Consider the following 72,089-nt stretch of genomic DNA (forward strand, 5'->3'; position numbering starts at 1 on the left):
GACTCCACAGAAGTCACTCATATTACTCTGAGATATAGTCAATAAAAACACTTTCCAAAGTTGTTATTACAAGACATATTAATAAGAATCAGCCAATACCACTTAGAAGAAACTTTCACTTGAAAAGCTTATTAAAATGACACAAAATATTTATACTTAGCAGTTTCAACATTTTTTTACTTCTTCCCTTAACTTTTCTATCTCTGAGAAGTTATCCAAAAGTTCATCAAGGTTCACCATACTGATTTTCTTCATAGTTTCTTCATGGCTGCGATTCATTTATTTCTGGAACATTTCATCCAGTGATCACTGTATATATGAAAAATAGATCCATTAATTTATATATTTCTCATTCACATTATGTCAACAGTTTTCATATACACAAATGCAAGCAGAACACAGACCACTTTTTTTTTTTTTAAATTAAAACTACTTTTGCATGTTAAGCTAAACTTCAACCAACCTAAGATCTTACATTTCTAGGAAATGCAGTGAATGTCATAAAGCCCAAGCCAAATCTATCAAAATTTTAGATGATATCATTAAATTTGGAATTTTTTGTCGCAATTAAAAAATAAACCTGAATCCATTTCCCTAGATACAATGATGCAATTTTACCTAAATATATAAGTGCTCTGCACATAGGATGCTTTTTAAAACATATGACCAACTTCTCTTTATATATGCTGCTAAAACAGATTGGTCGTCTTATTCAGTCAGTTGAAACAGTTGCTTATCCTCCACTGTGCGTATTTTAGAGGCAATGGACGAATTTTTAAGTTGGATTAACTTAAAAAATGTAACTTAGGTAAATGAGATTTTACCAGGTACGCATTAATGCAGGATGTAGACCTTTTACCTGTGTACATGCTTTAATTCTTAACTACTCAGGCTTCAAGTTACTTAAATATTTTCTTATAAACAATATGCATTTATATTAGTGACGAGACACTGCAGCACATAAACAGCATATGAGTAAAAAGACAGTATTTTGAAAAGCACCCATATAATTCTAGATTATTAACACAATTCCTAGTTTTAGTAGAAATTCTACTTACAGAATCTTCAACATACGTTTGCAAGATGGATCTGAAAGACACGATATTAATGTTTCTAAAAATATTTAAACTACCTCTGAACATCAGGTTCCATCAAACAATAATTCCAATACCAGATAAAGCATGCATTCCAGAAAAAAATCGTCACTTCTATGTAGTAATGTATGAACTGTCTTTTTACAAATAGTAAAAAATTGGAACAAGAAAGATAAACCAGAAGTTAGAATGTGTGCACTACCCAGAAACTGAAAGGGTTTTCAGATAGAAGTACTTACAGTAAGGTTATGCAGAAATAGTAAATGAAATAAATGCAAGTAAATGAAATGCAGAAACAGTAAATGAATAACTACTGAGCAGGCACCAAAATTACATAACTGAATTGTTTTCTCAGTCATTCGATATTTACAAGCCCTTATGTACACGTGACTTCTTTAGCAAAGCAGTAAGACGCCAGAGGAGGTTTAGATTGGATATTAGGAAAAATTTCTTCAGTGAAAGGGTTATCAAACATTGTAACAGGCCGCCCAGGGAAGTGGTGGAATCGCCATCCCTGGAGGTATTTAAAAGATGGGAAGATGTGGTGCTTAGGGGCATGGTTTAGTGGTGGTTTTGTCAGTGTTAGGTTGATGGTTGGACTGGATGATCTTAAAGGTCCCTTCCAACCTAGACGATTCTATGATACTGTGATAAAGATATTAGTTCTGTGTGTTTAATACACATTTTTTTCTCGTATTCATGGTTTCCTCAGAGAGGCTAAACCTAATTAACTTATTTTTTTATCAACAATTTTTAAGGATATATGTAACATTAAAGATGTAATGCTTCTAGGTTAAATTACTGATCTTTTCTTCTAAGTTAGCAATCTTAATGCTAAGTAATGTATTACAGTTATTTAGGACACTCAATTTTTTAAAACAATAACATATTCCATTAGTTGATAATCTAAGCATACACTGTGAATGCCAAGCCCTGATCTTTCCAGTTCTTACCAGGGGCAGTGTTTTATCTGTTCACAATCACCGTTCATTTTCATCATTCTCTTAAAACTAGGTTTTACCATGTGAATTTTGACTGAGGAAGGGAGTTCAGGGAGCTGCTATGTTGTGCTGGTTTGTTTGTGTGTTTCTCTGTTCCATGGCATCATTTGTTCTTTTAGAAGACAGGATGTGCTCAGCACTTGGCAGCACTAGGCAACAGTGCCACTGGGAATAAAACTCCTGCTGAATTGAAACAGTAAATTAAAAATAGTATGTTGCATTATCAATGATGTATTTTTCCAGCAGGAAAACTCATCGCTTTTATTTTTCCGTATATTATTATAATATATGTTATGTCTTCCAAAAGCATTTTTGTCAAGCCTCCCACCCTTATTTTGAACTATGATTTTTGTTTCACTTGAGGGGTTTCGTGGTTTAATGCAGCCAGCAACTAGGACTATGCAGCCGCTTGCTCAGTCACCCCAGTTGCGATGGGGGAGAGAATCAGAAGAGGAAAAGTGAGAAAAAAATTGTGAGTTGAGATAAAGACAGTTCAATAGGTAGAGCAAAAGCAAGCAAAGCAAAACAAGGAATTCATTCACTACTTCCCATCGTCAGGCAGCTGTTCAGCCATCTCCAGGAAAGCAGGGCTCCACCATGCCTAATGGTTACTAGGGAAGACAAACGCCATCACTCCGAACATCCCCCCTTCCTTCTTCTCCCCCCCAGCTTTATATACTGAGCATGATCTCATATGGTATGGAATTGGAATATCCCTTTGGTCACTAGGGGTCAGCTGTCATGTCTGTGTCTCCTCCCAACATCTTGTTGCACTACCAGCCTACTCACTGGTGGGGCAGCGTGAGGAGCAGAAAAGGCCTTGACTCCTTAGCAACAGCCAAAAACATCAGTGTTTTACCAACGCTATTTTCATCCCAAATCCAAAACACAGCACTATACCAGCTGCCAGGAAGAAAGTCAGCTCTATCCCAGCTGAAACCATGACAAGGGGAAAATTAAAGATTTAAAATATATTTTTTACTGTCATAAAACTGACGCATTTATTTAATCTCTTTTTAACCTCTTGTCCTCCATTCTCTCTCAGTATCCTTTTTTAAGTGTTGTAGCTGATGATCTGATTTTTTAATTTAAGGTTTCATTTTTCCTTCATGTAACAGTGAAGCCTGTATTTATAACCAGTAATTTTAAAAATAATGGCTTAGCATTAGTGTTTACAGTATGTATCAAAATAAAAGTTTCATTATTTGTGAAAGGACATTGGTAGGCAGTAAATTTCTGATGTTGCTTATATGAATTCCATATTCTTGTAATCTCAACAGGAGCGTTCTGTGAAGCAGGATGAATTAAAAATAAGGAAGATAAACACTAGGTAAATTGGAAATGAAATCTCCTAAAATGTGTCATTCCGTGACTCTGTAAAAACCTGGATTTTGTAATCTCCAGAAGGAGTCATTAGGGTCAGATGTAAAAATCACACAATCTTCTGTGTTAGCTGTACCACATGCTTGTCTTAAAATGGCTTTGGTTTGCCTTCTGAAATAACTTTCTAAGTGACTATGAATGGAAAACCAGCTCACTGTATCATGCTGTCTACAAGTCTTTGTCTGGAATAGCCTGTGTTCATCTGCAGCGTAACTTTTAATAAAATATTTAGCCATATGGTATTGAAGGTAGACAGCATGTTCCAGCACTTTGTTGCATAGACAGACTGGTATGTGCTGTTTCCAAGAGGAAAAAAGCCCCTCATATGTCATTAGAGTCTAAGACAACTTTGCAGTCATTTAGCTTGTCAGAACAATATTTTTGTTTTAAAAGTCTCAACCATCACCCAAGCAGGAGTGAAAACATTAATTTGTAGCACTGCTTATTTGTTCTTTGACACAGATGCTCATTTATGTTGACTCTGTTTAAATTCTCTCAAGCATATACAGACATACCCATGCCCAAAGAGAAAACACATATCTAGACTAAATAATTAATCCAAAAGTTTAATCTATGCTACAGGGAAGAAAGTGTCTATCTGCACACAGGCAGATTCAGATATTCTTATGCCCTGAGTGTAATTTAAATGTAGTTCTTCAGTAGTCAAGGATTCTTCATTAGAATGTATCAATGTGATCCACTTTGAGTCAGTTTCCGGGAGAACATAATTATGCAAAAATATATTGTTGATTTTGAAGATTTGCTTCTGTAAAACTTGAAGTCACTGGAATAATTACTTTTCTTCTCAAAAGATTTTCACTTTATGAATTACCATTTACTATTTATACTGCAACCATGTCAGCATTCCAACCATGCCAAAGCTCTGTCCTGCAAGCCACCGTGCAAGCCTACAAAAAACAGTCTTTGCTTAGAAGCATTTAACAGATAGATATTCAGTTTAAATAGGATATGACAAAGACGACTGATGAACCTTAGGGACGAAGAACAATAGAGAAAGAAAGATGAAATAAAGAAGAGAAGTAATTCTATTGCTTCCAGTGGCTTCCTAAGTAACCTAGTCTGTATTCCTTTGCTTTCTCATTTACATCAGATTGATCTTTCTGTTGACATACTGACGAGTGAAACTGTTATAATTTTAAGCACATTTATAACAATTATACTCTTATAACTATTTATTTGTAATTCTGGATCTCTTACACTTTTAAAGTAATGCTAAGCTTCTCCTGACCTAGTTTTCGTACACTCCTTAAAAAAAATCAGGGTGGTAGTGAGTTTATGAACCAAAAAAATGTGTGTGTATGTGTCAGATTGACAAGAAGCATATTTTCTTAAATACATCTAACACACCATAAGAACATATTGCTTTGTTAGGGACCACATTTTCCAATAATCTTATCTAATTGATCTTATCCAAAGCAGTCCATTTGGACAGTATTTTGTTTGCTTTCATTTGTTTCTTAATCTTTCCTCCACTATTAGCCCTTCTTCTATGGAAGTTAAACAGTTGGGGGTAGTCTTGTGAGAAAGGAATGCTTGTGTCTAAAGCACCATTTACTACACTATGGAAGCAGGAAGACAACTTGTAAAGACATATATGCTTCTATTTTCTTGCATTTCTGTTTGTGACAGTGCTCAACTATCAGTGACGAGCTAAAAGCATACAGCTTGCTTCTAGTCATTTAATACATTCCTCAATGAAGTAAATTCAAAAGGTTGTTATAATTGATTGATTGGTGATTGGTAGAAATCAGCTAATTAATACTAATCACATTCCAAATACTAATCACATTCCAGAAAGGAAGTGACACAATTTTGCTATTATTTACACTATAAAAGCAACAGACTTTGTGTCCCTAGAGTTTTTCATAAAATAGGTTATTCTTTGGCTTGTCTGTTCTTGTAGTCTGAGTACTACTACAAATTGTATGAACCAAACCTGAGCAAAAGTTTGCATTTTTAAATTCTGTAGGTTTACAAATCTAATTGCAGTTAACACAGGTCCTTGCCCAGAGTTGCACATTCTTCCATCGGTAGTTTGGCTCAGAAAATTTCACTTAGAAGTTTTCATGGCATTTCAAGGCACTAGCAAATCTTCCTGATTCTATCCAAAAAATATGCCATGACAAAGAAAGAATTCTAACATATAGGAAAAAACTTATCTTAAAGAATCCCACACAGCTAGGCCACAGATAGAGGACAGGGTGCTCATAACAATCTTAACATCTCTGGGTAACAAGCATATGGCACTCAGACTGCTGTTGAAGAAGGATTAGACCCACTTGTTTGGTAGCACAGTTTTGCTAGGAATCATGTTTCCTTTGGTAACTTTCCAAGCTTGTGCCTTACTCTTCCAAGGAAAGTACATTTAGTTGGCTCACAGAATTAGTTCCTGAAGAAGTTTCCCATTCAGAAGGGCAAGGTTGCTATTTCCTGTGTTTGTAACTCGATATTGTAGCACTGTACATGCTACCTAGATAGCTGTTGTGAAAAACATCAGAAAATTTAATTTCTTTTTTAGTATGGGAAAGTTACCTGACACTGTATGGTTCTATACTTTATGCCTTTCTGGTATAATATTGTAAGATTTCATATGCAGTACAAGTAAAAAAAAATATGTAAAATGTTCTGTTAATTTTACTACCAAAAAGAAAAATGTGACAGATCGGTTTCCTGACATGCCCAGGCCTCAGGTGTCTCTTATGGAACAGATTTTATTTCCTTTGGCACGAGCTCAAAAGCAGACCAAAGACAGTAGTAGAAGCATCGTTTATAGCATCTGTGACCGGAGGCTACAGAAAATTATCAGCTCTTCAACTTTGCTTTTACTCCCACTAAGCCTTCTGCAGACATTTATTCCTTCCAGTTTGGAGGAGGGGAAGTTCATCTATGTTCTCTCACAATTTGTAGCATGATGTGGAAGGATTCTCTGCTTGCTTTGACTAATTTCAGTAAGCTAATGTATCATTAATCAGCTAAATTTCATATATTAGGATAAAGAAGCTCATATTCTGCAAAAGAAATACCAAAGCCTGTAGGGAAAAAACCCTAAACCTGTCAAACATTTGTGTTAATTTACTAGGTGCATCGATTTTAATAGCTGCATCTGCTTTTCACTACAATGACTGACTACAGTTGTCATCCATACCACTCCTACAGCTAATTACCCTGTGCATTGCTGACTCCTTCTGACAGCTGCTCCACTGCGCCTGGTTCTCTAACACCACTGTTACTGTTTCTCTTCTCTTCTGTCTGTTTCTGAATGTTGCCTACTCTCTCTAATAGACTTGATTAGAGAAGGTGAGGAAATGCTTGCTCAGTACAGTTATGCCAGAGTGTTTAAGTAATATACAAATCATGGAAATGGATTTGGGCTACATCTTGCTTCTTTTGACCTGAGGGCATGGTTTCTATGGCCATTAAAGCACTGTCTGTGTGTGCAAATAATAATGATTAGTCAGAAAACAGAATTTGTACTGTAAAGTCAGATTTAAACAGAGGGAGTTCCAACAGAGAAATATATCCAGTGGTATCTCCTCAAAATCAATTGGCTATAAAAGCTGGTTAAGTGCTTACCAATTCCACTGTCTTAGTGACCTAGGATATTCTGAATTAGAACTGAAAAATGTGTAATGAAAAAGTAATCTTCTGTAGCATTTATCTCTTCCCCCCCTCAACAAAGTTTGCATTGCTTCTTTAATAAAAACAACAACATGCTTTAAACTTTTTTTTCCCTTTTGCTCTCAAATCAGTCAATCTGGCACCCTGAGTCAGGCACTCCTTTTTACAGGGTGCCTGGTAATGGGCGCCTGAGAGAGCACATCTCAGTGCAGGAAAAAAAGGTTGACTGTGGCTACATTTCATATGGTTTTAAGTTTCTCTTTGAAACAGAGCATTATTTCCCTTTCTTACAACTGTGCTGATACATATATAGTTGTATATATTAAGCTGTGAATGACAGTAGAGTGCTCCCAATGTACATTGCCATCATAAACAGGGCAAGTCTGTAGAACACCTCCCACCACTTCTTTAATACTCTCACTATTTTGAAATACAAAACATTCCTTTGATAATGTTAGTTTTCATTCAGAAAGAGCAAACAGCTCATAATCTGCTGATCTCACCTTCTGTATCACGTCAGGAAAATATTTCAACTCGAGTAGTAAAGAATAGAAGTATAAGTCATTATATTTCACAAAATTATTTCTTATCTCAGTGGAAACTGGTCTAGATGGTGCTGTTTCAGTCTCTTGTAACAGTAACTCGAAGCCTTGGAAATGCACATTGTCCTTAATGGAGAAAAGAGGCTCAAAATCAAACTCTTCCAAACTGAGATGTGCTTCTTGGTGACACCAAAAGGCAGTCAGCACAGCAACTTGAGTCCTCCTTGCTTTTGAGAACTAACATGGTTTCAGAATACAGATATTCATATAGACCAGCATCTGCCAGGAAATATATGAGTAAAATGCCATTCCAAGAATGACTGTTCTTTTCACCCTGAACATTTTAGCCATTGATTAAACTTGGAAAGTACAATTTTAGTAGGCATTTCTAAAAGAATGAATTTTGTCACTTTTACATTAACTCATATGTCCAGCATTGGGACAATACGTAGCATTATTTCTCAATATGAGTAAGAGAGAAGACAAAAAATTACTGGTCCAGAGGCTCTTTCTGTAGAGCACAGATATATTCCCCCCCCACTTCAAAGAAAAGGTGAAAGTAAATAAACAGGTTGCTTTGCAACAGTGTAATATGAGCTTTTCTGTATTTGGCAAGTGCATCATATCTTGAAATAATAGGTTGCTGTGTTCTGTAGGAAAACAGCGGATTGACAGTATAAAACCTGAAGTTCGGAGGCAACCACAAGTTTGAAACTTGGGTTTCTCTTCTAAACACCCACATGTGAACTGTACACAAACTGCAGTCATTAGGCATGTGATTACTTGAGCTGCACTGCTGCTGGAGGTGGGAAGGAGCTCAAGCTGACTTTTCACAGTCCCTTTAAGCTGACCTAGGTGATAGTTACCACCAAAAAAAGTCATTACACTATATCCCTGCAAACACACACCTACCTTGATCTGTGTATTCCTCCTGTCTCTTGCCTGCATGAGTGAGCTGCATAAGGGAGCTATTTTGGCCAAAAAGATATTCCTGGGAAGATCACTCTAGCTCCTCCCTCCTTTGCTCTTGGCCTTTCTTCCCTGGTGCTCATCTGGGACTTAGCTCAATCAGTTTAACTCATCAATCAAAAGAAGGTAACTTCTGATATTTTGCATCCATTATTTTCTCAGGTTTTAGAAAGTTGGATCAGCTTGTGGAAGAGCACTGGCAGAGCACACTGGAACTGGCACAGGTGAGAGTAGTGGGAGCTGGAGTTCCCCACATGGCAGTGGTGAACCACTGTCTTCATTGCCATTTCTTACTTTAAGTCTAGCTGTGAATCCTCAGACTCCCACTGGAGCTCAAGGTATTTTTTAGAGCCTTATAAAAGGCATAAGCCTTCTGAAGCTTAATTCTTCAAGCAGGAGGTATAAACAAGCATATTTACTTATGATAGTTCATTTGCACTGAGTTCTACAGGCGAAGTTGTTTTTACAGAGGGCATAAACCATAAGAGAACACCAATGCTCCTCTCTGGCTTAGATTGTTCAAGGGTTCAGCTAAGGTGAAATTCAGCTCAACATTGAGACACCTTAATTAACAAATATACTTTGATGTCTGAACATGAGCAAGATGTCCATGCTCTCATTCTAGTCTGAACAGTGGAGAGCCCTAATCAGCTCACTTAAAGCAGACATCTATATTTGGTCAGCTAAGTAGCTCTTTAGACTATTAACTATAATGGTAACTTAGACCTACCTGAAACAAAGACATTTACATTCCTGAAGCTGTTTTCTTCCACCGGGGATCAATTCAACTGCCAAACATGGACATCTACCATCATTCAGGCTTTTAGATAAGACAGAATCTACACAAAACCTGTGCTGTTCTGGACCACCACCTGGAAGCCCAATTACATACCTTAAATGGTACTGGACTTCTGCGTAGAGGAATTGAATCATACTCAGATTCCCTTGGATGGAAAGGGTTTACCCTTGTCTAGTTGGATTCCTCCAACAGCTCTCTCTCTACCCCTAGAGAGAGAAGAGAGGCAGTAGTACATTACTAAGTTACACACTGGGAGATGTTCAAGATACAGCATTTTTCATAGAGACAGACTATCAGACATTTCTGACATTTCAGAGTTCATATACTGCTAGGTTTTAACTATCACAACAAGTAACTATCGAGGTTTGTCAGAATATCTGATTTGTGGATTCAACTGTAGGTGTAAATCTTGAACTAGTGCAGCTTATTTATTTGCAACCACAGGCTGTTCCAGCCAAAGGTAAACCGGTCTGCTAAATTAGTAACGCATGTCTTGGCCAGTTCTGGGTACAGCATGCCCTATCTCCATCTATAAATTTAAGTTCATGCTTCTATTTTTCACAATCAGTGAAAACACTGATCCTAGTAGGCATTGCTTTTATTCTAAGGAAAGCTGCATTCTACTTTATTCAATGAGAAATACTTGATTTTTACTGATAAAGTCTCTATTTTCCATAAAAATTTAATTATCTGCAATAAAACACATTGTGTCAGGACAGATCAAAGACAATACATTTATTAAGCTTTGAGAAAAACAAAAAAACCCACTGACATAAGGAAAGTTAAATAGAAACTGAAAGACACATCTTCTGACCAGCGTATAATGGCTTGTGTGACCAGTAAAGTAACAAAATGACATTCTGAGTTTGATTGAGGTATTTAACTATTTTTGGCAATAAAAACAGAGTAAGAAACTTCTTCCAAACACGCACATAGGCATTGCTTGAATTAGTGTCTATCATCTATGAAATTTTATATGAAACTAAATAATGTAGCTGTTAAAAAATATAGCAGCAAATTAGCAGAATATCTAATGCACATTTACCATAAAGTAAGTGCTAAACTTAAAAATCCCACCCAATAGTTGGGCCCAGCCCTGTAGCCCTTGGTCACAAAGAGAGCATCAGTGAGTTCAGTGGGAGACAGCATGAGCAAGACCTGCATTCACTGGACTTCATACACTTCTGTTCGTGTCAGAGAAAGGAAATGAACATCCCTATTTGCTTTCTAAGAAATGGTATGATGGAACTATGACCTAGGAAGGTAACTTCTGAAGCAATAACAGTTCATTGCAAAGCTCCGTCAAGTTCTTAATATACGTAAGAACAAAGAGAGCTTTCCCATAGAGTTACATTTTTCTCTCCTAAGTCTGCCTAATACGCTCAGAGGAGATGCTGTTAGGCTGCAAAAATGATAAACACTTTTGAACAATACTGTATTCAGTTCCCTTGTTCCACTTAAGTCCTTTAATCCTGTTCTAGCTTTAAAAATGAACTGCTGGCTAAATCCTGAAGTCCTTATTTTATTTTTTAATCAAGACTTTATGTGGTGCAAACTAATAACTGTAGGGATACCTTTGACTATAGTAGGGCTTCAGAAGTTGGTCAAATGTGAAAAGATAATGCTGCTAAGTCACCAGAGCTTATTCACATTTTCAAAAATTTTCAATGAAAGTGTAGTTGCACACTGTTTAATACTGTGATCAACAAAATCTTGCTTATAAAATAGTATATTATTAGCATTAACCAGAATCTGATGAAAACCAGAATATTTTGTCCAAATATATTTTAGTTTTCTACAAAACTTTAAATTTAATGTATATTTCTATATTAGTTACCATAAGAAAGTAATTGAATCAGTTACTGTAAGTTTCTACAATATTTGAAATTTTTTCTACAGGTTTCTTTGGAGGTATAAAATGGCTCTGTAAAAATCTATTTTTTCTTTTTGCTGCAAACAAAACTTTTATAAAACAGAAAACTCCTTTTTAAGATTGCAGCAATTACATTCCTTAGATGGGTCATCATAGTTAACCTACAGTGCGTAGTGTAATAGAAAACATTTATGTTTTTATGACTAAAATATTAAAATATAGTTTATTAATTTATATAAATCAAAATAGATGTGTTTGTTATTCAAACTACTTTTGTTTTTTCACCTAGATGTTCAGTTCCCAATTATTGATATAAAGATCTCTGCAAACAGCACGATTTTTACTAAATTCTTAGACTTTAAACCACCTGATTTTTAGCTTTATCAAAAAGCATGATTTACTGTACATTAAACATAGTCATTTCAATGTTTAGTATCACAAAAATCAACACCCAAAAGAACAAGACAGTCACTGCTAGTAAAACAATCTCAAGACAATTTCATAGATAATATTTACAGAACTCAATAGGAATATTTTGATGAATATTTTATGTTTCAACATTTCAGATAAAATTATAAGAACTGTAAGAAAGTTTTAGACTTCATTTTGGTTTCAGCATACAAGCTCGAGCTGACTCTGCTGTGAAATACTGCACACACCTAGTCAAAGAAGAGCTACGGTATGATTTTGTTCAGCTGGTCTGTGCTCACATAGCCACAAGACATGTTGAATTCCTTGTCTGGCACAGGCAGTGCAGTTGCATTGAGCACAAGGCCTTGTGGAGAGTGAATGATATGAATAGACGTATAGTCTGGGACAGGCATCTCTGACCTTGGGGTTTCTGCTGTTGAAGCTCCAAGATTGACTCCGGCAGTGGTAAGGCTCTCTGTGGTGAAGTAAGCGTCCTCATTACAGCTTTACCCCTGAACATGCAACTCATGCTCTTCATGGGAAGTCACAGCAATAATTTTTTTCACATCTGCCTCACAGAAGTAGGCATTGTCCATGGTGAAGTTTTGTTCTGTGCGGTCTTCACACTGCACTCTGCCCACCTTGGATTTTTGCCCTGGTGAAAGCACGACACTGCCTGCTGGAGTAATATCACTCACTTGCGCGTAAAAGTCAGTATTTGTCAATGAATTCTGGTTATTTAGCTGGGTATGGATTGATAGTCTAGCTGAGTCAATGATGTCTGCAAAAGGTGGGCACAACTGTCTATTTTTGGACTGAGTATTAGTATGTGGCTTTTGGATGTCTGTGTCAGCAAGACTTGGAAGTGACTCGTTATCTTTCTTATCAAGGCACAAGAAAGCCTCTTCTTTTTCAGCTATCTTTTTGAACTGATCAATATCAGAGATGGCATCACATGTGTCGCTTGCACTGAAGTCTGTCTCTGGAATGTCTGGTTCACAACAACTGGCCCGTCCAGAATCATCATCCTTCGCTCCCAAGCAACTGTGTGGTTTCAGATGATCTTCACTCAGGAGCCTGTCAGTATCCAAGACTCTGTTCTTTTCTTTGGGGTCTTCTATGTCCAACTCAATAAACTCAACCCACAAGTCGTCATTGTATAGATATATCTTGTAGCTGTCATGGCTGGCTAAGATGGAGTTCACTTCATTTAGCTTTCCTTTCTATAAAGCAAGAAAAAAAATAATGTTATAAAGGAAAGAATAAAAATGCTTGCGCTTTTTATGGTGTTAACTTAAGGAAAGGTAGCTGTAGCTGATGTAATAATTGCAAAATGGTGGGGTTTTTTTGTATTTTATGAAAACTAATTCTGTGGCAACACCCCCATGTCATATTTTTTTCCTACAAAATTGTTCTGCCTGGGACAATTGTCACCTGCTACTACTAGAATGATTCCCACTGTAGATTTTAGAGCACAATATTACCTTCAAGAGATCTGGGTCAATCCCTTTAATCTTTGGAACTGGCACAGGAGGAAAAATCAGTATTTTTAACCTGGAAAAAATAAATGATGGCTTTTAATTGACAGTGGTCCTTTATGAGTAGTTTAGAAAGAAGAGAGCTTTACGTTGCATTTATACTTATTTATTTCAAAACTGAAATGTTTGAAGATTCAATTTCAAATAATGCTAAGGAAAAGAATGATTGTTTTCTCTCATTCCAAATAAAAACCAAGTTTTCTGCAGCCTTTCTTGTTGAAATCACATACATTTATGTGGGAATCCATTTTGGACTCCAGTCTTTGATAATTTAATGCTCTACAGACAGTAAATTCCTAGAGCACTGTCAGTAGTTTCCCTTTTTACATAATTTTCAAAGGAACCTGATACAATTTTTTTTCAGGGACAAAGTAGTCTTGCATTAGCCCAATAAATTTAAATAGGGGAACAGAAAAAAAGGAGTCGGTGAAAAGAGTGAATTACTTTAGAACTAATAAATAAAACAGAAATGCAACTTCAAAATTTTAGGCTAGTATTTTTCCATTTCTATGACATTTCTGTTTTCTGAATTATTAATGTAACAAGTAATATATAATAACAACAGGGTTTTACCCTTGTAGAGAAAGAACTAGTAACTTATTTATGCATGTACATACTGTGGAAATAGATATTGTTCTAATTCTTCATAAAGTGAATTTCTAATTCTTTGAGAAAGAACCCACAACCAAACAACAAAAAAGAAAACCCAAATAGAAAGATGATTTTTCCATTAATAGCAATCTAACAATAGTGAGTCATGCCTATCTCCTCCATTTTACCTCTTTGCTTCCTTTGCAAACAGATAAACTGTACTTCCCAAAAGGAAAATTCAGCATTCTCTTTATACTGGGTTACTTTTCTATTTTAGAAAGTAAGCTGCGGGAATGGTAGATGCAAATTCAAATAGTAGTTTTGCTGCATTGTTAGTGACCTTGGTGAGGTCCAAGGAGGATCAGAGGGGTCTTAAGAAGTGCTAGAGAGAAATTTAGGCAACTTCTGCTTAACTATGGCAGGCCCAAATTCCCCATCTGTTTTTGTTTTTGGCAGAGCCTCAAATTTCTGTCCAGCAAGCCTCAATGAGAGACATAAAGCCATAAATCAGTTTCCACCTAATCCCTGGAGGGGCTGTGTTAGCTGTGCACTGGCTGGGCTTTCAGAGTACTAGTTTAAGATTTGAACTTACAGTTGAATCCACAAATCATCTATTCTGACAGGACTGGGCACTGCTTCTAACAAAACAGACAAAGGATTTTATCACTCACTACCTGAAGAAATCATTCAGGAGGTAGAACTATGCTCTGCTCCTTTCTTAGCCTTGCGTAACTCAAGCATACATCTCTCAACTCTAAAAGAGTACGGCCTAACCCTATGGTTAGATCAGAGTTGAGGAAACTGTGAATGTATATCTTTTCAGATACAGGAGGAAACTGAGCCTGGATATTTTGCATTACTGGAAACATATGCATCCTGCTTTTCTGCAGAAGACATTGCCACTCCCACCACCATGTGCACCAGTTTGAAGGAACGGGTACAGGCCCATAGGTCCAGAAAAACTTTCCAGATGAAGGGTCCCTGGTGGAGAAAAGCCTCCTCTGGCAATCATGATTAGCATGGAAGACATTAATGAGCTGTGATCAGAGACATCCTTCAGCCCTCTGGATCTTCTGTGACTAAGCCACTCCTTGTTCAGTGTGCTGATCTTAGCGAGCTCCTGGTCCCACCTGCATTCTCACACATCTAGCTTTTGTCAGGCATTGTATCAGGAGACTTGCTCTTAACTCTGGGATTGGGATGCTATTGCAGGGAGTGGCTTCCTTAAATTAAGCACTGCCAAAGCATACTGCTGCTTACCTAAATTATTTTTTTAGAGCTACTCCAACTGCACCATCTTGTTTTCATTTCAGTGGCTTGTCCTTATGCTGGTATGTGCAAAACACCTCAGTGTTCATTTTCGAAGTGTATACACAAGACCACTGGCAACATGCATGTGTGCACTGGGGCTTGACCATAGTATTGCTCCATAGTCTAGGACGGTACTGGTATGACATCCAAGATGAATTATTCTGCCAAAACCCATCCCTGAACACACATTTTAGGGGATGAATTCACTTTGAGACCATTTTGTCATTTTTATAAATGACACAATCCTGAGCTTTGTTTTATTTTATTCTTGTTATTTATGGGAACTTATTCTTGTTATTTAAGCCATGTAGCTTAAGAGGATGGACAACAATCCTCAAAATAGTTTCTAGTCCCCCAGATTTGAAAAAAAAATTGAAGCACTCTATTTTTTAAGCTACAAGTACATAAAATCTGACAAATAAAAACTCTCTACCTTGTTTGTTTGGACAACAGGATTAAGATCACTGTTACAGCCAGCCCACATGCTCCGAAGATAACAACTAAGAACCACGGAAACTCAATTTCTGAAACAACAGAACAAAAACATGTTAGCAGGAAAATGCATCTCTCTTGCATCTTTAATTTCAACCTTCTCTTCTGCTGCCTGAGGATTCCCAAGTCACAAAAACTGATAGGAGAATTTTTGGTTACTTAAAGTGAAAGTTTTGTGCTAAGCAGAAATAAAAATACCCTTTTGGTCTCAACAGTTTCCATATTACATTTGTGAGTCCACTGAGACTCCTTGCAAGGACAGACTGAGTTTTTTAATATAAACAGGATCTAAGTACAGACAATATCTGTAGAAAAACAAGCCATGAGAAACATTCTGCCTGCTTGGAACATGCTACCAGTAGTCCTGATGGCATATAATGCTGCAGATCATGTTACTGCTTGTTAGCCCAAGCTGAGAGAACATTATTAATAGCATACTAAATCATAGACAAACTAGTCTTCTCTCACAGAAACTAAAATATGGTGGTGTCAAAAAGCATAATACTACTCTTTCTAAAGGCAGAGCATTAATTATGTTGTTAACTGCCAATTGCAAAAAAAAAAAATATTTCTCCCTTTTATTTACCTTGCAGGTGGCTACAAAGAGAGAATTTAGGCCATTGAGAAATGTGATTTGGTAGGAATGAATAACAGTGCCGATGAATGAAATGTTTTATCTTTTAAATATTGGCAATTCCATCATACTTAAGCTGACACTGTAGAATACAAAGTATAGAGAAATTGATTCTGTCTGCAGCCTTAGATTCTTCTCATTTGTTCACAATTTTAAGTTTTCCATACAAACTTCACTCATTTTTTGGGCTAAGAAATAGTGGACAGGAAGCTTTAAAATTCTATACATGAACATAATATATGTCCTTTTGGACAAACAAAAATTTCAGGCATCAGTTTTAGCCCTCTGTTCTCAGATTAGATTTTGACTGGACATGTTTTCAGGCGTGAGTATTTAAAATCCTATTTGGATATGTTTATGTTAGGTCCCTAATTTAATGGAGAACCAGTAGCTCCTTGTCATGTCAGTGAGACCTGTGAATGTCCAGCTGCTTCAAAAAGTTAGAATGTTACATTTGAATTTAAATACTTAACTTTTAACATGGAAAATTTAAATTTTAATTCTGTGTTCCTAAGGGTAAAATACAAAATGAGTAAGAATAAATTTTGCCAGACCATCTTATGGTTTCTCAATTTTCCTTTGCAAATTTCCAATTTATGTCCCGATTCAGCAATGCAGTACATGGCGGAGAACTGATCCATCAAATCAAATCACTGCTGCTGTGTGAGATGTATAGATATGGATCAACTTGTACAATCTGTGTTGCAGTGATTGAAGAAAACCGTGCTTGTATGACGGCCTTAGATTTTCATAGAATTTTAATTTTGTTCATATAAAATCTTGGCAACTTAGTGCAATTCATATGAAACCCTTGACAAAATAATGCCATGTGGACAGAACATTAGCTGTTCATATAAATTAAGAATGAAAACTAGTAATACAAAGAGTTAAAGGCCAATCGAGCAAGATTTTGAAAGATAAGAGTTATGGGTGGTTTTATTAAACACATCCACTAATATTCTGGAAAATTAAGTGATGCAGCTTGTTAAAATAATTTGCTGAAGAGCTCTTATTTTGAAGAGTTAATTTAGTAGCTCAGACCTGAGAACGCTTTAGGTAAAGGCACTGTCTCATTCTTTTAATAGAAAAAATGTGGTGCCTGTTTCTTCTTCTTCAATGTCCTTCTTGTGCTGAGGGCTGCAGAGCTGGATGCAGTACTCCAGGTGGGGTCTCACAAGAGCAGAGTAGAGGGGGAGAATCACCTCTCTGGATCTGCTGGCCACAGTTCTTTTGATGCAGCCCAGGATGCGATTGGCCTTCTGGGCTGCAAGCGCACATTGTTGGCTCATGTCCAGCTTTTCATCCACTAGTACCCCCAAGTCCTTTTCCGCAGGGCTGCTCTCTATCACATCATCCCCCAGCCTGTATTGACAACGAGGGTTGTCCCAACTCAAGTGTAGGACCTTGCCTAGGACCTTGGTCCTTGCCAAAGACCTTGGCCTTGTTGAACTTCATGAGGTTTGCTTGGGCCCACCTCTCTAGCTTGTCCTAGGCTCTCTAGCTAGGCCCACCTCTCTAGCTAGGCCTAGGCTCATTCTAGGCTCTATATGATGTGCAACAGCAGTTATTATTTCTGATTCTTAAAGCTATCTGTATTTTTTCTCTCTGATGAGCTGGGAAAGTCTTGCTGAGTTTACTTCTGAACTTGTATATGGAATTTGTGTGCTCTCAGTCTCACCAAATGATTTTCATGTAGTGGTCTGAATTATCAGTCCATTCAAGCATACAAAATCAAAGGTAAGGAGAACCACCTCCACACACACACAACACCCAAAAGAAAAAAGGACAGCAATGGTTATAAAAAGACTTTGCTGCACTTCGCTTATTTACCTTCAGCACAATGAACAAATTCAATGCCTGTTTGAGAAAAAGATACATAAAGGATTTCACTGAACTCCCCAAATTTTTCGGAGGTACGTTGTCTTGATCGGACTCGTATCTCATAATCTCTTCCCATCTTCAGAGAGTACAGTGGAACCGTTGTTGAGAGCCTGGGTTCTAACTGTAAAGACAGAAGGACTGGGATTTATTTGTTTGAGTTGTACTGGCAATTTTACACTCCTCCTTGATTTCAGAAATAAATATTTGAAGACCTTTTTACTACTTGGAACTGTAAGGATACCATGAGAAGAGTTCAGAGAAAATTCACACCATTTACTTTTGACTTACTAGACATCAGGCTTTGTTATGAGAGAATCCAAGCTCTCTGTAAATACAGTCAGTGAAGAAAGGCATCTGCTTCCAGTTACATGCCATAAGTAGGTGGTATGAATATCTCCCACTGATCTTATCAAGTTGTAAATCCTTTTTACTGTTATAACACATTACTGACTTCACAAAACCAAAAACTTTGTTGAAGTAAAATGGAAGTCTTAAAACTAGTGCAATAGCCATTACAGAATTAATTTTAAGAAGAAAAGTTATGTAAAGGCATTCTAACCTGTATTGCATCTTACAAATGCACCTGGTGGACAACAGGATCACCATGAGCCAGCAATGTGCCCTTGTGGCCAAGAAGGCCAATGGCATCCTGGGGTGCGTAAGAAAGAGTGTGGCCAGCAGGTCGAGGGAGGTCATCCTCCCCCTCTACTCTGCCCTGGTGAGGCCACACCTGGAGTACTGTGTCCAGTTCTGGGCCCCCCAGTTCAAGAAGGACAGGGAACTACTGGAAAGAATCCAGCGGAGGGCTACAAAGATGATCAAGGGACTGGAGCACCTGTCTTATGAGGAAAGGCTGAGAGACCTGGGTCTGTTTAGCCTGGAGAAGAGAAGACTGAGGGGGGATCTCATCAATGCTTATAAATATCTAAAGGGCAGGTGTCAAGAGGATGGGGCCAGTCTTTTTTCAGTGGTGCCCGGTGACAGGACAAGGGGCAATGGGCACAAACTGGAATGTAGGAAGTTCCATCTCAACATGAGGAAAAACTTCTTTACCTTGAGGGTGACAGAGCACTGGAACAGGCTGCCCAGAAAGGCTGTGGAATCTCCTTCTGGAGATATTCAAAACCCACCTGGATGCGTTCCTGTCCAACCTGTTCTAGGTGAACCTGCTTTGGCAGGGGGGTTGGACTAGATTATCTCCAGAGGTCCCTTCCAACCCCTACCATTCTGTGATTCTGTGTGATTACAATATTAAAGAAACGTGTGACAAACCTGCTGTCATGCTGAGCTGTGTGACTGTGCTGCCTGTGTGAGTCTGGCCCTGTAAGAGGGGGTTAAAACAGACTGTGGAGCAACTGTTTGTCACTAGTCAGCTGGAGCCCCATGGATGCTGAGAGTACTCTCTGTGACTGGGATGGAGGCACCTGAGGCAGAGGCTGGCCCAAGCATGACAGGCAACACAGCAACCAAGGCAATGGCTTTCACCAACTTTAACAGAAAAATAGTGAAAACTGGGAGATGGACAGTACTGGGGAAAGGTTCAGAGGTACCCTGGGGAAGGCATAGCACAGGGTCAGGTACCCCTACAACACAGTATGCCACATGGAGATATTAGGCTGTATATCTAATGCAGTGTAGGGAGATGAGTTTCACTCCCCCAAACTAGTAAGCCCTGTATCTCAGCCACAGTGCTGTATGGACACTATGGTGTTCAGTTCTGGAGTTAGAACTCCATGCTTCCTTGCCCTAAGCACACTTCACTGCAGTGTGAAATGGACCTTTTCCAGCAGAAGTTCAACAAGATAATGAGAGCCAGCAGAGTCTTCCCTGGTCCAGACCTCTTCACTGAGGACTGAGATGTGATCACCAATTTCATCCCATGTCAGGTGGATCTGGGCCTGCTGTTTTGTTTGGTTTTTTTTTAGTAAGTCAAAAGAACAGCCCAATTTAAAATATGATAAATAACTAAAGGAAAATTAGACTTTCAAGATTCCCTATCACACATACATTTTTAGGTACTTTATAGTTAGACACTTCACTATTAAGTCATCATTCTTCACTACTGCTCAGATGATGTGTGTTTTCACACCTTATTTGAAAAACACAACAGCCTCACAAGGTCTGTATAGCTATTGCTAGCCATGACTAGTAAACTTGGATAGACATAAGAGGCAACAGAATTTTAGTCTAGTGAATGTAATTGGCAACACATCAAGATAAGAGTAGAATTTTTGAAAGATACTCATCAAGGAGCTACTAACAATGATGTAAGTTTTTCAAACTGTGAGCCAGATTAAATTTGGCTCTGTCTCATGAACAGCCACTATGTGATGGTGGGGATTTTATTGTTTTTAGGAAGTTTCTGAGAAAATAATTTTGATCCTCTTATCACTATGACTTATTGTTATAACAATTTACTAATTTATGTTTTAGTCCTCTTTCAATTCATAAGTTATCTATTTTCAATTAGTAAATGGATTGAAAAAAATGAATGATATACATGAAAAATAAAACAAGTTCATCCCCAAAACCTCTAAAAAATTTACAAACGAGTCTCAGTAAGGGGAAGACTTAATACAATTTAAGGACTATAAATTCATTTTTATATCAGTTTTTGTATCAGTTATATGTACAAATCATTATGATATAGTTAAGCAAAGATTATCCTTTGTGTATAAAACTAGTAATAACAGTATAACTGGACATCTATCTCTTTACTGCTTTAACACTCATTACAGAAGACATTTGTAGCAAAGAATGCAGAGTGAAATTGCTGCTCCAATGCTGCTGTTCGGAGTTTTGCAATTGTCTCATCCCAGACGAAGATTTTGTTCAAAAAATTCTCTTTTGTGCTCTAACTGATAGTGTCTCAGGGAATTATGCTATGTTTGTGCTTTTAAGCTGAAAGGCGCAATAACATACAATATATACAGCTGCAGTACAACATAGTCTATAGTACTATTTTTCTTGAGGCAAGTATAGTATTCAGCAATTCCTTATCTGTTTTCTGAAAGAAGAAACACTGAACTTCAAAACTTTGCTCTCCTGAGAAGAACTATTCTCAAGGCATGCTGGAATTATTGATGGTACTGGAGCAAGAACAAAGCTTTATTTGGTTATTTATATGATTGATACCTAAAGGCTTATAAAAAAGTCAAACCTGCATTTTAAGAGAGCAGTCTGAGTGCCGTATGCTTGTTACCCAGAGATGTTAAGATTGTTATGAGCACCCTGTCCTCTATCTGTGGCCTAGCTGTGTGGGATTCTTTAAGATAAGTTTTTTCCTATATGTTAGAATTCTTTCTTTGTCATGGCATATTTTTTGGATAGAATCAGGAAGATTTGCTAGTGCCTTGAAATGCCATGAAAACTTCTAAGTGAAATTTTCTGAGCCAAACTACCGATGGAAGAATGTGCAACTCTGGGCAAGGACCTGTGTTAACTGCAATTAGATTTGTAAACCTACAGAATTTAAAAATGCAAACTTTTGCTCAGGTTTGGTTCATACAATTTGTAGTAGTACTCAGACTACAAGAACAGACAAGCCAAAGAATAACCTATTTTATGAAAAACTCTAGGGACACAAAGTCTGTTGCTTTTATAGTGTAAATAATAGCAAAATTGTGTCACTTCCTTTCTGGAATGTGATTAGTATTTGGAATGTGATTAGTATTAATTAGCTGATTTCTACCAATCACCAATCAATCAATTATAACAACCTTTTGAATTTACTTCATTGAGGAATGTATTAAATGACTAGAAGCAAGCTGTATGCTTTTAGCTCGTCACTGATAGTTGAGCACTGTCACAAACAGAAATGCAAGAAAATAGAAGCATATATGTCTTTACAAGTTGTCTTCCTGCTTCCATAGTGTAGTAAATGGTGCTTTAGACACAAGCATTCCTTTCTCACAAGACTACCCCCAACTGTTTAACTTCCATAGAAGAAGGGCTAATAGTGGAGGAAAGATTAAGAAACAAATGAAAGCAAACAAAATACTGTCCAAATGGACTGCTTTGGATAAGATCAATTAGATAAGATTATTGGAAAATGTGGTCCCTAACAAAGCAATATGTTCTTATGGTGTGTTAGATGTATTTAAGAAAATATGCTTCTTGTCAATCTGACACATACACACACATTTTTTTGGTTCATAAACTCACTACCACCCTGATTTTTTTTAAGGAGTGTACGAAAACTAGGTCAGGAGAAGCTTAGCATTACTTTAAAAGTGTAAGAGATCCAGAATTACAAATAAATAGTTATAAGAGTATAATTGTTATAAATGTGCTTAAAATTATAACAGTTTCACTCGTCAGTATGTCAACAGAAAGATCAATCTGATGTAAATGAGAAAGCAAAGGAATACAGACTAGGTTACTTAGGAAGCCACTGGAAGCAATAGAATTACTTCTCTTCTTTATTTCATCTTTCTTTCTCTATTGTTCTTCGTCCCTAAGGTTCATCAGTCGTCTTTGTCATATCCTATTTAAACTGAATATCTATCTGTTAAATGCTTCTAAGCAAAGACTGTTTTTTGTAGGCTTGCACGGTGGCTTGCAGGACAGAGCTTTGGCATGGTTGGAATGCTGACATGGTTGCAGTATAAATAGTAAATGGTAATTCATAAAGTGAAAATCTTTTGAGAAGAAAAGTAATTATTCCAGTGACTTCAAGTTTTACAGAAGCAAATCTTCAAAATCAACAATATATTTTTGCATAATTATGTTCTCCCGGAAACTGACTCAAAGTGGATCACATTGATACATTCTAATGAAGAATCCTTGACTACTGAAGAACTACATTTAAATTACACTCAGGGCATAAGAATATCTGAATCTGCCTGTGTGCAGATAGACACTTTCTTCCCTGTAGCATAGATTAAACTTTTGGATTAATTATTTAGTCTAGATATGTGTTTTCTCTTTGGGCATGGGTATGTCTGTATATGCTTGAGAGAATTTAAACAGAGTCAACATAAATGAGCATCTGTGTCAAAGAACAAATAAGCAGTGCTACAAATTAATGTTTTCACTCCTGCTTGGGTGATGGTTGAGACTTTTAAAACAAAAATATTGTTCTGACAAGCTAAATGACTGCAAAGTTGTCTTAGACTCTAATGACATATGAGGGGCTTTTTTCCTCTTGGAAACAGCACATACCAGTCTGTCTATGCAACAAAGTGCTGGAACATGCTGTCTACCTTCAATACCATATGGCTAAATATTTTATTAAAAGTTACGCTGCAGATGAACACAGGCTATTCCAGACAAAGACTTGTAGACAGCATGATACAGTGAGCTGGTTTTCCATTCATAGTCACTTAGAAAGTTATTTCAGAAGGCAAACCAAAGCCATTTTAAGACAAGCATGTGGTACAGCTAACACAGAAGATTGTGTGATTTTTACATCTGACCCTAATGACTCCTTCTGGAGATTACAAAATCCAGGTTTTTACAGAGTCACGGAATGACACATTTTAGGAGATTTCATTTCCAATTTACCTAGTGTTTATCTTCCTTATTTTTAATTCATCCTGCTTCACAGAACGCTCCTGTTGAGATTACAAGAATATGGAATTCATATAAGCAACATCAGAAATTTACTGCCTACCAATGTCCTTTCACAAATAATGAAACTTTTATTTTGATACATACTGTAAACACTAATGCTAAGCCATTATTTTTAAAATTACTGGTTATAAATACAGGCTTCACTGTTACATGAAGGAAAAATGAAACCTTAAATTAAAAAATCAGATCATCAGCTACAACACTTAAAAAAGGATACTGAGAGAGAATGGAGGACAAGAGGTTAAAAAGAGATTAAATAAATGCGTCAGTTTTATGACAGTAAAAAATATATTTTAAATCTTTAATTTTCCCCTTGTCATGGTTTCAGCTGGGATAGAGCTGACTTTCTTCCTGGCAGCTGGTATAGTGCTGTGTTTTGGATTTGGGATGAAAATAGCGTTGGTAAAACACTGATGTTTTTGGCTGTTGCTAAGGAGTCAAGGCCTTTTCTGCTCCTCACGCTGCCCCACCAGTGAGTAGGCTGGTAGTGCAACAAGATGTTGGGAGGAGACACAGACATGACAGCTGACCCCTAGTGACCAAAGGGATATTCCAATTCCATACCATATGAGATCATGCTCAGTATATAAAGCTGGGGGGGAGAAGAAGGAAGGGGGGATGTTCGGAGTGATGGCGTTTGTCTTCCCTAGTAACCATTAGGCATGGTGGAGCCCTGCTTTCCTGGAGATGGCTGAACAGCTGCCTGACGATGGGAAGTAGTGAATGAATTCCTTGTTTTGCTTTGCTTGCTTTTGCTCTACCTATTGAACTGTCTTTATCTCAACTCACAATTTTTTTCTCACTTTTCCTCTTCTGATTCTCTCCCCCATCGCAACTGGGGTGACTGAGCAAGCGGCTGCATAGTCCTAGTTGCTGGCTGCATTAAACCACGAAACCCCTCAAGTGAAACAAAAATCATAGTTCAAAATAAGGGTGGGAGGCTTGACAAAAATGCTTTTGGAAGACATAACATATATTATAATAATATACGGAAAAATAAAAGCGATGAGTTTTCCTGCTGGAAAAATACATCATTGATAATGCAACATACTATTTTTAATTTACTGTTTCAATTCAGCAGGAGTTTTATTCCCAGTGGCACTGTTGCCTAGTGCTGCCAAGTGCTGAGCACATCCTGTCTTCTAAAAGAACAAATGATGCCATGGAACAGAGAAACACACAAACAAACCAGCACAACATAGCAGCTCCCTGAACTCCCTTCCTCAGTCAAAATTCACATGGTAAAACCTAGTTTTAAGAGAATGATGAAAATGAACGGTGATTGTGAACAGATAAAACACTGCCCCTGGTAAGAACTGGAAAGATCAGGGCTTGGCATTCACAGTGTATGCTTAGATTATCAACTAATGGAATATGTTATTGTTTTAAAAAATTGAGTGTCCTAAATAACTGTAATACATTACTTAGCATTAAGATTGCTAACTTAGAAGAAAAGATCAGTAATTTAACCTAGAAGCATTACATCTTTAATGTTACATATATCCTTAAAAATTGTTGATAAAAAAATAAGTTAATTAGGTTTAGCCTCTCTGAGGAAACCATGAATACGAGAAAAAAATGTGTATTAAACACACAGAACTAATATCTTTATCACAGTATCATAGAATCGTCTAGGTTGGAAGGGACCTTTAAGATCATCCAGTCCAACCATCAACCTAACACTGACAAAACCACCACTAAACCATGTCCCTAAGCACCACATCTTCCCATCTTTTAAATACCTCCAGGGATGGCGATTCCACCACTTCCCTGGGCGGCCTGTTACAATGTTTGATAACCCTTTCACTGAAGAAATTTTTCCTAATATCCAATCTAAACCTCCTCTGGCGTCTTACTGCTTTGCTAAAGAAGTCACGTGTACATAAGGGCTTGTAAATATCGAATGACTGAGAAAACAATTCAGTTATGTAATTTTGGTGCCTGCTCAGTAGTTATTCATTTACTGTTTCTGCATTTCATTTACTTGCATTTATTTCATTTACTATTTCTGCATAACCTTACTGTAAGTACTTCTATCTGAAAACCCTTTCAGTTTCTGGGTAGTGCACACATTCTAACTTCTGGTTTATCTTTCTTGTTCCAATTTTTTACTATTTGTAAAAAGACAGTTCATACATTACTACATAGAAGTGACGATTTTTTTCTGGAATGCATGCTTTATCTGGTATTGGAATTATTGTTTGATGGAACCTGATGTTCAGAGGTAGTTTAAATATTTTTAGAAACATTAATATCGTGTCTTTCAGATCCATCTTGCAAACGTATGTTGAAGATTCTGTAAGTAGAATTTCTACTAAAACTAGGAATTGTGTTAATAATCTAGAATTATATGGGTGCTTTTCAAAATACTGTCTTTTTACTCATATGCTGTTTATGTGCTGCAGTGTCTCGTCACTAATATAAATGCATATTGTTTATAAGAAAATATTTAAGTAACTTGAAGCCTGAGTAGTTAAGAATTAAAGCATGTACACAGGTAAAAGGTCTACATCCTGCATTAATGCGTACCTGGTAAAATCTCATTTACCTAAGTTACATTTTTTAAGTTAATCCAACTTAAAAATTCGTCCATTGCCTCTAAAATACGCACAGTGGAGGATAAGCAACTGTTTCAACTGACTGAATAAGACGACCAATCTGTTTTAGCAGCATATATAAAGAGAAGTTGGTCATATGTTTTAAAAAGCATCCTATGTGCAGAGCACTTATATATTTAGGTAAAATTGCATCATTGTATCTAGGGAAATGGATTCAGGTTTATTTTTTAATTGCGACAAAAAATTCCAAATTTAATGATATCATCTAAAATTTTGATAGATTTGGCTTGGGCTTTATGACATTCACTGCATTTCCTAGAAATGTAAGATCTTAGGTTGGTTGAAGTTTAGCTTAACATGCAAAAGTAGTTTTAATTTAAAAAAAAAAAAAGTGGTCTGTGTTCTGCTTGCATTTGTGTATATGAAAACTGTTGACATAATGTGAATGAGAAATATATAAATTAATGGATCTATTTTTCATATATACAGTGATCACTGGATGAAATGTTCCAGAAATAAATGAATCGCAGCCATGAAGAAACTATGAAGAAAATCAGTATGGTGAACCTTGATGAACTTTTGGATAACTTCTCAGAGATAGAAAAGTTAAGGGAAGAAGTAAAAAAATGTTGAAACTGCTAAGTATAAATATTTTGTGTCATTTTAATAAGCTTTTCAAGTGAAAGTTTCTTCTAAGTGGTATTGGCTGATTCTTATTAATATGTCTTGTAATAACAACTTTGGAAAGTGTTTTTATTGACTATATCTCAGAGTAATATGAGTGACTTCTGTGGAGTCTGAGAAGCCTTTGTTTCTGTGCTAGAATTTTAATGGTGCTGTATATCAAACTCTCTGGAAATCTCCGTTTAACTCAGCAATCTATAAAGGGAGGAAGACTGCAGCACTGAGGAACTTTGCTATACAACACTATCTACAACTAAATGTTTTAATAAAGGAAATTTAAAAGCAAAAGAAATTACTTTTCTATGTTAAATGAGGATTGTCTGCTGCAATGTTTTAGTTCTTCAAGGCTGTTGAAAATATCAGTGATGAAGACATGCTTCCAGGTCCTAAATGTTTAATTTCTTAGCATTTAATTAAATTTATTAAATTCTTTCCTATCTTAAAACATCTCCCTTTTGTAAATCCATTTGGATAGCTTACAAAAGCTGTCTAAATGCAGATTTTAAGGCTATTTCAAATTTAAGTTTTACATACAGTGAGTATTATAAATTGATAAAAAGTGTATGAAGGTATGAAAACTAACAGTAAGTACTTAAAATAATAAGCTTACAGTAATTGAATTGCATACCTAAAGGTAGTAAAAATGAACATGAAGAAAAAAATCCATTATGGGCTATGACAAAAGGTGTTTTCCTAAAATGTCCTTTGTCATTAGTTTTCATGTGTTTGTCCTCCTGTCATGTGAATGGCCATTATTGTTAAAAAATTTATTCTTTAAAGTAGGAACTTTTCAGCTGTCAATGGAGGAGACCTAGCCTCTATCAACTATTTGTCTCACCTTCTCTCTGAAAATGTGGTCATTTCAAATTCAGTCAAGCTATTGACTTCAGAAAATCTCAGTTTGTACATGGTCCCTAGAGCCTTTTTACAACTGGCTACTAAATTGTCAAGACTCAAATCAACATCCCCAAAACTGAACAAGACTTCTATTGTATCTTCAAAGAGGTAACTGCTGCTTTGTAATTAGAGCTGATGTCAGACTCTGTGTCCTGTAACCATGCTGTTCCTTCTGCTGGTGATTAATGACACTTGACTATAATGAAGAAAAAGACAGAGACTGGGAAAAACATTGTGGAAGAAACTGAGGTCATAGAATCATAGAATCGTAGAATGGTTTGGGTTGGAAGGGACCTTAAAGATCATCTAGTTCCAACACCCCCTGACATGGACAGGGACACCTCCCACTAGACCAGGCTGCTCAAAGCACCATCCAACCTGGCCTTGAAGCCTTCCAGGGATGGGGCCTCCACAACTTCTCTGGGCAACCTGTTCCAGTGCCTCACCACCCTCACAGTAAAGTATTTCTTCCTAATATCCAATCTAAATCTCCCCTCCTTCAGTTTGAAACTGTTACCCCTCATCCTATCATTACACTCCCTGATAAAGAGTCCCTCCCCATCCTTCCTGTAAGCCCCCTTCAGGTACTGGAAGGCTGCTGTAAGGTCTCCTCGGAGCCTCCTCTTCTCCAGGCTGAACAACCCCAACTCTCTCAGCCTGTCCTCATAGGAGAGGTGCTCCAGCCCTCTGATCATCTTTGTGGCCCTCCTCTGGACCCTCTCCAACAGGTCCATGTCCTTCTTGTGCTGAGGACTCCAGAGCTGGATGCAATACTCCAGGTGGGGTCTCACCAGAGTGGAGTAGAGGGGCAGAATAGCCTCCCTTGACCTGCTGGCCATGCTTCTTTTGATGCAGCCGAGGATGCAGTTGGCTTTCTGGGCTACAAGTGCACATTGCAGGCTCATGTTGAGCTTCTCATCCACCAACACCCCCAAGTCCTTCTCCTCAGGGCTGCTCTCAAGCCATTCTCCGCCCAGCCTGTATTTGTGCCTGGGATTGCCCTGACCCAGGTGCAGGACCTTGCGCTTGGCCTGGTTGAACTTCATGAGGTTTGCACAGGCCCACCTCTCAAGCCTGTCCAGGTCCCTCTGGATGGCATCCCTTCCTTCCAGTGTGTCAACCGTGCCACACAGCTTGGTGTCATCGGCAAACTTGCTGAGGGTGCACTCAATCCCACCATCCGTGTCTCCGACAAAGATGTTAACCAGCACTGGTCCCAGTACTGACCCCTGAGGAACGCCACTCGTCACTGGTTTCCACGTGGACATTGAGCCATTGACCGCAACCCTTTGAGTGCAGCCATCTAGACGGTTCCTTATCCACCAAGTGGTCCATCCGTCAAATCCATGCCCCTCCAATTTAGAGACCAGGATGTCGTGTGGGACAGTGTCAAACACTTTGCAGAAGTCCAGGTAAATGATGTCGGTTGCTCTCCCCTTATCTACCAATGCTGTGGCAACATCATAGAAGGCCACCAAATTTGTCAGGCATGACTTGCCTTTAGTGAAGCCATGTTGGCTGTCACCAATCACCTCCTTATTTTCCATGTGCCTTAGCAGAGATTCCAGGAGGATCTGCTCCATGATCTTGCCAGGCACAGAGGTGAGAGTGACTGTCTTGTAGTTCCCTGGGTCTTCCTTTTTTCCCTTTTTGAAAATGGGGGTTATGTTTCCCCTTTTCCAGTCAGCGGGAGCTTTACCAGACTGACATGACTTCTCAAATATAATGGAAAGGGGCTTAGCGACTTCATCCACCAGCTCCCTCAGGACCCGCGGATGGATTTCATCAGGTCCCATGGACTTATGCACCTTCAGGTTCCTCAGATGGTCCCGAACCCGATCTTCTCCTACAGTGGGAGCTTCTTCATTCTCATAGCCCCTGCCTTTGCATTCTGCAATTTGGGCGGTGTGGTAGAATCATCAAATATCTCAAGTGGCCAGCCCAGCCCAAACCACGACAGACGCTATGGTTTGTGTTAAGCAGGAGACCGGGTTAGGTAATATATTTCAGTGCATATCAAAGCATATCTGGACTGACGCAGTGACATTTTCCAACCATAATATTCCTGTTCCAACTACTAAAAATACCATGCACTGTTTCAAATAGCCGAGGTTTAGAAAAACAGTAGAGAAATACCTTATTCTTGAAAAAAATTCGATATATGTGACTATTGCTATACTTCCAAATCTAACACAGGGATTTCAGGGTCTCTTATTATTATTCTGTGTGCCATCTATCTTGACACATAAAGTTACAATGTTTGCCAAAAAACTTCAGAAGAATATGGGCATATTGTTTAAGACTTAAGAGACTAAATCTTTTAGTTAGCAATTACAAACCTGTTGCTTTTTATAACAGTACAAAAGTGTTAGAGACAGAACAAGCCTGCATTGTACTATGAGTATTGTATAATAAATATTTGCTTCGTACCTCCTTCCATTTTGTCTCATTAACTTCTTTGTACTGCAATTCATACTCCAGAGTAATCCATCCCTTCTGAACATCTGCTGTTGGTGGTGGATCCCATCTTACTTGGATATCCCCATGGATCCCAGTCTGACTAGTATTTAGCAGAGTCCAGTTAAGGTGGACAGGGGGATCAGGTAGTACTGTTTAAACAGAGTATTTGGAATAAAACAGCCAGTTTTCAATGTGAAATGACCATTCTTACTACACACTGTTAAATGATTTCAGAACTAAAAAGGCATATTAACCACACATTTGCTGATTAAAATCTAAAACCCATGAATCAATGACAAAGTCACTACAAGTTTGATAACAAGAAGGCACTCTGCCATTGGCGGTAGACATGCTTTGCATAAATCTTACCTGAATGAAGAAGACTAAGAATGAGTTAGCTATTACACTACATTTTCCAATAGCAGCTTATAAAACACTTAGACATAAACAGTTCTCCGTCAAAACTTAAATTTAGACTTCCCACTATAAATAAAAATAATAATTGTAGTAACACCGAAAGAAAAATAGTTAATAACTACTTCAGAAATAATGTGGAAATACATTGAAAAACTACGGTATATGAAAAATGATTCTATTTTTGCTCAGCTGAAGAAAAGGGAACAGTGGGTATTCTAGTCACTTGCAGGAAATAAGTGTTAATTGCATATACATACATCATTGCTCTGAACAAGCAATAACGTCTGGAAAATCCCAGTCACAATTCATGTCACAATTCATATCACAATAAATATAAATTGTAGCTTAGAAATGCTAAACATCTTGATTCTGCAGATTAGTGTTGATTCAGGAATAAAAACCTATTTGGTTCCAGAACTTTGCAGAATCAAAATTTTAATGCCATTCGTGTTCACACTGAACAAGGGGATGTAACATCCATTAGAAAGGTCTCAGAGTGACAGCAAAGACAAACTCATCTGCAGATATTTGAGACCACCGGTATTCATAAAGAGAAACCATGCATTTGCTTTTATCCTTTTAGCTTTCTTCCAACCTGGGCAATATTTTCTGGTCTGGATCACATTACATATGTTACAAAACCAAATCCTTTCCTATATATTGTATTTTTTAGAAACTAGCCTTTCTGAGAGGGAGAATTTAAATACAGCATGAATAATATGAAAGCTTATAGAATCACACCTATTGTGGTATAAAATATATAGGTAAAATGCATAATGGAAGCATACCTATTTCATCAACACTGAAACATTTTTCATCAAATACTTCATCTTTATTGGCAAGCTTAACACAATACGGTATCCAAACAGAGGTGTAGGACGTGTTGAAATAACAGCTATTTTCTCCCGCAGTGATATAATCAGGGCATTCTTTCCAGTCTTCATCATTCCTAGAATGACAACAAAAATGAAATATATATGAAAGAGATATTTATAGATCTTACAAGGTATAAATTATAGATGTTACAAGGCATGTTGTTGATAAGTCGTAACTTCTATGGAAGTGAGAAATACATGTCAATATTTATTGTGAATTAGAATGAAGCCAAACGACTATCCAAGCAACCTGAATACATGTATTTAGGTTCTCGTGTACTGGTAGTGGCATTTCTGTGCTTTGGATGGTGCTTCCAAAAGAACAGTCAGATAGAACATGTGTCCTGGTTTGAGGTAAAACAGAAGCAACTTTCTGTCCAGTAATTTTATTTCTTAGGTAGGCCTCTTCTAACTCTCTGAAATTAACAGCATGTTGTGTCGAAAACGGTTCGTTCAGAGTGATAAGACAGTTTGTGCCAAGGAACGATATGTAGAAAGGCTCTTGCTTATGCTTATTGCTATAACAACCAAGGTCAGCTAATTTCGTTATTTGCCCCATTGGAGGGTTGGAAGCGGAGGGGTGTAGAGGGGTCTCACCTATGGGGAGGAGCGGACAGGACAGGTGACCCAAAATTGACCAACAGGGGAATTCCATCCCATCTGCCCCATGCTCAGTATAAAAGCTGAGGGATCAAAGGGTCAGCTCTCTTCCTTCAGTGGCTGATGTCTGAGGAGGACCCTGTCTGTTCATCTGCCTTTGATCCTGATCCGTGTGTTCCTGACTCCAACTCTGGAACCTGGTTCCCACCCGTGGCTGAGTCCAGCCTGGGACTTCCCCAGTGCCTGCCGGTGATGTCATCCTGGGAGCTTAATACGGTTTTGTATATACTGTATCTATTTCATTGTTTTCCTTTTTATTTTATTATTAATATTTCATTAAAGTAGTTTAGTTTCTTCTAAACTCGTAAATCTCTCTTCATCTCTCCTCCTCCTCTCTGAGTACGAGAGGCTGGGGGGGAGCATCTGTCGCCAGCCATTGGCCAATTTGGCCTAAACCACGGCAAATGTGTCATGCTGGTAGGTGCTAATGACTACCAGCAAGCGCAGACTTAGGTAAATTTGGTATGCATTTTAGCAACTGTTGTTCCGGCAAAATTAAATTGCAAGAAGATGTCCATCTACATAATGAGATCTGAAACAGTGAAAGCCAGTCCTTAAGGCAGCTAAGTACTGCACCACCTGGAAAGCCAAGGACAGGGGAGTGCATTGCCCTGGGGAGCTGAATTGGGGTGTAGGCACTGGAGCATTCATTGCTCACACCGGAAAGTGCCTGAGGGTGAATGCTGCAGGATCCCTGACACAAACCAACACAGGACTGCAGGATGTGAAAGAATGGAAGAGAAATACAGCGCAGTGAGTGAGGATGGGCTAAATTCCTTGGGATACAGAACTTCTAAAACACAGGCTTGGAACTACTAGCAAGAAACCCCTTATGTTTTTCCGTTCTGAAAATTATTTATTTCATAAATAAATTCTTTGTAAATAAAATAATTGCAGCAGGAAATATCACATTCATATATTTCATTTCATCTCTTAAAAAAGACAAAGCAGCAGTTATAAAGAGTGGCATGAAATCTCAGACCGAGAAACACTGCTACTTGTGTGGGGTCATTTTCATACAGCCAAGCTGAAACTATGCAGCAGGTCCAAAACCAAAGAAGTCTTCAGTAAAGCAAAATGGGAACAACCAGATTATTAGAAATATTCTACAGGAAAAGTGACAGACATTTATTCAGTATGTCTGAAGTCACTTCAGAAAAACAGATCTGCTGTTCTTTATCTCAATATTCTTTCTCAGTCCAAATATAAAGCAAATAGGGATCTTTTCAAAAATTACAGTCTTGGATTGTTAAAAATACACCGTAAATGCCTTTTGTTACTAAAAGCCATTCAAACTGTACAGAAGGAGGATTAAGCTAAACCAATTATGCCAAGTGCAGCCTTCAATACTGGAGTGGGTGCTTAAGAAGTAAAAAGGCAGACACTACATAAATTAAGAAGCATTTCTGCCACTAAGCTTAGCTGATGAGACCAGACGCTTTTCCAAAGGAAATGCTGGAGCTCTGCCAGAGTCAGGACTTGATAAAGGTATACACGGTTAGATACTGTGAGCATCTGTCATTTGTTTAGTGGCCAGCCCAGCCCAAACCACGACAGACACTATGGTTTGTGTTAAGCAGGAGACCGGGTTAGGTAATATATTTCAGTGCATATCAAAGCATATCACTTCGCTCTCTTTTTCTCTTTCTTTTGTTGTTTCCATATAATTACCTTTTCATGTACAATAGTTGTATTGTTCCTGGAGCAGTGAGGTTATAAAAATTTCCATCAGTCCAATAACATGAAAATGTCTCCAGTTCAGGTGATCTGCACTTGCTGATTTGTGGCCACTGCAAAAAGTCTGTCAGGAAAAATGGCAGGGGACAGAATGAGACACATTAAACAAATCCATAAGCCAGATTAACATGCTGTTAAAATGAAACTCAGCATTTTTATGAGTAATTAACTTTCCTTCCAATTGCTTACGTACAACAAGGCAAGTTTTAAATACTTCTTACATGCATAAACGTAGATGCCTACCTGTAGAAAGACAAATTTGAAAGATGGGTCAAGCTATCTTTTGTGCAGTGTGGAAATGTTAGTTTCACAGCCTGACACGCAGCATGGGGATATGCTAGCACTGTAGCTGTAGTTCAGTACAGATATACCTGAATCAGCCCTGCACTTGCTTTAAAGAAAGTGTGGTACTGCAGAGCTCAGTATTAGACTAACCACAGGTTAGTATTTACCGAGCTGAGCAGTTTTGCAATGTGTCTACTCATTAGAGTAGCTACCTTGAACTGAATTCAGGTTTGTGTATTGTGTAGATATAACCTTGCTCTGAGAGAGATAACGGCAGCTCTAAGCATGTGCCTGTTCTGCCACATGCTGCTTCTATATTCATAATTTCTGTTCTTTGTCAAAACTGAAATTATGTAGGGCCATCAAATGACTGTTATGATTAGACAGCCTTGTCAATCTTTGTGAGAAAAATAAAAACAAAAGTTGCAGGTATGATTCACTGCTTTCAAAGTAAGTAACTTTTTCCTGATTTTTAAGGGTCTAATGAAGCAGTCATTCTAAAATGCCAATGTTTCCTATTCGGCCTGGAAAGCTTTCCAGAGGGAGATCACATGCACGTGGAAGCATCTACCTCTTTTCACTATCTGTGAAATATGATCATTTATTTAAGAAAATTTCTCCATGAGGCACCTAAAATGTAGATAGTTGTCCATGATCGATGAAATAATCACTGGACAGGGAACGACATGATGCTACTGGACTCTGCACGTTAAGATCTTTGCAAATATTTTTGTAGTATCACAACTGTAAATATTTGGTCCAAAACATTTACACTCAAAGTTAGAAAAAAGTATTAAGGTACAGACATCCACATGCAACAGATGCTTCCTACCACACACGAGGATTTTGTAGCCTTCCTGCATGTTAACTCCTTTATTTATGGCTCAGATAGACATGGCAACTCAATGCCAGAACAATTTGTATTTCTTTGGCTTAATGGTTCAAACTGTGTACTCTACATTCTACACCGCCAAGCGTCCACATCAGGCAGTAAATAATACATGAATATTCATAGAATCATTGTGGAATAAATACTAAATTGGATAAAAATACAGAAGTACAGCATCGTTCACACATTAAGGAAAAGTATAAAATCAAGAGGCTTCTGAGGTAGAAAATAGCCGCAGCTGGCATGAAGGACACAACATCTGTGGTTCCCTGATAAGCTACATGAGGTACAGGATGGGATGCAATTATTCCGTGGCTTTACCTTATGATGTATAGCAGATACGGGAATGGGATGATACCATGAAACAGATAAGCTGCCAATTAGCTGCCCGCTCGATACTCGGAGCCAACATTTTGTCAAATTTTGATGAAATGCTGTCCTTTGTGCGAACTCTGCTCATTCTAATGTCATTATAACACCAAAACACACCTCCATCCCGAAGGCTACCCGCCTCCAAGGTGCGACCACTCCTTCTTGAGTCTGCGCCCTGAATTTCTCGTCAACTATACCTTTAATTGTGAAGCGAGAGAAATTTACACCAATCGTGATAAAAGTATGTATGACTAAAGTCACTCAAACTCCACCTGGAAGATAACAAATAGTATAAAAATAGCCCGAGAGAGGGGGGATACCCAGGGAAGACACCATCGCAAAGAATTCCATCACTGACGTCTGGGAGCAGTCGACGGGCTGAGCCTCTCTTCCCCCCAATAGGGACGCCTTTGGGTAAGACTTAGATTATACTGAGTGCTTCCTCAGGAAACTTAGAAATTTCTCTAGAGACTCTCTTTCCTACATTTAGAGCCAGGCTGTATCGTTTATAACTTTGTCACGCGTTTTGTATATGTAACAATACTTTCATTTGCACGTGCTTTGCAGACAGTGTAGTTATCACCGGCAATCCTAAGAACCTATATATCTGTTGTTTAAATAAACTGCACTTTTTTTTTAAGTAGCTAGTCGTTTCGGTTTCTCACTGAAAGCGACCAAAGACTCGAGAGTGGCCGTGCTAGTTCATGAGCACGACTAGACTGAAGGTGCAGTCCACTATTAGTGTATCTGGAATCGTAACAGTTTAATAGATATTAAACGCGATTGGACTGATAGTGCTGAATTGGGCATCACTCAGAATTTACAACTAGACGCACCTAGCCTCCCACCTCGGTGAGGAGTGTTAGAACGCAAGGGGGTTTATTTTCTGCCAAAACCACTTTGCCCCTTTCTCGCAACAGAAATTTGCCGTAGTCGGCAGGATTGCCATGGATAAACTGCTGCAAAGATATGATTGTGCCCCTTCCCAGGCTGGGAAGGAGTGGGCCCAAAAACTTTGGAAGGATGAAGAGAAAGTGGTGGAACGTATTGAAGAGTGTTGGGCTTCACAAAAGCTCAGAGTGGGAAAAGGCAAAGGTGTGATCTGTGCGGTGTTAGGCGCCTGTTTATCCCATGCACAACTAGAAGCTAGGGAAACCCCTGCTCCTAATCTGATTTCAGCTGTAGAATATGCAACCCTGAAATCGGAGAATGAGGTGTTGAAGTCATCACTAGCCTTTCAAAAGGAGACAGGAGAAAAATTAAGAACTCAAGTTGATAAGCTTGTGAGTGAGAATGAATGTTTAGGAAACCGTAATGCTCGACTTGGGAGTGAAAATCTCCAATTTAAAGGTGAAAATCACCAACTTAAAATGTTATTGGAAAGGGTGACTGGGCTCTTAGATAAAATGCAGCCCTCGACCCAGGTCCAACAGATTCGTAAATTAATGTGTTATCCAAATTCCGGAACCCAGACCAGAGATTTTTGGTCTAATAGTGAAGATGAGGAAGAAGATGAGGAGGGAAGGACTTTTACTGTGAAATCTCGAGTCTTTCCTTTACAACCTCTGATTAAAACTGAAACCACAGTTGATGAGGATGATGAGGAAGTCCGCAACACTGTGCGTACTATTCCGTGGACACCAACAGAGTTAGCGAAAATAAAGGAAAAATATTCGAGGCGGCCAGAAGAATCGGCTGTTGAGTATGTGTGGCGAGTTTCTTCTGAAGGAGGAGATAGAATTATGTTGAGTGAGGAAGAAGCAGGAGACTCTTGGGGACCAGGAGTGTTTTTAACTACAATGGACGGGGATCATAATTATTCCCTAACCGCTCGAGCAGCCTTTTGGGCAAGTGGTATGGATCCGCGAGAGAGGGGAGAGCCATTAGAGATTAGAGCTACAGGCTACTCTGAACTGTTTGCGGCGATACGGAAAGCAGCTTGTCTGCAAGCCATGTATGACAGAGAGGAATTTCGGAAATCCCCAATGTCAGCCGCTATCGACCCCGATCGATTAGCCCCTCTCATCCGTGGTCTTCCCGATTGCCTGAAACCATTCGCTCTCCACACTCAAGATCGCATACGAGAGGCTTGGGATGCTCATGGTTGGGGCCAGCATCGCTACATGCCCACCTGGAATGAATATGTACAGGAAATAGACCAATATGGGCGCCGCATGGGCTGGGCCAGCCTAACTAGTGAAAAATCCTCCGAACACCCCCGAAGGGTTTGCCAAGTCCGAACTCACACTCAAAACCCCAAACCGGTGGAAAGGTTTAAGCCTGATAAGGACCGGAACGAGTTGTGGCGTAAAGCCCTACAATTAGGGGTACCTCGACAATTCTTGCATGGTGTCCCTACGGGAGATCTCCGTACCCTGGTCCAATCTCTAACTAGAAAGAATAATGCGGCTGGGGAGAAAAGTCTAACCAGAGAATCCCCAAGCCATGAGAAAATTGTGCCTTCTGCACCGGAGCGTAATTTGATTGATTTGTCAGAGTCCCAGTCAAAAAACTCCTATCCCCGGGGAGAGCAGTGAGCCACCCTGTCCGGCGGGTACTAGCTATTCAATGGTTCTCTCATAAAGATTCCGAACCTATTATCGCCATTCCTATCGGACCCTGGAGGATGTCAGTAAACTTTATTATTGATACCGGAGCCCAAATGTCTGCAATCACTAACAAAACAGCACAACTTCTAGGTATAAATCCCACCAGACGCAGAGTCAACTTTGCAGGAATTGATGGTGTGGTAAAAACATGCCCCATTGCAAAAATTAACCTCTGGTTGCCGGGAGAGCAGCGAATGACCAGGGCGGAAGTGTTAGTGGGTGCCTCGCGTACTAACCTCCTAGGATTTGACGTGCTGCGTGGGCGAATGTGGAGATTCCCAGATGGAACTGTGTGGAGTTTTGCAGGATGTGAAAAAGTAATAGACACAGTGAAATTGAGTCTATTGGAAACTTCCGTACCTTTACCTCCCTCTAAAATCACTAATGTCCGGCAGTATCCACTGCCTGCAGCTGCACTTGCAGGAGTATCAGATTTAGAAAAAAGAGACATCATTAAGGGGACTCACTCACCTTATAATTCACCGGTGTGGCCGGTAAAGAAACCAAACGGGCAATGGTGTTTCACAGTAGATTACCGAAAGCTGAATGCCAACACTGCACCCCTGACCATCGTGGTTCCAAATATCGCGGAAATTGTGACAATGATACAAGGAGCTGCCCATCCTTGGATGGCTGCCTTAGATGTTAAAGACATGTTTTTTATGATTCCCCTCCTTGAGCAGGACAAAGCGCGGTTTGCATTCACGTGGAAAGGAGTCCAATATACCTTTAACCGACTTCCACAAGGATACAAACATTCCCCCACTATTGCTCATAATGCTTTAGCTAAAGTGCTATCAGAGGTTCCTGTTTCACAGGGATGTACAGTATACCAATATATTGATGACATCCTAATAGGGGGAGAGAACCAAGAAAGTGTAAAAGACATGATGGAAAACATCCGAAAAACATTACTTGATTTAGGATTGGAAATTCCAGACTCAAAGTGTCAGGGACCAGCACAGGAAGTTAAATTCCTGGGGATCTGGTGGATTAAGGGAGCTGCTTCTGTCCCTCAGGATACCCTGGAAAAAATAGAGCATGGACAGAATCCATCCAGTGTGAAGGAGTTACAGCAAGTTCTGGGAACTTTAGGTTACTGGCGTAAACACATCCCTGGCTTTTCCATCATTGCTTGCCCCCTTTATAGTTTGCTCAAAAAGGGAAAATCCTGGGAGTGGACTGAACAACATACTAATGCTCTGGAATTACTAATAAAGGAGCTAAGGTTATTCCAACAGCTTGGTCCTATACATCCAACTGACCCTGTCCACGTAGAATGGGGGTTCAGTAAACAGGGTTCTCATTGTAATTTATGGCAGAAGGGACCAGCAGGACCAGAAAGACCATTAGAATTTAGCTCTCACTCCTTCAATGATACTGAGAGCAGATATTCAGACCTTGAGAAGGGTTTACTGTCCCTAGTGCGAGCGTTGCAACGAGCAGAGCAGATAAGAAGAGAACAGAGTGTGATCATTCGGGGACCTTTCCACCTCCTAGATGTGGTCCGTAAAGGGACAACACCACGAGCTGGCATTGCCCAGAAACCCACAGTTCGAAAGTGGTATGCTTATCTAGAAGGCATTAATGAAATCATGCCAGTCTCTGAAGGCAATGTTAAAGTATCCAAGCTGCAAAAGGATATAGATGGTGCCCTATTGTTCCAATCCCCACCAAACAGACCATCTCCGATCCAAGAAGCACCTCCTCTGAAAGAAGGCAGTGATCTTACAGGAGTGTGGTTTACTGATGCATCATCTCACCGTGAGAACAATAAGTGGAAATATAAGGCCATAGCACTGGAAGTAGCAACAGGAGATTGAAACAGGGGAGGGTAGCGCACAAGTAGGGGAACTCAGAGCTGTCCTACTAGCTGCACAACATGGGGCTACTTACATTTACACTGACTCATATGCTGTTTTTAAAGGAACCACTGAATGGATAGGTCACTGGGCAGCCAATGATTGGCAGGTGAATAGAGTCCCGATTTGGGAGACGGACAGTTGGAAGCAACTGTTAGAAATAGGAGGACAGAGAACATTGCACATTGGTTGGGTAAAAGGCCATGATCGTTCAAACTCGATCACTGCTCAGTTCAACCAGCAGGTAGATAGCCTCACGCGGCTACAGCAAATTGACATTGTAGATGATGGTCAGGAATGGGAACACTTACTTGAATGGTTACATGTTAAGCGTGGCCACACAGGCCATGCTGACCTGTATCAGGAAGGTCTAGCCCGGGGGTGGCCTGTGTCGGTTAAGCTGTGCGAACAAGTAGTAACTGCCTGTTCACAATGTCGCCTACGACTCAATAAAGATCATCCAAGTAAGGCACCTCCCTTACACATTCGGGACAAGAAAACGTTGTGGCATTCATGGCAGATTGATTATATTGGGCCCTTGAGATCATCAGGTGGGAAAAGATATGTCCTGGTAGGAGTGGAGATTATCTCCGGCCTCAGTATGGCCAGCAGTTTCAAATCAGCTACCGGGGACAACACAGTGAAAGGCCTAAAAGGATGGTTCAGCACACTTCCCCTTCCCGAGGAAATCCAAAGTGATAACGCTTCACACTTTACCGCTTTGGTGGTACAAGGTTGGGCCAAAGAAGAAGGGATTTGGTGGGTATTTCATACTCCCTATTATCACCAGGCTAATGGCATTGTTGAACGCACCAATGGATTGGTTAAGCATTTTGCAAAAACTCATGAACCTGATTGGCATTTGCGATTGGACGATGCCATCTATCAATTAAATAACAGATGGAGTGGAGACGGCTGTCCTAAAATGAAAGCTTTCTGTGTATCTGCCAATATTATCTCTCCAAAGGCTCCCAATGAACCGGGAAAATACTCAGGAAGATTTCACCCTGGGCAACCTGTGCTAGTGAAAATGCCTCAAATTGGGACAGTACCAATGGTGCTAGTTATTCCCAAAAATCCCTATGCATGGGAAGCCAAAGACTGTTCAGGGAAGATACACCGGATCAGCACCCGGTGGATCTCATCTTTTTTTTAACCCCGTCGGTCGAATAAGAAAGACCGAGCAGATTTTCTTTTCCTTTGTGTCTTACAGGAACCTTGGATGAACTGTACGTGGACAGACAGATTGGCCTATGCTAACCTTGAGTGTCTCCAGGGAATCCTGACATTGATCCTGGCAATAATACTATTTTTATTATGTATGGCTATCTGGAGGCCCAAATTCTAAAATGACAAATTGGCAGATGGAATTGATGCTATTCAGTTTTACCTTTTTATTCCCTGTTGTTTGTAGTCAAAGAGACCCAGAGTGGCCATGGCCTCAAGCCTTTGTTAAACACAATGCGATGGCAGGTACAAGAAAGGGAGAATTGAGTTTGGCCACTGTAGTTCTACAGGAAAATGAGGTGTTACATGAGTGGACCTGGAATAGTTGGTACCCAGTCCTGAAAGGTAAGGCAGGGGTGGAAATCCAAGTAGGATGTAGAATGATCAACGGCTCAAACCATGAGAAGGCCATGAGAATAGAGATATTTCGCCCTCAGAACCCACGCTCAATGACAACAAAGCACTGTGTCACCGACAAGTGGGATTGCTGGTATAATTTTACTCTTGTGGAACCCACTCTTGTAACTTGTCATTGGCAACAGGATGAAATAGCACTGCTATTTGAATTCAAGATAGACGTAGCACCTGAGCTTTGGGATAATGCATTGTCACGGTACACTGCAAGCACTGGAACACCAGAAAACAAAAGGGGTTTAAATCTCTCCACTCTGGTTATACAAGGAAGTGAAGTATATTCCAGAGATAAATGGAGATGGAATGATTCACTTCAAATGGCTAAAATCGAGGCCACCCTCGGAAAGAGAATACACATTGGTTGCCGATTTATCAATGGGTCTACTCACCACAGGCCAACTGTAATTAAAACCATCTATGTAGACTCTACCAAACCGGACAAATACAACACTGATTGTTACAAAATTATGGAGCCAAATTCAGATTGCTGTCACAATTTCACTTTCATCAAACCTATAGTAGTGTATTGTATTTGGGGCTACAAGGGCACAGAATTGTTATTTGAATTTATGATTGACTCAAATACACCTGAACTTGCTGAAATGAATCCAGAACCTACACCCCCACAAACTCTCAAAGGCGTACCTTCTAAGCCCTCCATTAGTCTAACTCCTTACACTTTCAACATTGGCCCTTATGTTATTAAACACACAGCTCAACAACAGATACTGTTTAATCCCACATATTCCCTCAAACGAGTAGAATTGTCAATGCAGATTAAAATCTCTGCGATCAAACCCACCTGCTTACCATTCCTGAGTACATCTTATGCAGGATGGTCAGCATGGTTATGCAGACGAGCTCTTGCCACTTCACAACGACTGAAGAGGGATGTGACTGGTATCTTAGGAACAGGCCTGGGAGTCTTAAATAGTATAGATGCTGAAGTACTTGCCAACAAACTAGTCACAACCACTACTGATCTGGACAAATTAAGACATCCCCTACAGTCCTCTCTATTAGCATTGGGAAACCACCAATGGCTTTTATCGAATATATTGCCTCAGTGGGAAGAAACGGGTGAAAAAGACCATCAGCTGATCACAGATGCACTTGGTACAACCCAGAAGAATGTTTCCTTGGCTCTTAGTTGTATCCAAGCCCAATTGTGGATGCAATCTATGACAGCCACAATCATAAGGGAAGGTGAAGAAGGCACCTTGCCCACCGAAATTCAAAAAGTAATATGGGATAACGCAATTCAATTTGAGAAAAAATTTCAGTCCTGGTGGTGTCTGGTTAATTTCACCTATGATCCCATTGAGAGCAAAGCCACAGCTTTTGTCTTAACAATACGCAATGCTTTGGTATACACCATATACCCAATCATTGCGCTGGGGTTGAATCACCATGGAGCCATACTCTATCCAATAGAGCATAGAGTGTGGGCACAACAAAATGAGAATAAATGGCAAACTGTTGATGTTGAAGCATGCATTTCACGAGACCAACAAGGATTCATTTGTGAGAGTGATACTCTCAAAGCGCAAGACATTTGTCTTGACACCAACCAGAATGTTTGTCACTTTGAGATACATCCCGATGAAATCCCAGAAACTGTACTTGTATATATTGGGAAAGGGTGTGTTTGCATGAGGTCTCCTTGTAGTCTTGTATTCGTAGATGACACAGTAGTTGATATAAGTAATCACTCAAATCTTTGTGTTTGTAACTTAGAATCATAGAATCATAGAATTGCTGAGGTTGGAAGGGACCTTTAAGATTATCAAGTCCAACCATTAACCTACCCTGACAAAAACCACTTCTAAACCATGTCCCTAAGTACCACATCTACCCTTTTTTTAAACACCTCCAGGGATGGCGAATCCACCACCTCCCTGGGCAGCCTATTCCAATGTTTAATAACCCTTTCAGTGAAAAAATGTTTCCTAATATCCAATCTAAACCTCCCCTGACATAACTTGAACCCGTTTCCTCTCGTCCTATCGCTTGTCACCAGGGAGAAGAGGTCAGCCCCCATCTCTCTACAACCTCCTTTCAGGTAGTTGTAGAGGGTGATAAGGTCTCCCCTCAGCCTCCTCTTCTCCAGGCTAAACAACCCCAGCTCCCTCAGTCGTTCTTCATAAGGTTTGTCCTCCAGACCCCTCACCAGCTTTGTAGCCCTTCTCTGGACACGCTCCAACACCTCAATGTCCCTCTTGTAGTGAGGGGCCCAAAACTGAACGCAGTACTCGAGGTGGGGCCTCACCAGTGCCGAGTACAGGGGGATGATCACTTCCCTAGTCCGGCTCACCACACTGTTCCTGATACAGGCTAGGATGCTGTTGGCCTTCTTGGCCACCTGGGCACACTGCTGGCTCATATTCAGCTGGCTGTCCACCAACACCCCCAGGTCCTTTTCTGCCGGGCTGCTTTCCAGCCACTCTGCCCCAATCCTGTAGCGCTGCATGGGGTTGTTGTGACCCAAGTGCAGGACCCGGCACTTGGCCTTGTTGAACCTCATACCATTGGCCTCAGCCCATCGGTCCAGCCTGTCCAGATCCCTCTGCAGAGCCAACCTACCCTCAAGCAGATCAACACGGCCGCCCAGCTTAGTGTCAGCTGCGAACTTACTGAGGGTGCATTCGATCCCCTCATCCAGATCATTGATAAAGATATTAAAGAGAACCGGCCCCAGCACCGAGCCCTGGGGGACACCACTTGTGACCGGACACCAACTGGATTTAACTCCATTTACCACCACTCTCTGGGCACAGCCATGCAGCCAGTTTTTTACCCAGCGAAGAGTACACCTGTCCAGGCCACGAGCAGCCAGTTTCTCCAGGAGAATGCTGTGGGAAACGGTGTCAAAAGCTTTGCAAAAATCCAAGTAGATAACATCCACAGCTTTTCCCTCATCCACTAAGTGGGTCACCTTATCATAGAAGGATATTAGGTTTGATAGGCATGACCTGCCTTTCAAAAACCCATGCTGACTGGGCCTGATCACCCTGTTCTCCTGCATGTGCCGCGTAATGGCACTGAGGAGGATCTGTTCCATGACCTTCCCAGGCACCGAGGTCAGACTGACTGGCCTGTAGTTCCCCGGATCCTCCTTCCGGCCCTTCTTGTGGATGGGTGTCACATTTGCTAACCTCCAGTCAGCTGGGACCTCCCCGGTTATCCAGGACTGCTCATAAATGATGCAAAGTGGCCTGGTGAGCACTTCCGCCATCTCCTTCAGTACCCTTGGGTGGATCCCATCCGGCCCCATAGATTTGTACACCTCCAGGTGCTGACCCCCCTCCTTGCTTCTCCCAGAATCGAAAACTCTATCATTTCATGGTCACTGTTCCCGTGACAGCCTCCAACCTTCACATCCCCCACAAGACCTTCCCTGTTTACAAACAACAGATCCAGCAGGGCACCTTCCCTAGTTGGCTCTCTCACCAGCTGTGTCAGGAAGTTATCCCCAGCACATTCCAGGAACCTTCTAGACTGTTCCCTCCCTGCTGTATTGTATTCCCAGCAGATGTCCGGCAAATTGAAGTCCCCCATGAGGACAAGAGCTCGTGATCTTAAGACTTCTCCCAGCTGTTTATAGAATATTTCATCTGCCTCCTCATCCTGATTGGGCGGTCTATAACAGACTCCTACTACGATATCTGCCTTGTTAGCCCTGCCCCTGATTCTTACCCATAAACACTCAACCCCATTATCACCATCATTTAGTTCAAAGCATTTATAACACTCCCATAACTTTACTAACATTATCGGATGTGACTTCAGTTATTCAGCTCCTGTTACGTCTTTTCAATTGCTACAATCAAATTATACATTGATTCGAGATTTGTTGCCTACCCCTATCGGAATGAATCTTACATTGGTGAAGAAGCTGCTACAACATGATGACTTGAAGCGACTGTTGAAAGAGGCCCAAGAAAATGGACAGAGAACTTTGATTACCGTCCATCATGATGTTGAAGAAATACACCAAGTGCTGGAAAGAGTCAAGAGAGACGGAGGACATGGATGGGGAGACACTCTTTTTACAGGATGGTCGCCAACAGTTACAGGACTTTATAACAAGATGCTCCATCCTGTTGTTGTTTTACTAATACTCATTGTATTGTGCTTCACTGTGACAATTGTTTTGTATGTTAGACTTTGGATTATGATGAAAAGTTTAACTCGTTTGATCACTCCACGAGATGTATTTGCACTTGATATCCCTCAGCACAAGAACACATGTGATCTTTCCTATCAGTATTGAGTATCGTGGAGCTTGAGTGACTGTAGTCACGGGGTGGATTACGTGGCATAAATACTAAATTGGCTAAAAAATACAAAAGTACAGCATTGTTCACACATTAAGGAAAAGTATGAAATCAAGAGGCTTCTGAGGTAGAAAATAGCCGCAGCTGGCATGAAGGATACAACACCTGTGGTTCCCTGATAAGCTACATGAGGTACAGGATGGGATGCAGTTATTCCGCGGCTTTACCTTATGATGTATAGCGGATACAGGAATGGGATGATACCATGAAACAGATAAGCTGCCAATTAGCTGCCCGCTCGATACTCAGAGCCAACATTTTGTCAAATTTTGATGAAATGCTGTCCTTTGTGTGAACTCTGCTCATTCTAATGTCATTATAACACCAAAACACACCTCCATCCCGAAGGCTACCTGCCTCCAAGGTGCGACCACTCCTTCTTGAGTCTGCGCCCTGAATTTCTCGTCAACTATACCTTTAATTGTGAAGCGAGAGAAATTTACACCAATCGTGATAAAAGTATGTATGACTAAAGTAACTCAAACTCCACCTGGAAGATAACAAATAGTATAAAAATAGCCCGAGAGAGGGGGGATACCCAGGGAAGACACCATCGCAAAGAATTCCATCACTGACTTCTGGGAGCAGTCGACGGGCTGAGCCTCTCTTCCCCCCCAATAGGGACGCCTTTGGGTAAGACTTAGATTATACCAAGTGCTTCCTCGGGAAACTTAGAAATTTCTCTAGAGACTCTTTTTTCTACATTTAGAGCCAGGCTGTATCGTTTATAACTTTGTCACGCGTTTTGTATATGTAACAATACTTTCATTTGCACGTGCTTTGCAGACAGTGTAGTTATCACCGGCAATCCTAAGAACCTATATATCTGTTGTTTAAATAAACTGCACTTTTTTTTAAAGTAGCTAGTCATTTTGGTTTCTCACTGAAAGCGACCAAAGACTCGAGAGTGGCCGTGCTAGTTCATGAGCACGACTAGACTGAAGGTGCAGTCCACTATTAGTGAATCCAAATCGTAATAGTTTAATAGATATTAAATGCAATTGGACTGATAGTGGTGAATTGGGCATCACTCAGAATTTAAACCCAGCCGCACCTAGCCTCCCACCTCGGTGAGGAGTGTTAGAACGCAAGGGGGTTTATTTTCTGCCAAAACCGCTTTGCCGCTTTTCACGCATGTCGTAGTTTAGCCTCAGATGGCAACAAAGAGCCAGATGCCGCTCGTTCAGGCCTTCCCAATACAGGAAGAATCAGAAGAAAAAAAGGGCAAAACACTTGGGTTGAGACAAAGGCAGTTTAACAGAACAGCAAAGGGAACAAGAAAACAACAACAATAATAACACGGATAGAGGAATATACAAACATGATTACGGAACCGCCGCTCACCTACCGGACCCAGGATGCCCCAGCCTGATCCAAGCAGCGACTTCCTACACCCTCCCCTGGCAGCTCAGGATGGGCATGGCTCACATGGCATGGAATACCAGGAAAAATTAACCCTATCCCCACCGGAACCAGGACATTATCCACCCCTTATTCCATACCATCTATGCCATGCCCAGATCTTACAGCTTCCAATGAATTGCCACCACTTTCCCCTGTCATGTATATATATACATATATATTCATGCAGATATAATGCCCTTTGTCTATGGGCCATCCCTCCAAAGTGTCCGTTGAGTTCTTTTAATCCATGGGTTTGGGCTCCATCTGTTAGAACAGTCTCTCGGGGAAGGTGAGATGCTGGGTGGTGCTGGCCTGTTGCATGCTGTATTTTCAGAGCTTGTGACTGGTGTACCCAGTGTGGCTCATGCCCACAGTCCATGGGCTGAAGATGTAGATCTTGAGGAAGTTGCTGGGTGCCAGCTTCTGAGGTCAGTTCTTATCCCATCACCCCCGTGCCTTACTCGTAGTACAACTGATAGCAATTATAGCAATGAAGACATACAGTGACAGGGTTACTTAGCAATCAACAACACACAATTTGATTCATTGGCCATTCTCACCCAAAATCAGGTCCCCATGAGGTACACATCCGACCTCCCCATCCTTGCCGCATCACCCACCAAGTGCACCCAGGTCCTTGGGCAAAAGCAATCCCACGGATGGGTTTGCCTTTGCCTGAGGCAGGACTAACCCAGACTGTCTTCCCTAGCATATTCTTCATGTGCACTATGGGGACTTTATCCCCTTCTACAGTACGTGGAAGTTTTGATTGGGCAGGGCCAGCTCGATTGGTAGATCCCCTGGTGTTAACTAGCCAGGTAGCCTTTGCTAAATGTGCATCCCAATGTTTGAAAGTCCCACCACCCATTGCTCTCAGTGTAGTTTTTAACAATCCATTGTATCGTTCTATCTTCCCAGAGGCTGGTGCATGATAGGGGATGTGATATACCCACTCAATGCCATGCTCTTTGGCCCAGGTGTCTATGAGGCTGTTTCAGAAATGAGTCCCGTTGTCCGACTCAATTCTCTCTGGGGTGCCATGTCGCCACAGGACTTGTTTTTCAAGGCCCAGGATAGTGTTCCGGGCAGTGGCATGGGGCACAGGGTATGTTTCCAGCCATCCAGTGGTTGCTTCCACCATTGTGAGCACATAGCACTTGCCTTGACGGGTTTGTGGCAGTGTGATATAATCAACCTGCCAGGCCTCCCCATATTTATATTTCAGCCATCGTCCTCCATACCAAAGAGGCTTCAAATGCTTGGCTTGCTTGATTGCAGCGCATGTCTCACATTCATGGATGACCTGTGCAATAGTGTCCATGGTCAAGTCCACCCCTTGGTCACGAGCCCATCTATATGCCGCATCTCTTCCTTGATGGCCTGAGGTGTCATGGGCCCATCGAGCTATGAAGAGTTCACCCTTATGTTGCCAGTCCAGATCCACCTGAGCCACTTCAATCCTAGCAGCCCGATCCACCTGCTGGTTGTTCTGATGTTCCTCTGTGGCCCTATTCTTGGGTACATGGGCATCTACATGGCATACTTTCGCAACCAGATTCTCTATCCGGGCAGCAATATCTTTCCATAGTTCAGCAGCCCAGATGGGTTTGCCTCTGCGCTGCCAGTTGCCCTGCTTCCACTGCTGTAACCACCCCCACAGAGCATTTGCCACCATTTGACCGTTTTTCTTGCTCGGCAATGTCCAAAGCCAGCTGAATGGCTTTCACCTCTGCAAACTGGCTCGATTCACCTCGTCCTTCAATGGTTTCAGCAACTCATCATACAGGACTCCACACAGCAGCCTTCCACTTTTGATGCTTTCCCACAATCCGGCAGGACCCATCAGTGAACAGGGCATATTTCTTCTCATTTTCTGGCAGTTTATTGTATGGTGGGGCCTCTTCCGCACGCGTCACCTCCTCCTCTGGTGACATTCCGAAATCCTTGCCTTCTGGCCAGTCCATGATCACTTCCAGAATTCCTGGGCGACTGGGGTTTCCCATTCGAGTTCGCTGCGTGATCAGTGCAATCCACTTACTCCATGTAGCATCGGTTGCATGATGTGTGGTGGGGACCCTTTCTTTGAACATCCAACCCAGCACCGGCAGTCGAGGTGCAAAGAGGAGCTGTGCTTCCGTACCAACCACTTCCGAAGCAGCTCGAACCCCTTCATATGCTGCCAATATCTCTTTTTCTGTTGGAGTGTAGCGGGCTTCGGATCCTCTGTATCCCCGACTCCAAAACCCTAGGGGTCGACCTCGAGTCTCCCCTGGTGCTTTCTGCCAGAGGCTCCAGGTAGGGCCGTTCTCCCCGGCTGCGGTGTAGAGCACGTTTTTAACGTCTTGTCCTGCCCGGACTGGCCCCAGGGCCACTGCATGGACTATTTCCTGTTTGATTTGTTCAAAGGCTTGTCATTGCTCAGGACCCCATTTAAAGTCATTCTTCTTCCGGGTTACTTGAAACAGAGCATTTACAATTTGACTGTAATCTGGGATATGCATTCTCCAAAAACCCACAATGCCTAAGAAAGCTTGTGTTTCCTTTTTACTACTTGGTGGAGACATAGCTGCTATTTTCTTGATCTGATGGTGTCCATCTTGCCATTTTATTCCTAAAAACTGGATCTCGTGTGCAGGTCCCTTGACCTTACTTTGTTTTATGGCAAAACCAGCTTTCAGAAGGATTCGGACTATTTTACTCCCTTTCTCAAAAACTTCTTCTGCTGTGTTGCCCCATACGATGATGTCATCAATGTACTGCAGATGTTCTGGAGCTTCACCCTGTTCCAGTGCAGTCTGGATCAGTCCATGGCCAATGGTGGGGCTGTGTTTCCACCCCTGGGGCAGTCGATTCCAGGTGTACTGGATGCCCCTCCACGGGAAAGGAAACTGTGGCCTGCACTCTGCTGCCAAAGGGATTGAGAAGAATGCATTCGCTATATCAATCGTGGCATACCACTTGGCTGCCTTGGACTCCAGTTCGTACTGGAGTTCTAGCATGTCCGGCATGGCAGTGCTCAGCAGTGGCATGACTTAATTCAGGCCATGATAGCCTACAGTTAGCCTCCACTCTCCATTAGACTTTTGCACCGGCCATATGGGACTGTTAAAGGGTGAGCGAGTCTTGCTGATCACTCCTGGAACCTCTAGTTGACGGATCAGCTTATGGATAGGAATCAGAGAGTCTTGGTTAGTGTGATATTGCTGCCAATGCACCGTTGTGGTAGCAATCGGCACCTGTTGTTCTTCAACCCTCAACAACCCCACAACAGAAGAGTCCTCTGAGAGAATCATAGAATCATAGAATCATAGAATCATAGGGTTGGAAGGGACCTCTGGAGATCATCTAGTCCAACCCCCCTGCCAGAGCAGGGTCACCTAGAGCAGGTTACACAGGAACATGTCCAGGCCGGTTTTGAATGTCTCCAGAGTTGGAGACTCCACCACCTCTCTGGGCAGCCTGTTCCAGTGCTCTGTCACCCTCAGGGTAAAGAAGTTCCTCCTCATGTTTAGGTGGAACTTCCTATGTTCAAGTTTGTGCCCATTGCCTCTTGTCCTGTCCCCGGGCACCACTGAAAAGAGCCTGGCCCCATCCTCCTGACACCCACCCTTTAAGTATTTATAAGCGTTGATAAGGTCACCCCTCAGCCGTCTTTTTTCCAGACTGAAGAGACCCAAATCCCTCAGCCTTTCCTCATAAGAGAGGTGTTCCAGTCCCCCAATCATCTTTGTAGCCCTCTGCTGCACCCTTTCCAGCAGTTCCCTGTCCCTCTTGAACCGGGGAGCCCAGAACTGGACACAGTACTCCAGGTGCGGCCTCACCAAGGCAGAGTAGAGGGGGAGGATGACCTCCCTCGACCTGCTGGCCACACTCTTCTTGATGCACCCCAGGATGCCATTGGCCTTCTTGGCCACAAGGGCACATTGCTGACTCATGGTCATCCTGTTGTCCACCAGGACTCCCAGGTCTCTTTCAGCTGAGCTGCTCTCCAGCAGGTCAGCACCCAACCTGTACTGGTGCATGGGGTTGTTCCTTCCCAGGTGCAGCACCCTACACTTGCCCTTGTTGAACTTCATAAGGTTCCTCTCTGCCCAACTCTCCAACCTGTCCAGGTCTCTCTGTATGGCGGCACAGCCTTCCGGTGTGTCAGCCACCCCACCCAGCTTGGTGTCATCAGCAAACTTGCTGAGGGCGCACTCTATCCCCTCATCCAGGTCATTGATGAATATGTTGAAGAGGACTGGACCCAGTACTGACCCCTGGGGAACACCACTCGTCACTGGTCTCCAACTAGACTCTGTGCCCCTAATCACAACCCTCTGAGCTCTATCTTTCAACCAGTTTTCTATCCACCCCACTGTCCATTCATCTAACCCACACTTCCTAAGCTTCCCTATGAGGATGCTGTGGGAGACCGTGTCAAACGCCTTGCTTAAGTCAAGGTAGACCACATCTACCGCCCTCCCCTCATCTATCCATCTAGTCATGCCATCGTAGAAGGCTATCAGATTAGTCAGACATGATTTCCCCTTGGTGAATCCATGCTGAGTACTTCTGATAGCTTTCCTTTCCTCCACGTGCCTTGAGATGACACCCAGAACGAGCTGTTCCATCATCTTTCCAGGGATGGAGGTGAGGCTGACCGGCCTGTAGTTCCCCGGCTCCTCCTTCTTGCCTTTCTTGAAGACTGGAGTGACATTGGCTTTCCTCCAGTCCCCAGGCACCTCGCCTGTTCTCCAGGACTTTTCAAAGATGATGGAGAGCGGCCCAGCAATGACTTCTGCCAGCTCCCTCAGCACTCTTGGGTGCATCCCATCAGGGCCCATGGACTTGTGAATATCTAGATGATCTAATTGATCCCTCACTCGCTCCTCCTCAACCCAAGGGAAGTCGTCTTCTTTCCCTGTTACTTTATTCAATGCCTGGGACTCCTGAGGGCTGGGCCGAGCAGAAAAGACCGAAGCAAAGAAGGCATTCAGTAACTCTGCCTTCTCCACATCCTCCATCACCATGGCTCCTGCCTCATTCAGCAGTGGGCCTACAACTTCTCTGGTCTTCCTTTTGCTTCCAATATACTTGTAGAAGCTCTTTTTGTTGTGCTTGATGTCCCTAGCCAGGTCTAATTCCAAGGCGGCCTTGGCTTTCCTTGTTTCATCCCTGCACGCTCTGGTGGCATTCTTGTAATCCTCCCAAGGGGTCAGTCCCTTCTTCCACTTATTATAAACTTCCTTCTTCCACTTGAGCTTTTTCTGAAGCTCCCTGCTCAACCATGCAGGTCTCCTGCGTCCCTTGGCCGATTTCTTTCTCTTAGGGATGCACCGATCCTGAGCTTGGAGAAAGTGGTCTTTGAATATCAACCAGCTTTCTTGAGCCCCTTTGCCTTCCAGAGCCCTAGCCCACGGGATCTCTCCAAGCAGTTTCTTGAAGAGGTCGAAGTTAGCCCTCCTGAAATCCAAGGTTGTAATTTTACTTCTTGTTGTTGTTTTGTTGATAGTACCCATGATCCTGAACTCAATCATTTCATGATCACTACAACCTAGGGTGCCCCCAACCTTAATGTCCTCCACCAATCCCTCTGTGTTTGTCAGTACCAGGTCTAGAAGTGCTCCTCTCCTTGTTGGCTCCTGTACCACCTGTGTCAAAAAGTTGTCATCAATGCACTGGAGGAGCCTCCTGGACTGTGCATGCCTGGCTGTGTGGTCTTCCCAGCAGATATCGGGGTGATTGAAGTCCCCCATGAGAACCAGGGCCTGCGCTTGCGAGGCTACCTTCAGTTGTCTGTAGAAAGCCTCATCAGTCTCCCCATCCTGATCAGGTGGCCTGTAATAAACACCCACAACAGTGTCCCTCATATTTGCCTGTCCCTTAATCCTCACCCATAAGCTCTCAACCCGCTCTTCATCCGCCCCTAGTGAGAGCTCGATGCATTCCAAATGCTCCCTCACATAGAGTGCAATTCCACCACCACGCCTTGCTGGTCTGTCTTTCCTGAAAAGGACATAGCCATCCATGACAGCATTCCAGTCATGCGAGTTGTCCCACCACGTCTCAGTAATTGCAATGAGATCATGGCCCCGCAACCGCACACAGACCTCCAGCTCTTCCTGCTTATTCCCCATGCTGCGTGCATTGGTGTATAAGCATTTCAGAGAGGGAGTTGTGTGTGTAGTTTTGACCCTTGAGATGTGGTGTGCCTTCTGGCTTTCAGAAATACTGGCACACTGGCCCACGAGCGCTGAGCAACTACACGCTGGCACCTCACCAGCAAGCCCAGTACCATCCCCACCCCCCTTCAGATCTAGTTTAAAGCCCTCTCAATGAGCCCCGATAACTCTTGTCCTAGAACCCTTTTTCCCCTGGAGGTCAAGGTATTCCTGCCTGTTACCAGCAGGCCAGGCGTTTTGTAGATCAGGCCATGATCGAAGAACCCAAAGTCCTGCCGGCAGCACCAAGCTCGAAGCCAGGCATTGATCTGCTGGGTCCTTCTATTTAGCCCCTCATCATACCCCGCAACTGGGGGAATAGACGAGAACACAACTTGCGCTCCCGATCCCTTGACCAGCCGTCCCAGGGTCTTGAAATCTTTCTTCATTGCCCTTGGACTTCTTCTTGTTACCTCGTCGCTGCCTACCTGAAAGAGCAAAAGTGGATAGTAGTCTGAGGGCCGTACCAGGGAAGGAAGCATCCTCTTCACGTCCTTGACCCGGGCCCCAGGGAGGCAGCAGACCTCCCTATGTACCGGGTCCGGCCTGCATATTGGGCCTTCTGTTCCTTTCAGTAATGAGTCACCTATGACAAGGACCCGTCTTTTCTTCTTTACCACAGAGGTTTTGATGCAGGGGGAGGTCTGACTAGACCTTGCTGGCGGCTCCAGGGTAGGAGAAATAGGAGAAATATTGTGCTCGTCATCATCCAGGTTCCTCTGTAGAGCACTGTACCTGTTAAGTAATGGCACCTGGGAAGATGGGGTAGTCATCGGGCAGTCTCGAGTGCAGCGCCTGTTGCGCCGCGCAGGAACTTCCTGCCATTGCCCCCTGTCCTCCAGGTTACCGCCTTCAGTTGAGGTGAGAGAGGATATGGAGCTCTTTGTTGCAGGGGTTTTATCTGCCTGCTGGGTTTCTGTCATGGGATGCAGGATTCTGCTCCAGGAATCTATCTCCCTCTCGCATTCCCTGATGCTCCTCAACCTACTTACCTCCTCCCTGAGCTCCATGACTAATTGGAGAAGATCCTCTACCTGAGCACATCTCCTACAGGTATGCCCATCATTGCCATCCGACACTGGCGTAAGAGCAGGGCATACCCTACAGCCCGATGTCTGTGTGGTAGCATGTTCCCACAAGAGCTCCGTCTGAGAGGCGGCATCAGACCTGGTGGTTGTGGAGCTCATGGACGCCACAGTCATCTTGCGAGTAGTTACCATCACTACCTAGCCGGGTTAGCAGTCTTTCAGCTCTGTCCTGCACAAACTGCTGTGCAGACCGCAGTGATTGGACTGGTGTGTCACACCCTGCTTGGCCACCCCCTTCTCCAGCCCAGGAAGTACACTCTCGTTGTGGTGCACCTGGGTGATACCTCGGGTCACACCCAGGGAACGCCCCCTTGCAGCTCGCTTGCTCAGTGTTTGCTCAGTGTGCAGCGACCAGGTCGCTGCGCTCCCAAAGGGTTTCTTTTATGAGGGGGGAGAGTGGTCCCACCCTCTGCTCGTTAACGCCTGCTGCCGGGGGTGGTGGCTCCTCCCTCGGCTCCTCAGCTGTCCCCGCCCCCCAGAAGGGCCGGGTACCGGCTCGGGCTGGCCCCTTTTCCTGGCTTTAAAAGCCTCAAAAACGAGCCCCTGGCTGTTTCTTTGCCGCGATTTCCTTCCCCAGCACAGACTTACCTGCACTGGAGCTGATCTCCTCGGCAAATGACCGTTAGCGTGTTTACGCCTCGTTTAAATCTGCCGCCGGGGGTGGTGGCTCCTCCCTCGGCTCCTCAGCTGTCCCCGCCCCCCAGAAGGGCCGGGTACCGGCTCGGGCTGGCCCCTTTTCCTGGCTTTAACAGGCAAGTATCAACAGGCAAGTATTAATCAGGCAAGAACAGGCAAGGCAGACAACTGTTTAACTTCGTCTCCAAGGCAGCTATGCCAAAGGCCCAGCGGTACCCTTTTGGGTCCTTAAAATACCCTCTCCTGAGGTAATCTATACCAAGGATGCATGGAGCCCCTGGGCCAGTCACAATGGGATGTTTTTGCCACTCATTCCCAGTTAGGCTCACTTCCGCCTCCAGTACAGTCAACTCTTGGGATCCCCCTGTCACCCCAGAAATACAAATGGGTTCTGCCCCTCTATAGCTTGATGGTATTAGAGTGCACTGTGCACCTGTGTCCACTAGAGCCTTATACTCCTGTGGGTCTGATGTGCCAGGCCATCAAATCCACACTGTCCAATGAACCCGGTTGTCCCTTTCCTCCACCTGGCCGGAGGCAGGGCCCCTCTAATCCTGGTCATAGTATCCATTACTCACTTCTTGCAGAAATGACTTGGAAGTTCCCTCAAGAGGATCAGAAGCAAGATCAGGCCTTCTACTCTGTCTGGGGAACTGCCCGCTGGAAACTGGGGCGGCACTTTTCCTGGAGGGATCCCCTTTTGTGGTTGTTCTTTCCTGCAAGTCCTGTACCCGTGTCCTCAGGATCCAAGTAGGTTGTCCATCCCACTTCCTCATGTCCTCTCCGTGGTCCCGCAGGTAGAACCACAGGGTGCCTCGTGGTGTGTACCCTCTGTACTCTCTCTCTCAAGTGGGGAAATGCCTGTTCCTAATAGCTGAGATGCTGGCCCATACAGGTGGGGAGTAGGACATATTCTCTTCAAGTGGCTGGACCTTCCGGGACAGTTTCTCCACAGCTGAGACAAGGCGGGAAGAGAGACTTTCTTCATATCGCCGGAGCCGGCCAGCTACCTCATCCACCGTTGGTCCCTCTTCACCTTTCCATTCCATTACTGCCAGTGAGTTGGCATCTGACGATGGTGCGCTCTGTACAAACTTCCACCACATGGGCCTTGTGCATTGCACCTCATCAGGGTCTGTGGGTAAGTCTGCATTGTCCAAGTCATAATAAATCATCTCCCGCACAGCTAATTCCCTCAGGTACTGGCTACCTCTTTCCATGGTAGTCCACTTGCTTGGTTGACATACAACATCTTCACTGAAGGGGTACCTCTCCCTCACGCCTAACAGGAGTCGTTTCCAGAGGCTGAGGGCTTGGGTCTTTTTCCCAATCGCCTTGTCAATGCCCCCTTCCCTAGACAGGGATCCCAGCTGCCTGGCTTCCCTACCCTCCAATTCCAGGCTACTGGCCCCATTATCCCAGCACCGGAGCAGCCAGGTGACAATGTGCTCACCTGAAAGTCAGCTAAAATCTTTTTGCATATCCCACAGCTCACTCAAGGATAGGGATCGGGTGATTATCTCTGGTTCTGCCTCTTCCTCCTGCTCTTGTGATGACCCTGGTTCATCATCATCTCTTACTAAGCAAACTGATTTCTTTGTGTACTACTCCTTCTGTATGGGGGCAACTGATACTGGCACAGGTCGGTTCCCTGGTTCAGCCGCGGTGGCTGCCGCAGGGGTTGCAGTAGCCGCAGTGTCTGTCGGTCTGCTCTCCATCTCTTTCCCCTGAGGGTGCTGCATAATACTGAGCAGTGCCTGGTAGATACTGGCCAGGGCCCAGCACAGTGCGGTGAGTTGTGCCTCTCTAGAATAGCCACAGCATTTTCCCTTCAGATATTCTACCACTCTGTCAGGGTCCTGTAATTGTTCAGGGGTGAAGTCCCAGACCATTGGAGGTGAGTAGTTCTCTAGGTGCCTGCCCATGTTCTCCCACATGCCATGCCACCCCTGACTATCCAGCCTTGGAGCAGATCTCCGGGTGGTAGTCTTAAATAGTCGTTTAACCCTAAACAGGACCTGGAACGTATTCAGGAGACATAACACTAGGAACATGCTGGTTTGAGCATCCCAAGGATATTAAAAATTCTCAAAAGCTGTCATACCTGGCCTGAAGGAGAAAAGGGAGGCAAAAGAGCTGGGGAAAGTGTCCCTCCCTGTTTCCCCCACAGACTGGGTGTAATTATTAATAAATTCTGAGAGACGGTGCCCAAGATATGGGCAGGACAGCAATACCACATAAACGCCCCAAAGTAACTGTCTAACAAGTGATGTTATCATATCATAAGCCGATATCGCACAGGACAGCAAAATTTTAATCCTCATCCCTCTCCCAGAAGTAACAAACATCATTGCGGGGAGTACATAAGCCATATAGGAATTTACATAACACAGTCATGAGAACAAACCAAGCAACATGATGACCAGCGACTATTTACCTAATACAATAAATGCACACAACAAATTCATTTTTTCAAGCTCTAGTTGGATTCTGTCGTTATCTCGACCCTTCGAGCCCCACGTTGGGTGCCAAAAAGGACTGTCGTGGTTTGGCCTCAGATGGCAAGAAAGAACCACGTGCCGCTTGCTTGGGCCTTCCCAATACGGGGAAGAATCGGAAGAAAAAAGGCATAACTCATGGGTTGAGACAAAGGCAGTTTAACGGAACAGCAAAGGGAACAAGAAAAAACAACAACAATAACACGGATAGAGGAATATACAAATACAATTACGGAACCACTGCTCACCTGGACCCGGGATGCCCCAACCCGCTCCAAGCCATGACTTCCTGCCCCCTCTCCCAGCAGCTCAGGGTGGGCATGGCTCACATGGGATGGAATACCTGTGTCCCTGCTGGAGCCTTCAGAGAATTAACCCTATCCCCGCCAGAACCAGGACAATTCTCAGAGCTTAAAACTAGACAATCACATAAATATCCTTAGAGGCAACTAAATGAATTCATTTGAATTCCCTGAATCTTGCTTGACTAAACAGAAAGGCCATTTCTTGTTCAGAAGAGGCTTTTCGTTTATAACTCATTCTCGGATAGAAGGAAATATCTTATTCTATTAGAGGAAGAATGATTCATTGACTTCATTGTGCTTTGGATCAGGCTAAATAAAAACAATGAATCCCTGAAGACAAATCTGTTTTATTTTCCTAGTCTGGAAAGAGCAGTCGCTGGAAAGCTCAATATCCTGTATGCAGCATGGGACACTGAGGGAAAGGTGGTGGTGATAAGATTTCTTTGTTAGGTGTAGGCAGGAAAAAAAAAACTTTAAAAGTGGCATTCCAGAAATGAAGGTGAAATCTTGTTCCCAGGAAATTGGGCAGAAATTTTTCCATGATATTCAAGAAAGCAGCAGCATTACATCCTCATCTTATTTCAGTTTCTTGTCTAACACAAAGCTAACACTGTCTCTATGGTACAAATCACTGCTGTTGTTGCTTTGTTGATTGTGCTGGCAGAAATCTCAATTAGCAGTTCATCCATACTACCACTTGGTCTGTTTTAATCAGCAACAGAAGGAAGGAAAAAGGATTCTTAAAACAGAGAAAAGTGACCTTAGAAAGTACTATATTACTACCTTTCTATGTTCTGTTTTCTTTATTTCTGTATACCTACAAAAGAAAGCTTAGAAGAAAAACAGGTAAGCAGACCTAATATCCCAGTGCCAAGAAAGCCTTCCCCATTTTGATCTTTTGATCAGTCTGTTAGGACATTGCTCCCAGATGGGATGGTTTCAGAGCTTGTGTCTCAGCACACTTGAAAGTATCTCTGTAACTGTTTTCTGTATATGCACCTCCTGGGAACAAAAATCTTGATGTTGCTGATCTCTCTGGTGAGCCCAAACTAGCAAACAAAATAGGGTTTCAAGGTCTTTTAGTTTCTTCCTCATTAAGCCTGAGAATTTGGTTTGTTCCAGATATATACCCTATGGCAGAAACCCAAGCAAATAAGATTTCAGCAGGAGAAAACACACAGCACAACTGTGACAATTTACAATTGAGTGGGTTAGGATTTGTTGCTAGTGTATGGCTTAATTAAACAAAACCCTATTTTAAAACGTTATTCTATTCTGTGTGCAGCTGTTAATATGTAAGCACTCAGTACTGAACATAGAGAAAAGCTCCAAAACAATTTATTAATTTAAACATAAAAAAATAAGCCCCAAAATAGAAAATTGGAAACTTTTGATTTTTTAATTCTAGTTTTATTACTTGGAGGCAGCTCCTTGGGTAGCAGATTTAAAATCTGTAGGCAGGAAAGTCCACTGTGAAGTCTACAAACACTTAGACCCATATTCAACAGCAGAGGAAAACAGAATAGGAGAGAAAATATTTTTACACAAGAAGAAAAATATGAGTCTGACAAAGATGACTACAGTTGCTGCTATATTACTGCCAGCAGTGCATATGTTTCTTATGGGCAACTGAATGCTTTCCATTCAGTGTATAAGAATTCTGTATTCTTGACGTATATTAACTGGAAATGCTCTAAAATTTTCTGAAACAGACCCATACAGAAACCTCTCAGATATAATTATTCCCTGCTCCGTAAAATGTCTGAAGTTGTTTACACATATATATATGGGCTATTACTCCCAGTATCCCAATGCCTTCACTTAAAATCCAGAGAAAACAAACAAAAAAAGGCATTCCAAATATGTCTAGATTGCATCCTAAGTGGGCTTTTCGGCAAGACCAGACAATCCACATGAGGTATACTGTGGGAACATGCTAGATCTCCCCACTGGCCTACATGCCCAGATTTTCTCCTTAGAAACAGAGTGTACATATGTGTGTGTATGGAAAACTGCACAGATTTTGTCCTACAGGGAGTCAACGTGACCAGGTCTTGGGGCAAGTGACCAGGTCTGGAAACTCGGAATGTTTCCCAGATCCCAAAGCCACAGAGAGACAGGGTCTGGCTCCCCAGTTCTCCATTTTTCATGCTTCAATTGTCCAAAAGGGTCTGAAAACAGGTCTAAAAGGCTTCACCGTCATTTTCTTTTTCACAAAAGCTGTCTTCTAGGAAGAAAGGAGAACTGTGAATATTGATGTGAAAGGCTTCAGATCCCATCTCTCAGATTCTCATGGATCAGTTTGATCATAAATCAGAAATGAGAACCCAAATAAGGTGCTGGACTGAGGCAGAAGAGAAAATCTCCAGCAGTAAAGTATAGCATATGAGAACAGATGTTTCTGAGGAAATGCTGTAGTACAGCTCTTGAACAACATCCTATAAGCAGAACAAACAATATAATCTCCCAGACATTTCTTCTGTAGGCTTTGGAGAGAGCATTCAAAAATAAAAATACATTGAAGAGAGATAGCTACATCCAAACAGGTCACCAAGACTGTGGAAAATCCACATCTTTACTTTCCACAACAAAGATTAAATCATACCAAAACTCAAATGCAGCAACTTTATATCAAATACCTAACAGAGTGTAGAAGTAATATATAAAATAAAGACTCTCTCATCTCACTGAAACTCTAGAGAGGGTTTTTTCTCAGAGGTTTTTCCAAAACACTAAGCTTCATTTTGCTTACTCTCTGGATCAGACAACAAAAAAATAAATGAAAATGATACAGTAGTACAACACATACATTTGGAATGATACTAATCTAATCCCTCCACTAAGGTTGCACTTTTCTCTCCGTACTTCTGACAATCAAAAGATGCTTAATGTGGCTGATAGAGATAGAAATCTTATGTGTTGATCTCCTTCAGGCTACTAGTAACTTCATCTACTTTGGTGTCAGTTGCCAAGGGAACCAACAAATTGAGTCAGCAATAAACAGGGTAATCAGTTTTAGTTATTTTTCTCTGCCTTTCTGTACTAAGCCAAAATGTCCTTTTATCTCAGTAAGCTGATCAAGCACAGGTTTGGTCTCTTGTTCAATTAATACAGCTCATATAAAAAAACAATACTTCTGCTGCATCACAACAGTAGAACTTGACAGCTGGGTGGACTGAAAACCAGCCATATTCACAAATGCCAAATCAAAGCTTGCAAAAGATGTCACAACTTCTAGTAACTGACTGTTAAGAAATGACTCATCCTTGAAAGGCAGATGGGCAGTGAGGACTCTTGGGATTAATTTGATCTTCATTTTTCACCCACAGTCAGCTAACCCTGAACTGAGCAACATCAAAGAATTAAACCAGAAGGAAATAAATTGTGGCCTCAGACTTTGAGATACACCTGAAAAACACTAAGGCAAGTCTGAGAGAGTAGAACGGTGATAAGATGTGAAAAAATTTCAGAGTAAACTTTTAGTGGAAGAACTCTTGCTATTATATTCTTTGCTTAGCTAGCAATGTGGTTACCATTTAGAGTCCCTAAAAGAAGCAGAGAGAGATTATGACAGTTGTGGGAGAACACAGTCAAAAAAACAAATACTGCACAGTTCATGAGCAGTGAGATGTGGATCAGATGCGTTCTTGATGTCAGGCACCCAGGCCACAACCTGTCTTTCAACTGATAGATCCCAGGCTAAAGCCTGCTGAAGTCAGTGAGAGTTTTTACCATGAGAGTTTTGCATTAGGTATCATTATTCAAATCTGTGATAGAATACACTGACAACATACATAATGTATTTGAGTGTGACATTGGAAAAAAGTGACAGTATAAAACTTACAAAAAGAGATACACATATAAAACCACACTTAATATACAATTCAGCTCCAAATAACTGCTAACCACTTTTTTAAAAAAAAAAAAGTGCTTTAATTTAAATAGATGAGAAAAGAGGTGGAAAAAATAGAAGAAAATTATTCCTGACTAATACTGAAAAAAGATATTTCCAGTATTACAGAGAAGTTCCTATCCATGTTTTTTATTTCATGACACTGGGTTTCTACCACCTCTCTATCCTAACCATAGTTTAATATACTTACTTAGAAATTGCAGGAAATGTGTCCATCCTGTCATTATAAAATCACACTGGAATAGTTTTGAAGTAGCAACTATGAAGGGATTTGAAATCAAAGTAATCTCTACTGGCTTCAAAGAGCAGTTTATATTATTTCTATTTATAAGAAAGAGATCCATTACACTATGTTAAAGGATGAAAGAGAATACTCTTTAGCAAAAGAATTCTTCTCTCAGAAGGCTTATTTAGCAGTTTTGCAGTCAAATTTTTGTGAGTTCCCAAGTGTTTTCAAGTAAGGATGCTGCAAACGAGATGGCAATTGATCTCTGCAGTGGTGCCCTTGGGTCATGCTTGACAATGCTTTGTTACAGGTGAACTATACTTATATAAAAATGTTAACTGGGCCAGAAAATCTGCTCACCCATCTCCTGTCAAAGACTGTTAACTATGCCATGCTGGAGAGAGAGAATCTCTCCCTCCCTTTAGTATCTTGGTGAGTGCAGAGATCACCTGGAGGCAAATAAAGGAACAACAAAATTATAAACTAGGAACAGCAAGGTTATATCTTCCAGATATAAAGAGGAAAAAAGACATAAACATGTAGAATTGCTGGTTCTTCCAATTCCTCTGTGATAAGTTCTGCTTCTCTTTGTGCCTCTCCTACTGATAGTACAAGCACATGGTAAGGTACTGATTCTTGAATTTGGTCCCTGAAAGCAATTCTTCAACTCTATCATTTTTGCAAGCTCTTTAATTTCTTTTGAGGGAGACTTGCATTCAGTTGTCAGGCAGCCAAGCAGATTCCTTTTTCTCTTGTATTTAATATTTGATAATGAACTGCACCATTAGAAACCCAATTGTTTTGGAAGACTGTTTTTTACTTATTTTCAAACAGGAAGCTAGATTCTTTTACCTAACATATATGAATTTTATTGCTTTGATAAAATACATCTATACATTTAAATTTGCTCTTCAGCAAAGCACTTTAAAAATCAAGCTGATCTGAAATAATTTATTTTAAAAATGTAAAAAAATATAGTAACAAACACAAAAATATGTATGTGAATGTAAACATCATAAACCTGTAAAGATTTTAACCTTTGCAGTGCACATGATCCCATCACCTTTAATCACCTTGGATTCCTTCTGATAGGCACAATTAGTATTTAGAAACTATGTTGACTAATTTAGGAAAGAATAGTAATCCTTTCCAAAACCATCTAGTCAGACCTGCATCTGTGTATTGTGTTCACATGGCAAGGTTTTGGTAGCAGGGTGGCTTCTGTGAGAAGCTGCTAGAAGTTTCCCCTATGTCCAATAGAGCCAATGCCAGCTGGCTCCAAGACAGACCCACCACTGGCAAAGGCTGAGTCAATCAGTGACAGCGATAGTGCCTCTGTGATAATATATTTAAGAAGGGGGGGGGGCACGAATGACACGACATGACCTGCAACCGCAGCTGAAAGAGAGAGAGGAGTGAGAATATGTGAGAGGAGCAACTATGCAGACACCAAGGTCAGTGAAGAAGGAGGGGGAGGAGGTGCTCCAGGCACCAAAGCAGAGATTCTCCTGCAGCCTGTGGTGAAGACCATGGTGACACAGGTTGTCCCCCTGCAGCCCATGGAAGTTAATGGTGGAGCAGATATCCACCTGCAGCCCATGGAGGACTCCATGCCAGAGCAGGTGAATGCACCCAAAGGAGGCTGTGACCCCATGGGGAAGAATGTGAGGAGTCCTCCCCCTGAGGAAGGAGTGGAAGAAACAACATGTGATAAACTGACAGCAACCCCCATTCCCCATCCCCCTGCACTGCTCGGGGAGAGGAGGTAGAGAATTTGGGAGTAAAGTTAAGCCCAGGAAGAAGGGAGGAGTGGCAGGAAGGTGTTTTAAGATTTAGTTTTTATTTCTCATTACCATACTCTGATTAGATTGGTAATAAATTATATTAATTTCCCTAAGTCGTCTGTTTTGTCCATGACAGTAATTGGTGAGTGATCTCTCCCTGCCCTTGTCTTGACCCACAAGCCTTTCATTACAGGGAGTGATAGAGCAGCTTTGGCAGGCACCCGTCTTCCAGCAAGGACCAACCCATCACAGTCTGTAAACACTGATACTCATTTATTCTGTCTTTATAAAGAACATCAGATATTCACTGCATTTCTATTACATACACAAAAATATCCCAGATAAAGAGATAATAATACTTTGGAAAGGTTGATTTAAAAGTTGCCCTGGGTGAATATGTAGTGGAAAGAATTACATCTGGAAGATCACAACCTACTAGTTCTGGCTTGTTAAACTCTTACTTTTTCCAGGATGTTTCTACAGGGAATGGCTTTGAACAGTCCTCATACCTCATCTCTCTGCAGTAACTCTGCCAACCTTCACCAGGCTGCGATATCACACTGCTAAGACCAAAGACCTGGAATGTATTTAGCAATTTGCTTAGACCCCAAAGCACTTATGTCCTAGAAAAAAAAAAATCTCTTCAGTGTTTAAAATCAAAATAATTTAGAGATTTGTTTTAAATTACTATCCTTATATTCAAATATCAAAAGGACTGTTTAGAAGATGCTACACTACCAGCATCATCTAAACATTGTAACATTTCATCTGGCTCTTACCCAAGAAAACAAAATATTACCAGAAGCCCTGCGCCCTTCCTGTAGACTGCAATTCTACAGATTCTATAAATATTCTAGCCAATAATAAGAAATCCTATTTGGTGTTTGTCATAATTTTATATCTAATTTTTTCCTGTTTCTGTTACAAGCCATGAAACATGAGATTACCTTCTATAAAAACTGTAGGACTTCATTACTCCCATTTATGCTAAGATTTTTATGCAGTTTGTATAGTTAGAATCTGCTTACAGGGCTATTATTAAAGTATCATAACATTTACAAAACATGCTTAGCGTTTAACACTGCTCTCAGTTGCTTTTCTTAAATGGTAACATGAGGAGAAACAACTGGACTGCAGACGATCCAATGTGAATCAACAGAAGCCGTTTATTAAGCACAGATCATCATCTTTTATACCCTGTGTTGTAGCCGTACACGCGACTCGCTTATTTCTGATTAGCTAGTTACACTGTCCACGCGCTGTGCATGCAGTTCGTTCACACATCAGATTGGTTACAAGAATTCGCATAGTAAATTGCTTAGTCATTAGCACAACATGTTTTCTGCCTTCTCAGTTCCCGTTTTTCCCACATACTAATTCCGTCTCCTACCACCTGTTTTGCCCTTAATCTAATCTCTCATAGTAGGGAGGCTGGCTCACATGGCCATTGGCAATGTTTTGACAAAATGTTGGCTCCGAGTATCGAGCGGGCAGCTAATTGGCAGCTTATCTGTTTCATGGTATCATCCCATTCCCGTATCCGCTATACATCATAAGGTAAAGCCACGGAATAATTGCATCCCGTCCCGTACCTCATGTAGCTTATCAGGGAACCACAGATGTTGTGTCCTTCATGCCAGCTGCGGCTATTTTCTACCTCAGAAGCCTCTTGATTTTATACTTTTCCTTAATGTGTGAACAATGCTGTACTTTTGTATTTTTAGCCAATTTAGTATTTATTCCACAGTTGGATGGGGCTTTGAGGAACCTGGTCTAGTGGGAGGTGTCCCTGCCCATGGAACTAGATGATCTTTAAGGTCCCTTCCAACCCATATCATTCTATGATTCTATGATTTGAGGATGGCACAAAAAAGAAAAAACCTTAAAAGTGACAATAAAATTTAAATCATGTTTCTGAAAAAGAAACATAGGGTTCATCATGTCCTATATGGCATGGTGCATCAAATGCCATTCTTCAACAAGAATTCCTACTCTGGTAGTCCCTTTTTCTTGCTCTTTAAGGCCTTGTTTTTGTTTTCTCTGCTAGTTAGGTTCTAATATGTTGCCATTTCCTCTGTCTGCAACCATTTTGTTTCTTTTCTGGAAGCCAAATAACATATTAACTAATTCCATAATCTACCATTTTGTAGACATGCTTAAAAAATACAGTTGAGAAGAGAGGCATGATTATTCTCTGAGGGATCCTTGCTGTGTGTTTTCATATTATATTTATGAAGATATTTTATGAGTGTCATCACCACTAACAGTTTTGGAAGAGACTTTGGGGAAAGAAACTTATGCCTGTAATCTGGGGTACCTCTGCTGGGAAGATTTTTTCCTCTGGTATAATTGTGGGTTTTTCCAATGATCTTTTGCAGTTTAGTAGGGCTTACTCTCTTGTATTTACCAGCAGCTTCCCTGTTCTATTATTATAGCTAGAGAAAAATATTTTTAACTGGTCAAGCCAAAGTCTTAAACTCTTTCAGGTTTTCTAGATACCAGTGATTTGTCCTAGTAATTTCTGTAGCATCTTACCTGTTTTTGTGTGTGAGCTCTTTCACTACAGCTATCTTTCTGGCATCCCATATAATCAAGCATGCTGCAAACAAATTATTCTTAGGCTACTTATATAAGTCCCTTTACAGTGTGGTTTATTAACTGAAGAGTGCCTCTAAAATACTGGAGTGTGTTCCTGTCTATACAGTGGCACTAGACCTACTGTAGTGTTCTTGTACTGTGTAATATTCCTGATCACCAAGAGGGTTTTTGTGGCACTCTGCGAAAAAAAAATGCAACGAGCAAGGCACAGAGATTCCTTCCCTCTCTCTCTCACTCCCCCTGGCATATCCTATTAACACTTGGTTCTCAGTCTGAAAACGTGTGTATGTAACTCATGAAAAAAATTTGAAAGGGTTAATTCTTTATTATAATTAGGGTTGGGTTGAATTTCTGAGTATTTTTTCTTTTGTAAATTGCACAGGTTTGGAGGACAGGTCCTTTTTGAGGACTGAAAACTGATTAAGATATAGGAGGTAAAGGGTAGGGCTTAATGATCACTTTTCAGGGTGGAAACAAATCAGCAGTGGAGGTGCATAAGATTGGTGAGGGATGGGTTTTATTCAATATTTTCAGCAATGGCCTGGAGAAATGAGCACACAGTGAAGTCCCAGTTGTTGTTAAATAGTCTGGATTTTATCCTTTCAGAATCTTTTCCTCATTTTTTAAAAATTTAACAATAGCAGGTGTTCTGGCTTCTGTTGCTCTTCCAGGAATATCAGTCAAGAACAAGTTGGCCAATGTCCTGGGTTCCTGTGGTTTCCCAGCTTGCTACTCTGTGAGGCAGTGCTGATACTGAACCTTTGTCTTTCAGAAGGACTCAGGGCAAAATTAATCACTGGATCATTCACATCATTATCTTTAACTGACAATTAAAGAATGAAGGTGGGTAACTTGACAACACATTCCTTAAAGCAGCTGCTGGTGGAAGCTTGCTTAGTGGAAATCATTGTCAGGACGGATTTGGCTGTGCTTCTCAGATGAGTTTTGGGTATCACTGTGTAGAGAGGTAGAAGATTTATCTCTGACAGTGTTGTAGAGAAGTTGTCAGCCTTCACGCTGTGTAGTTTGACAGTTACCCATCAGCAGCAATTTCTGCTTGCCATTTTTGATTGTCTCTTAATGAGTGAGTTCTGTTGATACTGAACATGAAGAACAATCTTTCCTGTGGTGGAAACTTCAACATTTAAAGTTTGTTTCTCTTTCGGATTATATTCTTTAGTGCTATTCAGATCAGTTACTTACAGGAAAGGATGACACTGAGGTATGAAATACAAAATTATTCCAGACAGATTAATCACAAATAAAGTGAGGAGAAATAACTGGACTCCAGACGATCCAATGTGAATCAACAGAAGCCGTTTATTAAGCACAGATCATCATCTTTTATACCCTGTGTTGTATCAATTTGATTCACTGGTAGCAATGACAGCCCATTGCTAGTATCTTTTTTCTTCGTGGCAAATTATGTGAAACGGTAGCACTGCAGACCAGTCAACTGGATTGTCTGAGGAGGTTCAGTGGCTGGGAGCTCTGGCAATGAAGTTTGGCGTGACAGAAATTCAAGTCTCTTCAGTGGCTTCTAAACAGTACATCATGCCAGGTGTTGGCCACAAACATCACATGGCCATCAAAAGCATTTTACTTTGGTTCAGAAGTGCACTTTTAATAGTCACCACTTACTGTACCTTGGCTCAAAATGTGGTGAGAACTAAGAGCATCCAAGCTTGGATCCTTTCAGACACCACCAATCTGGAAGAGCTACTCCAGCTGCTAATAGGTTGTCATGGTTTGGGCCAGGTTGGCCAATGCCAAGATGACAGATGCTCTCCCCCACCTCTCACTCTAAGGAGAGGAAGAAGAGAAATAAAGAGATTTGTGAGTTTAGAAAAAAAATAAACTAATGAAATATCAACAATAAAATAAAAAAGAAAATAATGAAATAGGTACAAGATATACAAATATACACAAAACCATATAGAATCATAGAATCATTTAGGTTGGAAAAGATCCTTGGGATCATCGAGTCCAACCATCAACTCCACTCTACAAAGTTCTCCCTTACACCATATCCCTTAACACCACATCTAAACGAGTCTTAAACATTCAGAGATGGTGACTCCACCACCTCCCTGGGCAGCCTATTCCAGTGTCTGACCACTCTTTCTGTTAAGAATTTTTTCCTGATATCCAGCCTCAACCTACCCTGCTGCAGCTTGAAGCCATTCCCTCTTGTTCTATCACTAATTACCTGTGAGAAGAGATCAGCACCAACCTCTCTACAATGTCCTTTCAAGTAGTTGTAGAGAGTGATGAGGTCTCCCCTCAGCCTCCTCTTCCTCAAACTAAACAGTACCAAGGGGACTATCAAGGGGAATACCAAGCTCCCAGGGAGATGTCACTAGCAGGCACTGGGAAAGTTCCATGAGGAAAAACAACTGGACTCCAGACAATCCAATGTGAATCAACAGAAGCCCTCTATTAAGCACAGATCATCATCTTTTATACCCTGTGTTGTAGCCATACATGCTACTTGCTTATTTCTGATTAGCTAGTTACACTGTCCACACACAGTGCATGCAGTTTATTTACACATCAGATTGGTTACAAGAATTCGCATCGTAAATTGCTTAGTCATTAGCACAACATGTTTTCTACCTTCTCAGTTCCCATTTTTCCCACATACTAGTTCTGTCTTCTACCACTTGTTTTGTTCTTAATCTAATCTCTCATAGTAGGGAGGCTGGCTCACATGACCATTTTCTCTCAGATACATTCCTACAGTTCCACACTGGACTCAGTGACAAATGGGAACTGGAACACACTGACCAGGATCAAAAGGCAGATGAGCTGACAGGGTCCTCCTCAGACATCAGTCATTGAAGAAAGAGCGCCAGTGAAGAAGTGCCCACTGGAGAAAACCCAAAGAAGACAACCCCCTCAGAAAGAAGCCCTTGAAGAAGAGCCAACTTGATCCCTTTCATCCCTCAGCTTTTATACTGAGCATGGCAGATGGGATGGAATACCCTATTGGTCAATTTGGGTCACCTGACCTGTCCATAGGTGTAACCCTTCCACAGGGTAAACAACCAAGTCAGCTGACTCTAGTTGCCACAGCAACAAGTGTAAGCAAGAGCCTCTCTCACTGAACAGAAAGTTGGCTCTGCTTCACCCCAAACCAGGACATGTGTGTTCTGCCAACTGGGAAGACTAGAGGTTCTCTGAAGTAAAACTCCTGAAACATGTAGAATCATAGAATCTGTTAGGTTGGAAGGGTCTGGCAGACACTGTTCTCCTCATCAGCAGTTCCACTGTAGAGATCCTCTGCTCTCCTCTCCTCCTGCACTGTTTGCTCTCATGGGCACCACTAGTGGCAGCATCTCTTTGAGGCTTGTGCTTCCTCCCTGAGCGTAACTGGTTCCAGAATTGGTGACCTGCCCCAAAAATGCAGGGAACTTCAGGTTTGAGACAAGGCTCATCTATGCTTCTGGATGATAACTTCTCTTTTGCAGCTAAGAGAGGATGGGAGGACCATGAGACGACCTGCTGAGGATACAGAAGAGCAAGTTCTTCTGCAAAAGAGGTGGCAGTGGCAAACATAGAAATGGGAAGAATTGTGATTCTGAATCATGATATTTCTATTTTAAGGGCACTGCAGTTTCATTTCACCCTTTCTTCTGGGCATAATCCTCCTCGCTCTCCCTGAGAAACTCTACATCTCCTTTTCTCTCTTTTAATTTGTATTTGCTTGTTCATGAGGAGGAATTGGTCCTTGCAGAAACTGTTCTCTCATCTGGTTTGTAGCCCAGGTAAAGCATGACTGTCTGAAGGATGATGTAACAAAGGTGGCCCTAGTTATGTGATTAAAAACTTGCAAAGTACTGGCCAGCAGCCTCAGCAATGCTTTGACAAAGACTTGCACCAAAATAAATTGGGATCCAGACTGGAGAGTTCTTTTAAAAGCATTTCAAGGCTGACAAATCAGGTTTATTTGTTGCACCCCCTATGTAGCCAAAACTGGATTGGTGTGATACCTTCATCATTACTCTCCTTCCTTGCCACTGATTTCCTCTCTTAAGTGACCATTGGTATGTAGTTAGACTGGAATCAGAGAGTAAAATATTTCTCTGCAAATAATGGCAATCTTCTTAAAAACATCAGATGTGGTTGTCCCTTCTTTACTGTGGATTAGATTGAAAATCCATTTGTAAGAATTATCATGATCTTTATTAACTCTGGTCAGACTTTAAATAAATGTTCTTATCTTCCCATAATAAGTAAGCAATTTAAGGTATTCAATTTAATCATTTATGCTGCTGTTAGTGACTTAATGTTTCCCAAACTGATACAAATGAAAGTACAGCCCACATCATCAATTTTAATGCACTCAAGGTTTTAGAGCACTCTATTCTTAAATCTATACAAACACTTAGTTTTCACTTTTCAATTTAATATATGCAATATAATTCTTTAATCTTTCAGAATCATTGACTGTATTGTATGAAACAGAAATACCAGGTGCCTAAACACAAAACCACCACCACAATAACTCTGATTGAACTCTGATTGAACCCTTTGACCCCTCAACTTTTATATTGAGAATGATGCACATGGGATGGGTCAGTTTTGGGCCACCTGTCCTGTCCTGTCCGCTCCTCCCCACAGATGCGACCCCTCTATGCTCTTCCGCTTCCGACCCTCCAATGTGGCCCATAACAAATTTAGCTGACCCTGGTTGTTTTAGCAATAAGTATAAGCAATACTATTGCTTATTATTAACTATAAACATCAGGCCTTATCACTCTGGAAGAAGACACTTTCTGAAGAATATGCTGTTAATTTCAGAGAGTTAGAAGAGGCTTAGCTGAAAAGTAAAATTACTGAAAAGAAAATTGGTTCTGTTTTACCTCAAACCAGGACATTCCACCCCTTATTCCATACCATTTACATCATGCTCAAACCACTACTGCTTGTTGTCTTAAAATATGTACAGATCACTAATTTATGATTTATCTTTATACACAAAAGTTTATTACGTTCATTTAGTCCATAATGGCAGGATTCCATCTATCATAGCAGACTCTCAGGGCAGGAAAGATGGTATGAAATTCATTCTGGTTCATGCCCACGGATAGCATGTCCACCTCGAAGGGTTTGCTGGATGCCACTTGATGAAGCTGGCTACGGCTTCATCGCCATTATGTTATCCTGAAAAACACTTATAGAACTATTATGTAGCAATTAACATCATAGAGCTCAGAATTGAGTATTCTCACCCAGGGTCAAATTTCCTTGAGGTAGACATTGAGCTTCTCCATTCTTCAGCATCACCCACGAAATACATCCAGGTCCTTGACTGAAGGTAATCCCACCAATGGGTTTGCCTTTGCCCAAAGTTGGAAAAACCCAAACAGTTTTCCCCAACATATTCCTTTCATGCACCACAGGGACTTTATCCCCT

The 72,089-nt window shown here is 41.4% G+C and overlaps 1 protein-coding gene across 1 annotated transcript; it reads right to left on the bottom strand.

The window, feature by feature from the left end:
* Window positions 1–11,974: 11,974 nt before the first annotated feature.
* Window positions 11,975–43,068, bottom strand: LOC141735465 (growth hormone receptor-like). Its single transcript, XM_074568317.1, is given in 9 exon segments — window positions 11,975–12,934; window positions 13,196–13,265; window positions 15,585–15,675; window positions 18,108–18,279; window positions 30,302–30,480; window positions 31,537–31,697; window positions 33,955–34,084; window positions 41,850–41,882; window positions 43,035–43,068. Coding segments are annotated over 9 exon segments (1,830 nt in total).
* Between the last annotated feature and the right edge of the window lie 29,021 nt (window positions 43,069–72,089).

The sequence above is a fragment of the Larus michahellis genome, chromosome W (genome assembly GCF_964199755.1).
Source record: "Larus michahellis chromosome W, bLarMic1.1, whole genome shotgun sequence".
NCBI classification, from domain to species: Eukaryota; Metazoa; Chordata; class Aves; order Charadriiformes; family Laridae; genus Larus; species Larus michahellis.